The 72089-nt window shown below is 45.8% G+C and overlaps 1 long non-coding RNA gene across 1 annotated transcript; it reads right to left on the bottom strand.

Annotated features, from left to right (window-relative positions):
- Window positions 1-30699: 30699 nt before the first annotated feature.
- LOC142494574 (uncharacterized) lies at window positions 30700-34949 on the bottom strand. Its single transcript, XR_012801542.1, has 4 exons — window positions 34667-34949; window positions 33743-33846; window positions 31493-31587; window positions 30700-30848 (listed from the first exon to the last, which is right to left on the bottom strand). It is a non-coding gene; the product is annotated as an uncharacterized LOC142494574 (long non-coding RNA).
- Window positions 34950-72089: the final 37140 nt, after the last annotated feature.

Here is a 72089-nt window from a genome sequence, read left to right on the forward strand (position 1 = left end):
TAGGTACATTACACGGGCAATATAAAACTAGCTTGTCACAATATGAGACATTTCACACGGAACTGTGTTACTTCCACTGACGTCCTTCTACATTCAGATGAAAACTGGAGTTCTCTGGAATCTGAAATGGTGGTGACATCACTTTGGCAAACCTGCGGTGGAACACACAACTGGAAAGTACCGATAAGTCCGTATTCCATAGCAGGTGATGTCACCTTTCTCTTAAAGCACAGTAGTGTTACTAGAGGGGCTTTTGCAGTGCAACAGAAAAATGGCACTCAGAGGGAGACCCTCCTAAAGTGTGATATTGTGCTAAAATTCATCAGCCCTAAGTAACACTATCTGTGCATTTACCATGCCGGTAGTGGAAGAGAATAAAGGTTTGACCAGGTCGGAATTTAACACTACCTCTGGCCAATGTTAGCGGGGGGCGTGGCTTCTGGCTAGGGTATAAATAGAAGTGTTAAGTTAACTAGGAACAACTAAGCAGGTGTAGTAGGTGAGTAAAGGTGTCTGAGTTAAATGCCAGGGGGCAGCTAGGCCATGGGATATATATTGTTGCTAGAGGCTATTGGAGTACTAGGTAGCTGATGAGCTACAACCTTGGGACCACCAGCACTCCAGCCCTCCCCTGGAATATGGAACTAAGGTACAATGCACCATGACCCCGGGAAGACATTTTAAGGACCCTAAGGACTGTGGCCCTGGACTGCCAGACCTCGGGACTCACTGTCCAGGTGATACCCTGTTGCTGTTCACAAGTTATTCAATAAAACCTCAAATGGTTACGTTGGAAAACCATCATTCTGCATCTCCCTCAGGTCTGAATCCTTAACAAGTAGCAGTGCTGACACCCTAGTGTCCACATGTAGGCTACACAAGGATATACCAATGATTAAGTCATCATTTCAGGTTTGCCTCATAGAGGAATAGAAATGTCAGCTGGTTATGTTGACCTCTTTAATTTTATGCTGATATTACATATTTATTAGTTGGTGGTTTGAAAAGTATCTTAAGAAGTTGAATGCGATTCTTTGTTCAGGAGATATGACCAGTTGCAATTGTAGGTCTCCAGGATATCAAAATGGTCTCCCCAGAGATCAGTGCAGTCTGAGGTTACCTTGGTAACATCAAATGCTTGATATTAAGGAGGTAATTCTATATTACTACAGCTGTCATTTTGTATGTTTTTGGCCAAAAATCCCCTTTGACTTCAATGGGGTTTTTCGGTGAAAAATGGCTGCTTCAGCATATTTAGAATGAGGCCTTAAGAAAACAAGTATTTTTCTTGTATTGTATTGTATGTCTTTATTTATATAGCGCCATTAATGTACATAGCGCTTCACAGTAGTAATACATGTGGTAATCAAATAAATAACAGATAATATAAATAACAGATCATGGAATAAGTGCTTTAGACATAAAAGTAACATTAAAGAAGAGGAGTCCCTGCCCCGAGGAGCTTACAGTCTAATTGGTAGGTAGGGAGAACGTACAGAGACAGTAGGAGGGAGTTTTGGTAAGTGCGTCTGCAGGGGGCCAAGCTTTATGTATCATGTGTTCAGAATATCCACAGTGCTATTCATATGCTTCTTTAAACAAGTGTGTCTTAAGGTGGGTCTTAAAGGTGGATAGAGAGGGTGCTAGTCGGGTACTGAGGGGAAGGGCATTCCAGAGGTGTGGGGCAGCCAGTGAAAAAGGTTTAAGGCGGGAGAGGGCTTTAGATAAGGGGGTAGAAAGAAGACATCCTTGAGAAGAATGCAAGAGTCTGGATGGTGCATAACGAGAAATTAGGGCTGAGATATAAGGAGGGGCAGAAGAGTGTAAAGCTTTAAAAGTGAGGAGAAGAATGGAGTGTGAGATGCGGGATTTGATTGGAAGCCAGGAGAGGGATTTCATGAGGGGAGATGCTGAGACAGATCTAGGAAAGAGTAGAGTGATTCTGGCAGCAGTATTTAGGATAGATTGTAGGGGAGACAGGTGAGAGGCAGGAAGGCCGGACAGCAGGAAGTTACAGTAATCAAGACGGGAGATAATGAGGGCCTGAGTCAGAGTTTTAGCAGTCGAGCAACAGAGGAAAGGGCGTATCTTTGTTATATTGCGGAGGAAAAAGCGACAAGTTTTAGAAATGTTTTGAATGTGAGGGGTGAATGTGAGAGAGGAGTCGAGTGTGATCCCTATGCAGCGTGCTTGGGCTACTGGATGAATGATCGTAGTTCCAACAGTAATGTGGAAGGAGGTAGTAGGGCCAGGTTTGGGAGGAAGTATGAGAGCTCTGTTTTAGCCATGTTGAGTTTAAGGCGGCGGAGGGCCATCCAGGATTATATAGCAGAGAGACATTCAGAAACTTTGGTTTGTACAGCAGGTGTAAGGTCGGGTGTTGAAAAGTATATTTGTGTGTCGTCAGCATAGAGGTGATATTTAAACCCCAAAGATGTTATTAGGTCACCTAGAGAGAGTGTGTACAGAGAAAAGAGAAGAGGTCCAAGGACAGAGCCTTGGGGTACCCCCACAGAGAGATTAATAGAGGAGGAGGAGGTGTTAGCAGAAGAGACACTGAAAGTACGATGGGAGAGATAGGATGAGATCCAGGATAGAGCTTTGTTCCGAATACCAAGAGTATGGAGAATATGAAGGAGAAGAGGGTGGTCCACGGTGTCAAATGCTGCAGAGAGGTCGAGTAATATGAGCAGAGTGTAATGACCTCTGTCTTTGGCAGCATGGAGGTCATCAGTTATTTTAGTGAGGGCTGTTTCCGTGGAGTGAGCAGTGCGGAAGCCAGATTGTAGAGGGTCTAGGAGAGAATAGGTGTTAAGAAAATGGAGCAAGCGAGAGAATACAAGACGTTTAAGGAGTTTAGAGGCAAAAGGCATGAGGGAGATAGGTCGATAGTTAGAAAGACAGGTAGGGTCAAGCTTGCTGTTTTTGAGTAATGGTACGACTGTTGAATGTTTGAAGGAGGATGGAAAGGTTCCAGAGCAGAGGGAGGAGTTAAAAATGTGTGTGAGCATAGGGATTATAGTAGGAGCAAGAGGTTTTAGGAGATGGGAGGGAATGGGGTCAAGAGGGCAAGTGATAGAGGGAGAAGAGTCGATCAACAGCGACACATCCTCCTCTGAGACAGTGGAAAAAGAGTCAAGGAAGGCAGGAGGAGAGTTAGGAAGAGGTGTAGGATGGGAGGAAGAAACAGAGGGGATGTTCTGACGTATGGATTCCACCTTTTCCTTAAAATAGTCAGCAAAGTCCTGAGCGGAGATGGAGGAAGGAGAGGCAGCTGAGGGTGGTTTGAGTAGAGTATTAAAGACTTAGAACAATCGGCGTGGGTTAGACTTGTGCATGTTGATTAGTGAAGAAAAGTAGGCTTGTTTAGCTTGCGAGAGGGCAGAGTTGAAACAGGATAGCATAAATTTGTAGTGAAGGAAGTCTGCGAGAGTGTGAGACTTCCTCCAGAGGCGTTCAGAGGAACGAGTGGAGGAACGCAGCATGCGCGTGTGGGAATTTAGCCAGGGTCCAGGGTTAGAAGGGCGAGGGCAGCAGAGAGAAAGCGGGGCATGTAGATCAAGAGACGAGGACAAGACAGAGTTGTAGTTCCTGACCAGGTTGTCAGGGTCTGTAGCAGAGCTGAGAGAGGAGAGGGAGGAGTGTAAAGTGGACTCAAAGTCAGGTAAGTGAATAGAGCGCAGGTTTCTGCAGAACCGGGGGGTAGATGGAGGTGGAGAAGGGGAGAAGCGAGATAGAGAGAATGAGTTGAGATGATGGTCCGAGAGAGGAAAGGGGGAAATGGAGAAATCGGAGAGAGAGAAGTTATAAGTGAAAACCAGGTCTAAGTAGTGGCTAACCTTGTGGGTGCTGGCTGCAGTCCACTGTTGAAGGCCAAAAGAAGAGGTTAAAGAAAGAAAGCGGGAAGCCCAAGGGAGAGAGGGGTCATCAATGTAACCCTCCCTGCCCGGCTTCTAGGGAAGAGACATCGGTGTACTGCTTCTGGCTACTCCTCATGGGTTACCTTGACTCAGGATGCTGGATTCAGGCTGGGTGATGAGGCAGCAAGGTTGTGGAATAATGGCGCCAGGAACTTTTGTCATCTAACAGTCTTTTATTCAGGTTCCCAGGCACGGGGCCCGCACACCACACTTTAAACAATGTTGTACTCTCTTTATTTCTTTATGGTTATCAATGATTTATGCACTTCCATGAATGCCCACTCTTAACACTCATAGGGAGGTATATATCTTAGATGTTTAACAGTTCTGAGACACGGCCCACCCTCCTTTTCTGTTCGGAATGCCCTTTTGTATTATCCCAGTGATGCTAGACCCATTGGGAATCCTAGTGTGTCCTGTACAAGTGTCCCCAATACCTTTGGTCTTTGCAGGAACTGCCACTTCCCTGCAGCCGAAGAGGACTGTTAATGCAGGTCCGCGGTTAGAGCCGATCCGCTGGCACCCAGAAGTCCTCGTTACTGAGGCCCTCTGTGGCATGCCGTTTTCATACTTCGAAGCATATATGGGACTCCCTTAATTTTCTTCTGGGATCCTAACTTACCTATGGTACTGTCCCTAGCTACAACATAATAAAATAGAGGGGGGGCTGGTCTGTAAAAATGTATTGTGACCATCCCTATCTCTCCTCCCTGAGGCTCCTCTCTTCTTGTCCTTCTGGAACCTATTTTCTCGAACTTTCCCCTCCCCTTATGTACTGTCCATGATGTCATGATCCCATGGCAACACCAGGGGTGGGGGGGTTACAATAATAAGCATAAAAAGCTGGAAATGTTCAGGCGGGAAGCTACTAGCATTATGTAAGGTGAACTCATATATGCTTCTGGAGGGATTGCTGCTTAAAAGTATTCTTCCTCTCATTAAAATAAAAGTGCCTGCCTATTACCAAGCGATCGCATCCTATTAGGATTTATAAACAAAGCAATGAAGCAATTAAATCAAAGGCAAAATGGCAAAGACACAAGACAATAACACAAGACAATAAGGAATATCTCAAAACAGCTCGACATCAAACCTGCCAACTAATGCGAGGTGGGCAGTGTTATAATGATCCAGTCCTGTATGTGTAGTATAATTTTATGATCTTTTAGCAATTCTGGTAGAATATGGTAAAAGCTAAGGAAGTACCAGCCTGGTTCCCTATCACATGGTTCATTTTGAGTATATTGGCAGACACGGGACATACTCAGAGCACTGGAGGTCCAGGACTACAATTTAGGATTTACCAGTGATAAGACAGAACCTAGAACCTAATACAGGAGTGGCCAACTCCAGTCCTCAAGAGCCACCTAACAGGACAGTTTTTAAGGATATCCCTGATTCAGGTGGCTCAATCAGTGGCTCAGTCGAAGGACTGGACTTGGCCACCGCTGACCTAGTACTTTGTCTGAGCTTAAAACAAAAAAAAGAACATTTGCAGGCTTTACAACAGTGTGGAAAACAAGAAAGTTGAGATTCTTATCAGTCAACTGGGTGGTCTGTTACAACATGACGCCAACTGCTTGCTAGAGAGAAAAGGTCCCAACAGACTAAATTCTAGCAGACTTTGTTGTAATTTTGAAACATGAGCCATCTTGGAACTAAAACACATTTTTGTGGTTTCAGGAAGCTAATGAGACTATTGCGTGTTTAAGAGTATTCGGTAGATAAAATAAAGACAGACACTCCTGATAAATGGATGATTATTCATACGTTACGTGTTCATGATGAAATATATAGTCTTCGATGAAAACGATTACATATGTTTGTGTGCTTCAGTTAAAAAGTAAAGATATGTAATTGTTGAATTTTAAAGCAAGAACCATAGACTGCATCCAGAAATAAGGAAAGATTAACAGCACGTGCATAAAAATGGTAGGTACAATTATAGGATAAGTATCTGTCGTCTAAATTTAGCATAGGTTGGACTTGATGGATATATGTCTTTTTCAACCTTATCTAACTGTTACTGTGTAACTATGTAACTGTGCAACTATGTAAAGAGTATTCACATAATCTGGTTTGTTTGCTTGTTTGTTTTTTTTTTTTTTAGCAAAACAGAAGTTAGGAAACTGGATTTATAAAACCGCAATAAAGAGAAGAAAACACCAGGGGTTAAGATAATTAGTTTTTTTGCTTTCATTTTTAAAACTGCATTTTTCACAATGTATATGCACAAAATAAACTGCTTGGATTTGTAGCAATAGAAGGTACTTTGGGGTAACACAAATTAAGACCAGGAGCCACAAAGCTCTGGTATTGACTTAACGAGGCATTAACGTAAATTAAAACTTAAGCCAATGGGTATCTTCAAAACTCACAAATGCAGTGTTAACTGCTATTTCAGCCATAACGGGCCTTCCTTGCATTAGCGCTAATGAGATGCAAAAGAGGTGTTCTCTGTAAGGCCAGGTCCCCAGTGGCTGGCTGCGGTGCGCGCTAAGGCGTGCGCGCCACACACAACAGAACACAGCCCTCTATGGGGCAGGCCCCAGTGGCCGTGTGCGTGGGCTCGCAAAGCGCGATGACGCGTACGGTGGCAGGGAAGACAAGAATTTTGTCTTCCTGCACCGTGACGTGATCACGTGTATGGCGGACAGCCAATGGAAGAACAGATATGCCTCATCATGGCCCCACCACCCGCGCATTCCATAGCTCCCCTGTAGACTGCCAATCGCGGCTTTTATCTGTGCACGTGCCGCCAGGTGCAGCAGTTAATACTGGGGCTGTAGCCTAAAAACACCTATCCACGGAGATCCGTTGTAGCAGGGATATAACAATGCGTTACTTAGGTCCTACCTAAAGGTGGCACTAGCTCCCTCCAGTCCAGACCCTGAAATAAGGGTTTTGCTGACCATTTCAGGGTCTGGATAGGAGTAATACCATCCTTACAGTAGGCAAGACGGGAGTGATATCATCCTTACTGTAGGTAAGACAGGCATAACGTGAGCCATGTTATTTGAAGCTAACGCACGGTAGAGCTAACTTAACATGGCGTTACATCTAGGTTAATAAGATCACTAACGGCCATTGTTTTTGTATATATTTAGCTTTGTGGGTTGGCGTTAACCTCAAGGAACATGACGTCTGTTACTGATTTTAATAACATGGTTTCATGAACCCTGCATTAACTGAGCTTTGTGGATCTGGGCCTAAAAGTGTTAATTTTCACCCCAATTTCATCTGTCGATCAAAAATTCAGAGGAGAAAACAATGAAAGTAAGTGTAAGGCTTGGTTCCCGCTGGCTGCTGCAGTGCCTGCTATGGCGGGCGCTGTGGGGACAAGAGCTGCCCCTCAATGGGGCCGGGCCCGCTGCGAGGGGTGGCCGCCGCACGACGAGTTTTTCAGGCATACATGAAAATTGAGATTAGAACTAGTGACAGAGCGCTAGGCCACGCCCCCGGCAATTCAGCCAATGAGGGCACACCTGCCGGGTGATATCACGGCCGCACCCCCATCACGCCCTCCCCTGCAGCCCCCTGCAGACCAGGGAACTCGGCTGCACGTGCCCCGGCCTGGCAGATGCACATGCAACGCAGGCACTGGGGCCGTAGCCTAAGGCATTTCAATGATTTAAGTCAGAAATACAGAGGCATCATCCCAGAATTATAAGGAATGTAACAAAAAATTGCAAAAGGGCAAACAGATTAGCAAAAGTATAAAGTTGAAAAAAGGATTGCAAAGCAAATTATTTGTGAAGTACACGTAGAATGTAAAGGCAATGAACACTTTATGTGCATCTGTATGCACCAAGGAGGATACAGAATATATAGCAGCTGCAAACAGTAATTATGTCACTTCGGTTCTGCCCATACTGTAGGTGCAGGAAACTAAAAGAACACATTTCGGGAGGAAGATACTCTCTTCGTTAGGGGATCCCGTTATGAGATAATGTTTCACTGGGTTTTTTTTTCTATTGCTTTCCCCTGAAACAATATACTGTAACTATAAATATATAGTAGTGTTAGAGATGTGCAAAGCTCTTTAAAACCGTTTCACAGTATTTTTAGCACATTTTCTGTAGACTTAATAGAAAACGTTCACACCGACACAAAATGAGCAAAATTTCACACATTTTGCAAATTTTTTTTTGCCAGAATCTGGACAATGGCGACAAACTTTAGCGCAATTTCACGAAAATGCCAGTAAATGGCAGGATATAAAGGGCTAGGTGACCTTGCACATTGACTTTAAACCTGCAGACCAAGCAATATCATACATGTGGTTTTTTTTTTTTTAATATAAATCAGTTCTGTACTATGAGAAAATACTTGTAGCATGTTTTCTTTTTTTAAAACAACTCTGAATGACACTTTTCATATATTATAATGTAACAAGCATTTTTTGTTTCTATATCAACCATCTACAAAGTCACATCCCATTCTTCTTCTTAAAGAGGCTCTGGTACACCCCTTTTTGAGCCCTGCCCTCTCTCTAGCAGTGCACCAATTGTATCTAGTGACTGCCTGGTCACATGATCTTCCCCACAGAACTTTGCATCTTGGGTCCTCTTCTGTTGCACTGATCTAGTGAACCCCCGAGCCAAATCTTCACCTATCAATCATAGGAGAACGAATCAATCGGCAACTTAGCTAATTACTCATAATTGTGTGGATTTTATTGATGCACATATTGAATGGGGAAAAAATAAAAAAAATAAAAAAAACAGCAGCTTAGACTGCGGCTTTAATGCTTAACAATTTTTATACCAAAAAAAAGGCAAATTGTGTCTGTTTCAATAACTTTGACAAAAATGTTGCACATCTCTAATGAGTATCTTGCCAAAGTAGAATTTAACGAATGTTATGTTATTTTAATGAAATGTTACTTCAACCTTAATTGTAACCATGAGACCATACAGCAACAAATAACTCTATGCTTGTCAGAGCAGATGGGATTCTCATTCTCTAGGTGGCCACAATACCACAAATATGTAAGGAAATAGTTTAACCCCAAGGCAACTCATGTTGGGAACTAAGAAAAATGTAATGATCAAAGGTTACCTGTCCAGTGATACATCAACTGACTGGCTGAATCACTAACATGATCTCAGGGTTTCACTCGAGTGGTAAAAGGTAAAGAATACGAACGATCAACAAGTACCGTGTTTCTACAGAAAATGCTTCTGTGAGCAACCGCAAAAGTTGTGCAAAAACTGTAGAAGAATATCCAAGTGCATGGGCCATAAGTTTATAAGGGTTCTCTCAGGATACCAAGATGGCCGACGGACCAGGTCATTATTATGCACCACCGAAGATTACTTAAATGTCTCGCCTCCTGCGGGCCAATAGGAAGCTGTGACGTCATCCCTTGGGGCTTCCTGTTGGCCCAGGTGACGCGGGACATTTAAACTGAGCAGATATACCGGTAGCACCTGCGGAGGCGAGTATCTCGTTAAGCTGGGGATCCCCGCAGTTCAGCTCCAGAAAACCCCTGCTTCAAACCTATGTTAAAACAAATAAAAAATGTAGTACTGTTTTAAGGGTTTGCATTCTACATTTTCTTTTTAAATCCATTGTGTCCCAAAGAAAGTGACACTGGTTGTGGCTTGCAGCTGGTTTAGAGTTGGGTTACCCAGGCAACGGCTGAATGTTTACAAAAATGTAAATTGTGGTGCGTTTAGGGAGGCACGGGCTGAGCAACATGTAGAGACAGGGAAGGAAGCTAAGGATTACTAATAAATGCTAAAGTATAATCATGTTCATCACTTGCCTCTCCTTGTTAGTGTCAAGATGCTTTGCTTCATACCAGGTGACCTGATATTTGTAAGATTCACACCTTGTTGGCCTCTAGGCAACTTGGGCATCCAAAGCAAAATAGGACTGTGGTGCTCATACCACTGGGGTCTGTTGGTCAGGAAGCCACTTGGGTTTATCAGTAAGCCATAGTGATTCTTTCTTAGGCCTCGGCCAAGCTTCCCGCTGGTGTGCCTCAGCACGCTGAGGCGCGCTGAGGCTCAGGGAAAGCGGGTGCTTTCCCTGGCCTTGCGGGTGCTTTCCCTGCGCGCCGTCAGGGGGCGGGCCGGAGGCAGGCCGGGGGCGTCATGGAGATGGTTCGCCCTCATTGGGCGAACCGCTCACGTGACCGGCCCTGCGCTCCGGCAAGCGGGGAAATGTTGAATTTCCCTAAGACCTACGCTTCCGCGCGCTTGCGGAAGCGTAGGCGAGCTCCTACTAAAGCCGCTCTAATTGCGCCTCAGTGCGCCTCCGCCAGCAAGCAACAACCATGGACGAGGCCTTAGGTTACAAGATGGCTACCACTGAGAAGGCAACTACACACCTATACAGTAGAAGGTACCTTCCCTAACAAAGCATCCTTTTAAGGCGGTGCCCCTTGTTGGCCAAAGAACATACAACACCAGTCTCCATTATCTCCCTTGAATAATGCTAAGTACATATATTACGTATCTGTTTTCTGTGAAAAATGAATACTTTTCTATTTTTTGGTGGGCCCTATGTAAATCTAATCTTATGTGTAACCTATTGTTCTTCCCCTCTATCTCTTTAGCCAATAATGGCAGGGTAATTACACAAGACAAAATAAAATAACACATGGATTAACAATTTGCCTGTATTTAGAGGAGGTTCTCATCTTTGTCATCAAAAAGAGTGCGTGGACTACGTTTTAAAATGTATTAAGACGGACTAAAGGACCTCAACTTGTGCCGCATGGAAGAAAGAAGGGAAAGCATAGGATATGATTGAAACGTTCATATATATAAAAGGTTAACGAGGTACAGAAGGGAAGCATGTTTCAGAAAAAGAGCAGTGGTAGGACATGAGGTCATGCTCTGAAGCTGGAAGGTGGCACTCATGGGAAATGGGAGGAACTACTTCTTCACGGAAACTGTGGTGGATTAGTGGACTAGCCTCCCAATAGACGTGCTAGAGGCTAATTAAAAAATGTGTTGGATGGACAGAAGGCTATCATAAATATGAAAGAAATCCATGGAACAAATAGGGTCTGAAGTTTTGTAACAGGAAAATATGCCAACCTGGTAGGCAAAGTGATTCTTATCTGCTGTCAAACTGTAGGGCGGGAATTCACTAAGCTCTGATACGGGGTGTCGGAGCGTGATACCTCTTTAACTACTATTGACTTGGTAAAGCTCCCCTTAGGTTTCTAGGGGATATTAATAATATCTAGTTTTTAAATAGCACTTTTCTCCCATTGGGTTTCAAAGCTAATTACAATAGAGCTGGTACACAGCGCTGAACATAGAGTTTTACAGAGACCGTCCCTGTCCCATAGAGCTTGCAATCTATGTTGGGTACACTTTTCCAGAGTCCAGAGGGAGTGTTTCTCCAAATCACCCAGAAAAGAAGAAGAAATATATAGTGTACATCTGTGTAAGATTGCTGCAAATTAGTCACACTAATAAGTTTATTTAAACACTTGTTACACTCCTTTTGCCACATACAATACTCAATCTTATACTGTATATTTAAGGTTCACTTTCACCTTAAACCGCTATTTATATTATATGTGTGTTTAAGCGCCTTCACCTATCACCTTTTGGATATTTGTAATCTATGTTTGGGGCCTGAGGCACATGGAGATAAAGTGACTTGACCAAGGTCACAAGGAGCCGACCCTGGGCTCCCATTGCTTCAAAGTGAGCGTCATTTACTAACTATGCCACTCCTTCAGTAAAGATGGTAATAACCCTACAAATCAATTGGTTGCTATGAAGATATTATTTTAAAATACGTTTACACTATTTTTTTTAAATTTTAATGTTGTCAGTCACTGACATGTAACCTGTTAAACATGACACTGGAAGGAGCATGTACGATGCAGGCTGAAAATGGGCCTGATCAGGTGGTTCGGACGATCCCGGGCAGGAACAACTGTATCAGTCGCTGAAAAGTCCATAAACTGGGCAGAAAAAGCTGCAGAGGACCTTTAACACGGCCTGGGAGATGAAACCGAGCAAAAAAATAAAAATAAAAAACAATCGCATGAGGTGGGCACACTTCCGGATCCAAGGGAGGGGATGGACTCTGAAGATGGCAGCACCTCAAGGCGCCCGTCAGAGTCAGACGCAGAAGCTGACCCAGAAAACTGATCCCTGGTCTCCACTAAAGGAGATATTGAAGAAGACCTGCTGAAAAGCATTAGCAGATGATTAAGACGGAGATGGAGAAAGCTTTAACTGAGCTGATGCAAAAAGTAACAGGACTGGGTAAACGCACAGGCTGTCTGGAGGTGAAGGTAGATGGCATCATAAAAGCCCCAAATGATTTGGAACAAGAGGTGGGGGATTTCCGCTCACAGTATAATACACTAGCTGAGGTCCATGAAGACCTAGAGCAGTGGTGCGCAAACTGGGGGGCGCAAGATTATGTAGGGGGGGCGCAGGCTGCGTGCGGGGAAACCTGGGGGCGGGCAGAGCTGTGCACGGGCGGCCAGAAGCTCCGTGCTGAGGCTGCTTCCAGTTCTCTGCTGTGTCTGCCTGCAGAGGGGGTGGGGCCTTGCTGCGGGGCCTTCCCTGCACACAGACAAGCCCTCCTCCTCCTGTCTGTTAGCTGCCCGTTTTCAGCAGCACATGGGGGGACCGGAACAGGTTTAGTTACTCCCTCCCCCCACCAGGTGTGTGTGTGTGTGTGTGTGTGTGTGTATATATGTATGTAAATGTGTGTGTGTGTATATGTAGAAATGTGTGTGTGTATATGTAGAAATGTGTGTGTGTATATGTAGAAATGTGTGTGTGTATACAGTATATATGTGTGTACCACACTGACCCGCTTATCCCCTCCCAGAGCCCGGCGCTCAAGCAACTCCGCTCTGGACTCCGTTGCCCCTTGCTGGGGTTAGTCCACCGGTGGCGGAGGAGCTCTGGAATGAGCCCGGAGCTCAAGCAACTCCGCTCTGGACTCCGTTGCCCCTTGCTGGGGTTAGTCCACCGGTGGCGGAGAAGCACCGGCAGCCGCTGCGGCACTGCCAACAAATTGGCCACAATAATGCCCAGTGCCCGGACCGTGCGCGGTCGGGCGAAGAAGCCCCTCAGGGCCAGCGCTCACGAGCTGCGGAAAAGATGACCCAGTTAGCGGCATCCTCTGATGGCTCCCGCCCAGCCAGGGCGACAACCCTCCTCGGGACGTCTCCTGGAGAACCTGGACGGGCTGCATCAGCAACAGCGGCGGAGAGCAGCGGCCATCCACCTGATCCCGGCGGAGAACCGGCGGCGGTGGCGGAGAAGAAGACGCCACTCCGGCATCCTGCCGGCGGCAATTTTATTTGGGGGGAGGGACAGGGTTTGCGGGAGGGGGTTATTTTACCAAGTTTGCATGGAGCTGTGTTCCTCCACAAAGACCTGGGACCCTTGTCCTGCACCGTTGTACCTGTACCCAACCCGGGCGCTGTCGCGGCAGCGGCCCGCTGCTGCCCAGCCCAGATGGTGCCGGCGGCGGCCACTCCAGTCCCCCTGCAGTTGGGACCAACGAAGGCGGCGGTCTCTGCGGGGACCAGCGAGGTAAGCCAGACCAAGTCGCAGACTGACCCTGACTTATTTTTCCCTATGACTGTACCCTGTTGTTTCACTATACGGGTGACGGGGGGGTGGCAGGAGGTAGGGGTACCAGGGGAGGGGAAGGGCAGCTTGTAGGGCAGCTAGACGTCCCCATTACCCTTGCGGAGCAGCAAGGGGACTCTCGGTTAAGAGCCCCACTGTTGCAGCCTGGCTATGGGCCGGAGGTATCAGGGGTTGTGGCAAAGTTAGACCACCCCCAGATTTCAGGGGTAGTGGCAAAGTTAGACCACCCCCAGATTACCTGCCGGCCAGAAGCTAAGGTGGGTGCATCTTCACCAGCAACCCTGAGCTCACCTCCGGTAATGGGGGCACAGCTTCAGGGAGAGGGGCTAGACCCGTTAGCACCCAGCTCTAGGGTAGGATTGCCTGGGGGAGGGTTGGGTGGGCCAGTGGAAACCGGGGAGGGAAGGCAGCAAGTGAGCCAGCCAGATTTCTCCATTACCCTGGCAGAGCAGCAAGGGGACTCTCGGTTAAGAGCCCCACTGTTGCAGCCTTGCTATGGGCTGGAGGTATCAGGGGTTGTGGCAAAGTTAGACCACCCCCAGATTACCTGCCAGCCAGGAGCTAAGGTGGGTGCATCTGCACCAGCAACCCTGAGCTCATCCCCGGTAATGGGGAGACGGTGTCAGGGAGATGGCCTCACTCAGGTGTCCCTAGGATCCAGGTTAGGATTAGCTAGGGAGAAGCGGAGTGAGGGGAGGCTGCAGGTAGGTAGCCAGCATCAGATCTCAGTGGGAGAAGAAGGGCTAGTGGTAGCCGGGGAGGGACAGCAGCAGGTATGGCAGCTAGAATTTCCCATTACCCTGGCAGAGCCTCAGGGGGTGTCTCAGATCAGCAACCCCCTGTTGCAGCCCGGCTATGGGCTGGGGGTATCCGGGGCAGTGGCAAGCTTGTGTCACCCCAGGGATACCTGCCAGCCAAAAGCTAAGGCGGTTGCATCTGGAGAGATGCCCCTGAGCTCATCCCTGGTAAGGGGGCTACAAGGTCAGGGAGGTAGGTGCACTCAGATAGTTCCAGTGTCTGGGTTAGAATTGCCCAGGTGAGAGAGGAGTGCAGGTGAGCTGCAGGGAGGTAAGCAGCAGGAGTTATCAGCAGGGGCTGAGGTGCTGGGCCTAGGGGAGGCTAGGCAGGGAGACACCGTGGAGCAGGGGGAGATAGGAGGTCAGTGGGGTGTTAGGCAGCTGGCAGAAGCTAGGGATGGGCTAGGTAGGCAGAAGGTCCCTTGTTCTGACTGGCCAGGAGTGACCCTCTGACAGATTCCCCAGGGTTCCCAAAGGAGGGGCTGTGGGTAGATAGGCAGCCAGGGAGGAGAGTCAGGAGTATAGCAGAGCAGCTACAGGTGGGCACAGGGCCAGGGCAGGTAGGGTCCCTACAGGATAGTGACATAGCTCTTTCCCAGACTTGGTTGACAGGAAAGCGACGGTCAGCTGGTCTCCTGCAGGTGCAGAAACATGCCAGTCTCTGGGCAGTGTGCAGCCTGGTCTGCAAAGGGGCCCCTTCACCATGGACTTGGTTCACCAGGCACTGGGTGGGGGGCAGAGGGGGGCAAAGGAGAATGCCCGGCGGCCACGGTGGAGCACTGCTCCGCAGGATCTGGACTTCACGATCCACTGTGGCCAGGACAATGTACTAGACAATGCCAGAGGACAATTTTGCCAGGCCAACCCCTCAGGACTTATGGAGTGCTTCAAAGGTGCCAGTGGTATCCCAGTGCCAGGGGGAGGCAGCTGGGGCACCAGGCACCCATTGAGCAGGGGAGGATTTGGCCCGGGATTAAAGGGGTTACACCCCATTTGGCCATCCCCTGACCTCACCAGGGAGACAAGGGGTTAACTGGGCTGAGGTCCGGAAATGTGATTTAACCCTTGTTATAACATGAAAATGTGTATTCCCCTGTCCCCAGGTTTTATTGTTATATCAGTGTCTGCATCACACACACACTAGGATTCATCCGGGAGTACAAGGGTTAATAGTTCTTTAATGATTATAGCCCTTTGTGTAATTTTCCCGCCTTTTCAGGCACCATTTTGCAGGGTCCCATAGGCCGCCATTAGGGCTCAATGCATTCTAATGGCGAATCTTGCTGTTTTGGTCCTGTTTCCTGTGAAGACCAGCAGATGGCGTCCGAGAGGAGGAGCGGCGGTTTCCCATTGTAAGTCAGTGGGCCCATTGACTTCAATGGAGATTCTTCGAAGGAGCTTTCCAGGAACGAGTTGGCTGCCGTCCAAACCGCAAAACCGCAAAGCGGATACAATTTCTAAAAGAGAGCTTTGATCACTGATTAGCCAAGTTCAACGACAAGTGGCGTGGGAATAAACAGTTCTAGAGCACCTAGAAATAAAATTCTTTTTGCCCCTAGTTCCTAGGCCTCCCCCCACTCGACCACCACCGGGTCCCCGAATCCTGGACCCCCGATAAGGGTCGAACCGAGAAGAGCGGGTCGCGCCATAGGTTCCAATGGCGGCGGCAGAAACAGCTCAAGAAAACGGCTAAGTGTGAAAAGCTGAAATTTAGGAATCCATACCTCCGGTTCCGGAGGGTCCAGAGGGCCAGGGTTTGGGGTACCTGTAGTCACTGCTCCGGCATCGCTGCAGAACCATCCTTGACCCTCTTGGACCAACCCGACGGAGTATGGACCCCCTTGAAAGTTCGGGACTTTTCACATAGACTCCAATGGCGGCCAATCTCCATTGACCGGCTATGGCGGAAAACCCCCATTGACTTCAACGGCGGCGTGGCCTCGTTGAAAGTCTGTGGCGGCGGATTCTCATAGCCGCCAACGGCGGCGGTTTGCCATTGAAAGTCTATGGCGGCGAAGCCCGTTGTTTTCAATGGGGATTTAGTGAAAAAACGTAATTTAATTTACAGCGGAATTTATTGTATTAAAATAGGAAATGGTTTAAGGTGTATTTGTGTAACTCCGCTTCCGAGGGTCGTAGTAAGTCACAAATTGGACCCTATGGTGTCCCAGTTCCGGCATTGAGAACTGGGAAGTTTGGACCCGCTGGACCCAACAGAACCGGATATTTTAATATGTTTGTGTTTTATCTTTAATACTGTGTCCCAAAGCAGGGATAAAACCCAGAGGAAATTCCTTTGCATACCAGGGTAGCATATGGCCAGAGAGGCGACCCAATGTCTAGGACTTAAGTATTGTTCAAAGGATTTTGTCACCCTCACTGTTTACCTGAGGGCGGAGACGGCTCAAACCAGAGCAGTCTGTAAGTGTCCCATTTCACACCTCACAACAAAGAGTATCCTGCCAGGAATTCCGTTTGGTAGTCTAGCTGGCATTCCTGATGCAAATATGGAATTACAGAAATGAGACCCCAGAGTGCTAATACGCATGGGCCAACTAGCAGGGGGGCAGGTATCAAAATGTGTTCCCATGTTAGTGAGTGGCTACAGGTAATTGAAAACCAATCACCTGTACTTAATGTTAAGGATAGGGTTACAAAAGGTATATAATCTGTGGTCAACCCTTTGTCCTGTGTTAGTTGTTCGTTCTTCTATACCATCTTGATTGCTGAGAGAAATGCTATGCAATGTCTTGGGATGATGAAGATTTCTGTATGAACTGCCAGTCCAGATGTGACTGTTTCATCATTTCCATCTTTAAGTAAGTGTCCATATTTTGCCTGTTATTTGTATGATCTGTTGTGTTCACCTTTATCAAGGAATAAATTATATTTTATCATATCTAAGTCTCGTCCCAGTTCGACCCAGTTATATATATATATATATTATATTATATATATTTTGGTGTAAATTACAGCCTGCCATAAAGTCATCGTCACAGCCATCATCTGGGAAATGCAAATAAAAGATGTAATATTAATATTTGCTAGGGCCAGGTCCCTGTTTATGGTAATAAAAATTATGTACTGTACTTAACACACAAAAATCTGTTGTAGCAAAATGTGTCCAAAAATTTAAATACTCTCTCCAAAGCGTGCAATCAGTTAATTCAGAGCCCAAAGCATCACTTATTAAATATTTTAATATATATAAAAATACAGTGCTTAGATTACAGGAAAAGGATTACAAGAACATTCAATTACAATAAATGCAGAACAGTTTCTCAAAATAAAGGGATATAACATTAAAAAAAAATTATACATTAGCATATGTCATATGTTTTCTCCCAAAGAGGTCACTGGCGCAGAAGTGAGACTCACGTGTTTGATCCAAACACACCTCTGTTGAAATCTTATTTTCATAATCTTTGTTAAGAATTAAATACATTCTTTCCCCATGGAAACAACAAACCGCATCGTAAATCAGCTGCCAGTTTTATGACAGAGAAAGAAAAATCTTTACAAACGACGTTTTGAATCCTGTCTCAATATTTTCCTTCTGTAATACATAGACACACGTGAGTTAGAGTAACAGAATTGGGCGCTCATAACGGTAACAACGAGACTAATCGCGATCTTCTTAATCCTAAATTTGAGCGACAAATGGATATATGTCCTTAGTAATCTTAAACCTGCAGTGTGTGGTGTCAGAACATGCCACTCTATGACACGATTACAGATTTATAACTCTTATTATGCAGAGGAGATTACGTCACATGATATTCTCATTTTTAATAAAGTCACTCTTACATTGAATACTTTTTGGCCACACCTCCTGAACCTGGCAGAACCCTCCAGAGAATGCTTTGAAGGTAGATCTAGAAGGATCCTGTTTATAAAGTTGTCAGGAGAGTCATATTTTATTCCCATTTCTAGCAAAACAACTGCCCTTATCTCGAGACTATCAGCTCCATACCACCAATATGGTACTATTAGTGGGTCATACAGGATAGGCCCCCCCAATTAAGTTCTCTTTGAAGACAAGCACCTACCCGAAAAAAGTCCTGACCTGTTACAAATCAAACATATTGTATTTTTAAACCAATTGTAGCTCATAAACCCCTGAAGCACCAGATGGATTAAAATACATAATATCTCATGACATTATCATGACATTGGGGTCCCCCTTTAAACTGGTGATCTGGATCTTCTTTTCCTCACCAAGAATCAGGTTCCATTATAACTAAGCCACTCTGGTCTCAGAGCAAAACCCTGGGGAGAAGCAGTCATCTGTCGGACGTCAAGGGGTTCCAGATAAGTGAGCACCTGCAAAACTGCAGAGAGATATTGCCCAAAATGACTCTCTCCATTCTGGCGACGTGGACAGACAGTGTTATCAAGGACTTTCAATAGTCCCCTGCCCGGGAGCTAGAGGAGTCATACCTGGTTCAGGGTTAGAGGAAGTTTTGGGCCATTGCCCGCAGTTCCTCCCCCTCAGTTGCACCCCTCTAAGATAATCTTGTTTTTCTGGTTATTAGTATTAGGGGTCTTATCCCATCTATACCAACATACCCCCTTCCTTAAATTTGCAGAATTCTCCCTTGTTCTTCCACCCCCTCTATTCCCTCCCCTGGTACTTTTTTAAGGATCCCCAACCCTTTGAAAGAAAGGAATCCCCCAGGGTTGAAACCAGGTTAATTTACTTTTGGGTGAGTTTTATTCCCCATCCTCCGGTGTTGCCCTCCTCTCCCATCACTTCTTCCTTCATTGGTACCTATGCCCTTTCAGCTTACATAAATTTGGTTAAAATGTATCTCCTCTCTGTTTTTGAAACTGTGGTATGATAGGCATGATGCACCACATATGGTGTTAATGCCCAAATATTTCCCCCTTGTGGAGACAAACCTTCAACCTGATTTTTGAAGTGTTGGGGCTTCTGGTCCAACTGGATCCATGGCTGGCCCTTTTCAGTAGGCTCATTGAGGGTCTGCCGAGGGGACACTGCAAGTTAACTGAACATATGCTGCTTGATACAAGATGCTGTATAGCGGCAACCTGGAGGAGGGGGATGCCGACAATGCTAGAGGTGGAAAGCCGTTTCTGGCGCACCTTAGTAATAGGAAAGCTCACATCATTCTTGAAATATAGGATTTCTACGTTTGAGTGGATCTTGAAACCATGGTTTAGAAAAAGAGGCGAGTCGGGTTCAGACAGATTCTCACTTACCTTACAGAGGAGTAGGTCTCTCCCACAGGGCATGGGCACCCAGGTACTGTTATCACTGTATCCATTTAAAATGTACTAAGAATCATCTTCATAATTAATTGTAATTTTTGAGCTACCAATACTATGTTGCTTAAGCCGAGATTGTATTGTATTTTATTTAAGGTTATTGTATTACTGTCTGTAAGAGAAGTGTGCAGAGGTATACAAATGGAGACCGTTTGGGGTGAATTTAACATATGGTTTTATTGAACCTGTCCCTTTAAACAGCAGAGCAAACAAAAATACACAAAAACAACAAACACCTATCCCTTTGTAAGGGCTAACTCACTCCCCAGTCCCTCTCTTACAAGTCTGGAAGGATAAGCCCCTTTCCAGCCTATCATCCAAAGTCTCAGCGGTACCTTAAAGCAGGTGGCCCTTTGGGTCAGTAGTGTCCAGGTGTCTTGGCGAGTTTGAGGGTCCAGCCTCTGGCAGGTTCCTGGGTTCTCTGCATCCAGGAAAAGAGGTCTGGTCCCCCTTTGCCAATATACAGTCCTCCTGCATATTCAAGGCCTCTCCTCATGTCAGCACTGTTGTGTGCTGAGGAAAACCTGTCTCCTGTGACTCACATGAGCCTTTTTACAGAGCTCTTATTAGTCCAGGTAGAGACTGGCTAATTGAGTGGCTGCAATTAACCAGCTCCATGTTGGATTCAGAGCTCTGAGGCAGCTTTATCCAAACAGAGATAAGTCCCTGTTACACTGTCAAAACGTGTATGTATACCCCCACTCCTCCCCCCTCTGTGCATCCATTCCCCTGATTTCCCCTTTTTCTTTACACCCTAAAATGTAATAAACGATAAAATATTTTTTTTTAAAGCGCCAAAAGAAAGGTGGATCTCTAAGTGCTTTGCAAATTTACAAAAAGCAGGATCTTTACATAAAGTTACCTCCTCTAAGAAAAATTACCAAAATGTGCTCAAAATTAGAGGTGACCTTAAGATTATTCAAATTGATAAAGCAGAAAAGGCTTTGTTTCACGCAATTGTTTTGACAGGCTGCTAGCGCATTTACTTGGGAAAGCAATCTCATCTTCTAAAACAAAGTCAATTAGGCTGAAAAGTGGTACAATTTCATATGATCCCAAGCTTATTGGAAAAAAGAATTTATAGACTTCTGCTCTTCACTATAAACCCACAAAACATCCACAAACAAAACAAAGCAACCCTTTACAAGAGGCTAGAGAGATATTTAAATGCATGTCAGCTGCCTCTTTTAGATGGGGCAGACAGGGTATTACCTAATAAAGAAATCTCACCGGAAGAATTATTACTAGCTATAAAAGGTCTCAAGACCTCTAAGACACACCCAGAGAGCTTCTCAAATATGTATTACAGAACATTTAGAGCCCAAATTACCCATTTTCTAGATAGACTCCAACTCTTTTCTGAGTGGGAAAACTATCCTATGTTAAAAGCACAGGGAAAGACCACAATTATTGCAGCAACAATAGTTCATTCTCATTAATCAATGTAGATATCATAATTTATAGTAAGACATTAGAAGTCAAACATGCTTTTTCACAAAATAATTAAGCCGGATCAGGTAGAATTTATTTTGGGTTGACAAGCAGCAGACAATGTGAAGAGGGCTATAGATTTAACACATCTAGTTAATACCATTAGAAAGCCCACCATATTGCTATCCTTAGATGCGGAAAAGTCTTTTGACTGGGGCGGATTGGGACTACATGTTCACAACTTTCAGATCTTTTGGTGTGTGGGGTACTTTCCAGATGGGAGGTAAGGCATTATATAATCAACCGAGCGTGCTGCTTAAAATGGCAGGAAACACCCCAGATTTAATAGTTATAAAAAATGGTACGAGGCAAGGATATCCATTGTCCCCACTTTTGTTTGCATTAACTCTAGAACCTTTGGCAAATATATTTAGGAATAATACAAAGATGTCAGGATTAGTCAGGAGAATAAGAATGCGTTGTACGCTGTGGACATCTTGCTTTCTGTCACTAACCCACTAACATCCCTGCCTAACTTGTTTGTTGAAATAGCCAAATTCAATCAAATTTCTAACTATAAGATTAGCAATTCAAAATCAGAAGCATTGGCCTTAGGAGTCGACCCAAACGCTTTCAAATTACTTGAATACAATTTTTACTTCAAGTGGAAAGACGATCATATCAAATACCTAGGAATACAGCTAACACCACATTACGCAGGCTTATATAAGGCTAACTACCCAAACTTATTTGACTCTCTGAAGAAAAGCTTAGAAGGATGGAATAGGTACTGTATTTTGTAGATTGTGAGAATAACATCAATAAAAATTAATACCTCACCCAAATGGCTATACCTTTTTCACAGCCTCCTAATCCGCATTCCCCGAGAGCAACAAAAGATATGCAGAATAAAATCTTTAGGTTTATCTGGCGTCGCAAAAACCAGGGTTAAAAAAAGTATACTTGCCTCATCTAAGATGGACGGTGGTCTGGCCCTCCCCTCCCTTAAGAAACATTTTGCAGCAGCATAGCTGAGCCACCTACCGGCTTGGCACAGGCCGTCTAAAACAATATGATGGGCGGAGATTGAATTTTTAGAAATCCCTAATCAATCCTTATATGCCCTTTTCTGGATCCCTAGGGGCAAAAAGCCCAAAGAACTTTACACACAGCCAGTAGTTGCACTAGTTTTTAGCAGTTTGGGAATCATGGGAAAAGATTAAAAACCTTAAAAGGTATCCCTTCCTTGATGACCCCTTTATGGAAGATTGCAGAATTCCCACTGGGTCTTCATCTAGCGCAGGAGTCTGCAACCTTTCAAGGAAGAAGAGCCATTTAAAAAAAAATTATTTGGCCAAAATAGTATGTGAGCCACAGCACATGCATTACTATGATTACACCCCTACAAACACATACGTGATCAATATAAATATATATATATATTCTCTCTCTCTCTCTCTCTCTCTGTGGTATAGGTATAGACCATGAGTCCGGTCTACTGGTTCCTCCTAGGAGGGAGTGGCAAATTTAGTTCAGTCCTGCTCTGGAGGTGGAAGAGAGAGCAGTGGAGCTGTGAGTCTCTCCCATGGCGGGATGAGCGTGATCACTTCCAGCCCTTGGGCTGGGGGAACATCTGATTCAGCCACAGATGCCCTGTAAGACCAGGGCTATCACCATCCAGAGGCCTGGGACCTCTAAGACTCTGCATCGCTGTAAGGAAGATCTGCAGTGGGTGCATGCCATGCAATACAGACCCTTGTTATTATACTCCTGTCTAAGTATCAGTCCTTGGGCAGGAGGGAGACGAATGCAATAGTGGGGGCTGATCTCTGGACACCCTGTAGCCCACTACGGCTGGAGGCACTAACACCATGAGAACTACAGAAAGAACCTAAGCCTGTCCTGATCTCCATACAATCGCAGATCCAACTCAGCTCTCCTGATTCTAACAGGTATTCGTACCACACACAGGTAGCAGAAGCTGTACATCTCCCACTGGGGGGGGGGAGGTGGAGGAGGGGTAAACAGTACTACATTTGTTTACTCTCTCCCTCCTCTCACTTTATTCACTCCTCCTCATATCAGTCAATTCCCCCTCCATACTCAATAAAACCCCTCCCCAATACACACACAATAACCCCCCTCCCCAATACACACACACACACACACACACACACACACACACACACACACACACACACACACACACACACACACACACACACACACACACTAACCCCTCCCCAATACACACACACACAATAAACCCCCCTCCCCAATATATATGTACACAATAACCTCCCTCCCCAATACACACATAATAACCCCCACCCCCCAACACACGCACACACACACACACACAATAACCTCTCTTCTCCAACACACACACACAATAATCTTTCGCCCCAAAAACACACACACACAAATATTCTCCTTACTTTACCTTGGGGGAGGCCTCCGGTGCCACAACGATCTCGTGGGTGGATGCAGAAGTTGGGACCAACTTCCGTCGTGGACCGGCACGCATGAGGGGGTGGAGCTTCAACTGAAGGACGCTTGAGGAGAGCTGGGGCCCAGCACAGAGGCATGGGACAGTTGTCCTAGCTGAGCACGGGAGTGCCGGCCCGGACTCCAAACTGAGCCACCAGTAGTGGCTGCAGGTTGCCGACCCCTAATCTAGGTCGATTTAAGGTTGACTTAAATCATTTGCCGAAATTCAAGACAAATTCTGCATTAACATCTCACAGAAGGAACTTTTCCGATATAATCAGGTGAAACAATTTATACTCACTAAGTTTAACCACTCAAAGACAAACAACTTACTTTCTGCGTATTCCGGCTGAACACACGAAAGGGCTGATCTCGGCTTCTTAGTCCATCCTAGATTCCCTATAGGTAAACGAAAAACCAAAATATATGACTTTATGGGAGAGAGATGCGAGGTCGGACATTTCAACAGATGATTGGGAGGACATTCTTAACACTGCATCAAATTCTTCAATTTGCACAACAATTAAAGAGAACAGGAACATGATCCTGATGCTGTGGTATCTGACCCTAGATAGATTGGCTCATATTCATAAGGGAGCCAGTGCTCAGTGTTGGAGAAGTTGTGGATCTAGAGGCACATTACTCTGCGTCTTATGAGCCTAGCCTAGGATAACTCTGTGTTGGAATACCATTTTGTCCCAAATTAAACAGGCTACTGGAGTAGAAATCCCAGCACAACCAGTGGCAACGGTTCTGGGAAGGCGTATTCCGGATGTCTCCTACAAATTGATAAAACTTAGCACATTTATGAACAGCAGCTAGATGCACAATTACTCTTGATTGGAAACTCCCCCTTAGAATTTTTATGGATAATCACTAATCAATACACACAAGTCTAACCCACGCCGACTCGTCTGTCTTTGACTCTCTACTCAAACCACCCCCAGCTGGCTCTTCTTCCTCCATTTCACCTCAGGACTTTGCTGACTATTTTAAGGAAAAAGTGGAATCCATTCGTCAGAACATCCCCTCTGTTTCCTCCTCCCATCCTACACTGCTTCCTAACTCTCCTCCTGCCTTCCTTGACTCTTTTTCTGCTGTCACAGAGGAGGATGTGTAACTGCTGATCTCCTCTTCTCCCTCTACCACTTGCCCTCTTGACCCCATTTCCTCCCATCTCCTAAAACATCTTGTTCCTACTATAACCCCTATGCTCACACATATCTTTAACACCTCCCTCTATTCTGGTACCTTTCCCTCCTCATTCAAACATGCAACCGTTATACCATTACTCAAAAACAGCAAGCTTGATCGTACCTGTCTTTCTAACTATCGACCTGTCTCCCTCCTGCCTTTTGCCTCCAAACTCCTTGAACGTCTTGTTTTCTCTCACTTGCTCCACTTTCTCAACGCCCATTCTCCCCTAGACCCTCTACAATCTGGCTTCCGCACTGCTCACTTGACTGAAACAGCTCTCACTAAAATAACTAATGACCTCCATGCTGCCAAAGACAGAGGTCATTACACTCTGCACATATTACTCGACCTCACTGCAGCATTTGACACCGTGGACCACCCTCTTCTCCTTCACATTCTCCATACTCTTGGTATTCGTAAAAAAGCTCTATCCTGGATCTCCTCTTATCTCTCCCATCGTACTTTCAGTGTCTCTTCTGATAACACCATCTCCTCCTCCATAGATCTCTCTGTGGGGGTGCCACAGGGTTCTGTCCTGGGACCTCTTCTCTTTTCTCTGTACACACTTTCTCTAGGTGACCTAATCACATCCCTTGGGTTTAAATATCACCTCTATGCTGACAACACACAAATTTACTTTTCAACCCCTGACCTTACACCAGCTGTACAGACCAAAGTCTCAGAATGGCTCTCTGCGATATCATCCTGGATGGCCCTCCGTCGACTTAAACTTAACATGACAAAAACAGAGCTCCTTGTACTTCCTCCCAAACCTGGCCCTACTACCTCCTTCCACATTACTGTTGGAAGTACCATAATTCACCCAGTATCCCAAGCACGCTGCCTAGGGGTCACACTTTACTCCTCTCTCACATTCTCCTCTCACATTCAAAAGTCTCTAAAAGCTGTCGCTTTTTCCTCCGTAATATTACAAAGATTCGCCCTTTCCTCTGTTGCTCGACTGCTAAAACTCTGACTCAGGCCCTCATTCTCTCCCGTCTCGACTACTGTAACCTCCTGCTGTCCGGCCTTCCTGCCTCTCACCTGTCTCCCCTACAATCTATCCTAAACGCTGCTGCCAGAATCACTCTACTCTTTCCTAAATCTGTCTCAGCGTCTCCCCTGCTTAAATCACTCTCCTGGCTTCCTATCAAATCCCGTATCACACATGCAATTCTCCTCCTCGCTTTTAAAGCTTTACACTCTTCTGCCCCTATTTACATCTCATCCCTAATTTCTTGCTATGCACCATCCCGATTCTTGCGTTCTGCTCAAGGATGTCTTCACTCTACCCCCTTTGTATCTAAAGCCCTCTCCCGCCTTAAACCTTTCTCACTGACTGCCCCACACCTATTGAATGCCCTTCCCCTCGATATCCGACTAGCACCCATTCTACCCACCTTTAAGACCCACCTTAAGGCACACTTTCTTAAAGAAGCATATGAGTAGCACCGCGGATATTACTAGACACGATATATAAAGCTTGGCCCCCTGCAGAAGCACTTACCAAAATTCCCTCCTACTGTTTCTGTACATTCCTCCTACATACCAATTAGATTGTAAGCTCCTCGGGGCAGGGACTTCTCTTCCTAAATGTTACGTTTGTCTGAAGCACTTATTCCCATGGCCTGTTATTTATATCTGTTTATTATTTGTTATTTATATGATTACCACGTGTATTACTACTGCGAAGCGCTATGTACATTAATGGCGCTATACAAATAAAGACATACAATACAATAAAGTAAGACATGTTTTTGAGATGGAGAAGCTTACCGCATTACTGAATAATTCCACAAGCAAATTAATCCATGTTTGGCTCTCATGGATAACTGCTTTTCCGGAAGATATCCCCTTCAGAGAGATGTTAGCTACAGTATGTAACTATGTAAAAATGTATTGTCCCATTATTATATCAAAGTAAAATAGTAGGGATAGATTAAACCAACACGGATGGGGTTACAGTGGCTGTGGCAACTTTATGCCCTTGGTTTAGATATCTATTATGTGAAATACACAGCGTATTAATAACACTATATTTTTAACCAATGTTAATACTTGAGACTGATGTCTAACGATGGTATGTTTTTAGTCTGTTCTTACATTGCAACAATCTCCCCCTCACTCTCCACCCCGCTCTTGTTTTTTTTGTACAACATCCCACTCCTTTAAGTATGTCATTAGTTCACTTTGGTCCTAGAAAGGGCCTGTCCCTTTAATCTGTCACTAAAACGCATGCATGCTTCAAAAGGTTTTTAAGGTGTGTCCGTTCTTCATTTTAAATTAAGATAAATACAGATAATTGCTGCATTCAATCAGTTACTGCTGAATACACATTTTTTTTTTGTTTTCAAATACTGTAGCTGTATCATTTAATATTTTATGGTATATAAAGAAAGTCATGAGTCTTGTTAAAGGTGTTTTTCATTATATTGGAAACACCTTCTATGAAGTCTTTGTCAGTCCAATTTATTCTTGACTGACAGAGCTAACATAGCAATAGAGATTATTAGGAATGGGTGTGGAATTGATGGGTCAGAGGGGGAGGTGAGTAAGGTGAAAGTAATGGAGTCTTGCATCTTATGAGTAACCCATAGATATTGACAATATAAAGTGACAACCCACTGTCTATCATTTATATTTGAAGCGGCCTAGTCACCTTCCTACACTACTTAGTGCCATTATGCTTTGAATTAAAGTAAAAGTGTCAGCTCCTACATAAAAATACAGTTTAAAAAAAAAAGTACTTATGTTTAATGTCACCCTTATTTTTTCAACCTATACCATTTTGGAAATATAATCCTAAAGCAAAAGGTCCAGGTCCCCATGTATGGACAGCTTAAATGCATTCATTAGGTAAGAATATGAACAAGAGGGCAGCCATCTTGAGGACGTCACTATGCCCACATAATTCAATAGTATTATATTTTACATATACAAAAGCAACACTTTTAGATTTCCTAACATCTTTAGTTTTGTGACCTTTTAAACCATTTTCTTTCTACTATTAGCGTCGCCTTTTCTTTGCTCTCATACTTTTTTGTACTTTACTAAAACCACAAGCTCCTACAACTCACTCAAACCACGATCCCCCTGGTTTGTAAAACCCGAGCTGCATCCCACCCAACTTCTGACAGACAAAATGTCTAATGGGGAGGAAACCCAAAGCAGCCTTTAATGAAAACCAGGCCAGCAGCCTAAGTCGTTTATTTGAACTTGTCTGAATGAAAAATGAAGAGCATTTCAACAGTTGCCGGAGTACAGGGGGAGAGAAAGATGGTCTGCTGGAGATCCTGTGTGATGTGTTTGATGGATTCTTGGTGCTTCAGGAGTCTGTTGTGAGATAGGCTTTTGAAGTGCATGCCGGGAGTAGAAGGGATGAGTGAGAAGGTTAACAAATGGCTCCATTTGATTCACCTAGGATATCATCCACTGGAAATGTTGCTGGTTCACAGCTAAACCACACTGTAACACGGTAACGAGACTGCCACTCAAGGCTTTTTACCTCTTTACTCCCGATGGACACTTTTTTGGCACTTGGTCAAGTGTGGAGTCTCATGTGAATAATCCGATATGTAAGGTTACGCGTATAGTGCCGGTGTCAGGCTGCAATCTCTGGAAAAATCAAAGTGAGATGACTTACAGCGATCGCGACCAAGCCGTCGCTCAGCGCTTACTATAAGCGCACGTAAAGTCAGCAATGCATTTGTTTTGACGCGACGTCGTGTCGCTGTCGCCGGCACTATAAGCGCAACCTAAGTATGAGGAACTATTAAGTTGTGAGTGGTGAAATGTTCTAATGGTGAACAAACAAATTTGGTTATTGAAAGCCTGTTGAGGACCCATCACTGAAAATGAACATTCTGCAACATATTCAGTAAACTGAATATCACCAAGCAATATGAACAGTCAATAGTCATACAGGCTGTATGATTTCTTCTATGCAATAAACATATGATCAGTTATATTAGGCCCCAAGTATAATGAGGCACTGAAAGAATGTTTAGGATATCTGGTTCCAAGATCTGTCTCTATGTGACCTTCAGAGTCATGTTATCTGCAAGACAAAAAGCAGCAGCCAGACCAATAACAGAGGTATGATACCACAAATATGCTTTTCAGATGATATTTACTTAGTAGAAGCTGTTTGAAATCCATCTGGCAGGGAAACAAAATGAACACAGTGCAGTATAAAGCAATGCTTAATAGGACCAGGAGAACACACTTCTTATCTGCTTCAGAAAACTTCTCAAATAACAGCCACTGTGCTGAACCCTCCTCTCCCTATTCACTCTTAGAAAGTGCAATTCTCCAGCCCAAAATGAAGCAATGACAGTGACATGTTTAGGGGGACCATTAAGAGGAGTTCCGTTTTAAGAAATGTGAGACCTATAAGTATTTTAAAATATTTTCTTAAGTTAGCTTGTAAATATGGGGTGATGGAACCATGGACATCCATTGATGTCACTGTTTGTTGAGCAGAACTACACATCGGCAAATCTTCCACCCTTTTACTGATTGGTACCTCGACATGGCGCAGAAGTTGAGAAAAACATTTGACCGATATCATTGACATTTTCAGTACAGTATGTGCACTAAGAAAATGAAACTTTTTCAATTTCAAAAGTGTAGGTTTGTTATGGCTTGTGATACCTCGTGATGAGATCAAATTATAGTGTGCAGACCGTTCAAAACCTCAAAGGTCTCTTCTTCAGGTGCATTGCATGCAGTTGTGAAAGTATCTGAGTTGTCCCCAGATATATTTTTGAAGGGAAGAAGGTGCCGGAAACCCTAAGCAAATACAAATTAATTTATCTCTAAACTACAATAGATAATTCAATGTTAAAAATGAGAAACCATGGATCCCACTCAGTCAGTATTTACTACAATTCCTAAAAATTTCATGGTCACAGTTGTATATGGATTTTCTTTCATTCAAAAAAGGTGGTGGAACAATGTTCCTTATAGTTTTACCTACAAATATTCAGTGGGGATATCTATATTAAAGGTACATTCCACCCACTACACCCCCCCCCCCCTTTTTTTTAACATGAATGGGTAGCAAGGGGTCGCCGGATCTGAACGGCATTAGTTCGAGGTTCCCGAGATACATATCGGGAAAAGTAATCCCCCTGCTTCCTCTCCATGTAAAAAAAAGAAGGGGGTGGGGGGGATCCTGCAGAGAGGGCTGCTCATTTAAAGTTACTGGGCCAACTTTTAAAAATGTGAAATATGAAACAGTACTGGCTGTGAAGACAAACTGGACGATTCAGACATCATAAGGCGGATGGCATTTTTTTAAAATACAGTTTTGCAACAATAAACGCACCTCCTAAAGCTCCCCAATCCCCACAGCTCCTGTTGCCTTGACCAACCCCTGCTTCAACACAGACTGTTTATCCAGGGTGTCTACTACTCAAAGTTCCTGTCAGCAGCTAATAGAAAGAGGCTTTTTCAGCAGTTTTCCTACTGCTGTGACAGAGTTGCCTTTCATCAGGCGAACGGAGGGTGGAGGCCAGAGAAGGGGGCACTGCAGCTTGCTTCGAAGCTCCTAAAATAACATTCCGTGCCTGGGCTATGCATAAACTTTTCCATGTAGCTGCACAATGCGCTGAATAAAAGTGCAGGGTGTATAATTTCATGCATTGACAAACGATTAGAAAGAAATGTAATTACTGTGAACTTGAGCTGCAATAAAGTGCACGCACTAACAACATGAAAACACACCCTATGCTTTTTTATTTTATTTTAATTGTTTCTATATTTGCCAGCAGTAACTCATTTACATGACGTATTCATTTTGCAATTGTGATATGTTATGCTTCTGCAGTGCCCTTCAATACCAAAGCGCATGACGTTAAGAGGTCTCCCCCCTCCCCCCGGTCCCTTAACCACCCGCTCGCCAACCAATAAGACACAGACTCCAAAGTTGGGGTAAAGTGGTCACAGCTTTTATTAGACAACATTCCAAAAATACCAGCAGCGTTCGTTTGCACCCACACCTGATATTAAAGCTGCAGTTCAGTCTTTTTTTTTCTTTTCTTTTTTTACTTCAATAGTTTCATGTGGGCAATCTCTAATTACCTAAAGAACTGTATAGCTGCAGGTCAATTCGTTCTCCATGTATTGATCTGCAAAATTTGGTGACATCATTAGTGAAGGGATCTGTTTTTCTTCTGCTTCAGTCTCTCAGTGGAAACTCATGAATATTCATGAGCACTCCTGCATTAACATGTGCTAGAGGGAGGGCAGGGCTGACAAAGGGGTGTGCCAGAGCTTGTGACAGGACATGAAGGGGCAGTGCCTTAGCAAATGGCTGTTAAAATAGAATACAAGAAAATTGGTCTTTCAAAGTTGTTTTTTTAAAAACAGAAAATGCTAAAAGTATTTTTTCTTACTACAGAACTGATTTATTAAAAAAAACACACATGCAGGATATTGACTGAACTGCAGCTTTAATCCACCTACGTTATATATGACGGCCAAAACCCAACCGGCCGCACCATCAAATCTGGAGATCTATCAATATCACCAGCCAAACCAGGACATGACCAGACCGGCCACCTTGGCCACATCACAGAAACACATTCCCCACCTTATTTAAACTGGATCATTGATCCATCCTTACCACGTGCAATCTGAACACTACACATGCAATACTTAAACCCCCAGGTTCGGCTAGTGACCTCCTCATTCTTAACACCTAAGGAAGCGTCTGAGCCCAACGTGTACCCCGAAGGCCTAACCACGATACCTCATCCACATCCCCTCTTACCCCCAGCTGCTTTCCACATGGCCTTGGAGTCGCCCTCCTCTCAGCCTAATGGATGTAGGAGTCACCGCACACCCAAACTTTGCAAGGGGAACGACCTAAATGATAGAACATGTTGACAGGTTTTTAGCACAACTCCCAGTCTGAATGAATGTGACACCTAGAGCACTGCGACTCCCACCTACCAATCCTCCTTATAACCTCCTCCCCTAAACCCAGTCCAGACGCCCCTATCCTAAAAGAGTGTGGTGCAAATTCCGCCAAGTCGATACTTAACTGCTGCAAAGTTTTTCTAAAAGGTCTTGTGAACTGAAAGCGCGTAAAAGGAGCCCCCGTTAAGACCCTGCACCAGACGTCTATTAACTATGAAGGCCCTAATCACACTCACTGGACAGATCTTCTCCTGACCTATCGAGGCTATGGAGGCCCACACACCCCTCCCCTGCTAATCCGTCTTGGATCTCCAAACCAGATAAAGAATGACAGAGAGAGGGGGAGAATGACAGAGAGAGGGGGAGAATGACAGAGAGGGGGGAAAGAATGACAGAGAGAGGGGTGAATGACGACAGAGAGAGGAGGAGAATGACAGAGAGGGGGGAAAGAATGACAGAGGGGGAGCATGACTAGGGAGAGAATGAGGGAGAATGAGGGAGAGGGATAGAATGAGGGAGGGGAAGAGAAAATTACAGAGAGAGGGGCGAGAGAATGACAGAGAGCGGAGGGAGAGACTGAGGGAGGGGTGATAGAATGAGGAAGGGGGAGAGAGAATGAGAGGGGAGAGAGAGAGAGAAGGGTGACAGGGAGAAAGGGAGAATGACAGAGAGAGGGGGGAGAATGACAGATGGAAGAGAGAAGGAGGGAGGGGGAGAGAGAATGATGGAGGGGGGGAGAAGAAGAGAGAAAGGGAGGAAAGTGACAGGGAGAAAGGGGGAAGGACAAAGACAGTGAGAGAGGGGGAACAAGAATGACAGGGGGAGGGAGAATGAGGGAGAGAGAATGAGGGGGAGGAGAGAAGGGGAGAGTTACAGGGAGAGACGGGAACGAGAATGACAGAAAGAGGGGGGAGTGTATATGAATGTTAGAAAAAAATCTATTAGATATAACATTTATATGTTTCAATTAGATAGAAAAAAAATCTGAAAGTGAATTCTGTGTGTGTGTGGGGCACAAGCTGATGGTTCGCCTAGGGCGCCAAATACCCTTGCACCGGTTCTGGTTCACCCCCATGTTATCTGACCTGAACAGCACCATTATATAGCGCACACGTATTGTCACACATAAAGATCATCCCTTTAGGCTTTTGTTATCCTAATGAATTGAGGCTATGACCACCATTTAAACGTAACCCTATACACCCTCAGCTCGGAGTCGCAACCCCCACCCATCATGCCCCCCTTCCTGAGGGGTACAGGGGTCTACTTTACCCTTATACCAAAATATATGAGATTTGGGGATTCTGGACTGAAAAAAAAATATTTTATCAGAAACAAGTACAGTATTGCTTTTATTGGAGGCTCTGAGATGTAGATGCGCTTAACCTCCCCTGCCAGCACTTCTAATGCACTTTGTAATCCTATTGTGTTTGTAAGCCTCCCAACATAACACTTGGATTGTAAGCTCTTTGGAGCAGGTGGTTCTTAGCCTTATTTAACCCACACATTAGATAAGTTATGGTGGGTGAAAAAGGTGACAGAAAACCCTCCACCTGTCTAAGGCATGTGAATGTGCTCACAAGTGATATTTTTTTTTGCTATACAATTATATATACATACATGCTGCTACTAAGAACAGCGAGACAGACTACAAAGCAGTAAGTGAAAGTCTGTGAGAGATGACGTTTCCTATTCAGGAGTATTTCTGCAGCCACCCCTGGTGTGGGATCCTGACAGCAGATTCCTGGCACTCTGGTCTGCATGGCAGCCTCTGAGAGAACAGTAGGGGACAATTACTGTACATTACTGTTAGCCAATTATAGAGGTTGGTATAAACTGGCGCAGGTAGGGTGACCAGATATCTCGGTTTAGCTAGGACAGTCCCAGTATTTAGGGCTGTGTCTCGACTTTTTGGGGTTCTTTCCCTGTTTTCTAGCCCGTAGACCACGCATGCGCGATCGGCACTTGCCGACTGCTCATGCGCTTGCGCGATCGGCGTTTGCTGGTTGCTCATGATAAAGCGCCTCCTGCGTGAAACACGTTAGAGTGTTTTTTTTAAAATCATTTAGTGCCAATAAATAGAAGTTTTAACTGCTGTTACCTTGCCTGGTGGAGTTTACTTTGGTTTTGCACCGCCGTTTTGTTTCCTGGTCTCCCTGCACTGCTGTTTGGATTGGAGCCCGTCTGCAGTTCAAGCCACTCTGCCTACAAACAAGAAAGACAGTGAGCACTGCCACAATGTGTATGCATCATGAAGATAAGCTATGCTATTGGCTACCACTACTTATTCAATAAGATTGCTGTTCTTCAATCACGCTTATGTGATACTCACTCACTGTATGTACTTGTTACAATAGTTGGGACAGAGGAACTGCTGCCTTATGTAATTTGGTCATTGCTTCATTTTCTATGGACATATGCCTATGTTGTGGGTTTGGATGCACTGTTTGGGTTTACTTAACCCATAGTTTATCCTGGTAATCAGCTCATGTGCAACCGGCAAGCTCTGATCGCGCATACGCATGTGCGACTAGCAAACACAGACCGCGCATGCGCCGTCAGCAAGTGCTGATCGCACATGCGCAGTCGGCAAGCGCTCTTCGCGCATGCGCAGTCGGGATGTTTGTCCTGGTTTTTGCAAGGACAAATCTGGTCACCATAGGCACAGGTAGATAAAATAATTTGCCCAAAATTGAATAGTATAATTGTAACCCCTTTTCCCCGTGTCTAAGGGAACTACGTGTGGGATAATCCCTTTCAGGACCACTTACAGTGAAATGATACACACACCTGTATATAACAATTGGTTTACTAACAATAGAATAACGATATAACAGTACCATACAATATAACACATAATACAATAATAACAACACAGGGTGTGTGTGTCCCAAAGTACCAAGGGTGTGTGGCACCAGTACCCCATGTGTCCTCCCCCTATGAGAGTCAGTCCCACCCACGTGTAGGGAGTAGTGCTATCCCTGTGAACCGTTGGTGCACTTTACCACCCTGGGCACTCCTTTACCCAGGTACCGCAAAAAGGATCCGTCTGATCCCACAACGTCTATTGAATCCTCTCTCCCTGACCTGTGGTGTGATCCCAGGTCGCAGGCTGCAGCTCACCACGTGGAGTCTCTTTGCTGGCGCTATACCTGACACTATAAGACTAAAAGCGCAGCGTCCCTGTCTGGGGTCTTCCCTATAGAAACCACAATCTAAAAGGGGATTTAGGACCTAGCTGGGACCTAAGGGACAAACCTAGTCCTAGTCCAAGGGAGCACTGCTCCCTGGACACTACCTCAACAGTTCTCTCCTTCTTCCAACTGCCAGCAACTCCAGCAACTGCCTCTAACTGCCTGTAACTGCCAAACTGTGTCAACATTCTACCTGCATGTCCCTCAGGCTCCTGGGACATATAGTCCCTTGTGGAGCCTCTCCTAAGATGGCCACTGCAACTCTGGGGACTGCACATGCGCAAAGACACCACTACGTTTAAGCAAACCTAAAATGGCCGCCGCAACTTTTCGCCTCTCTGCGCATGGCACGGCTGCAATTGCGCATGCGCGAACTACAAGATGGCGGCCCCCAAAATGTTGATTTTTCTTCATTTTATTAGTAGTCATACATACGTTGTTATTCTTGTCAGTTTTTCTTGTTTTGAATTTTGTGTTGCATTAGTACAACCGGAGTGCTTATTTGTTAATTCCATTTGTTAATAAAGTTTTTTTACTTTCATTTTTCCGTATCGAGCGCGCTTACGTCACATGTCCCGCGTCATTTGACGCACCCATGAGGGGGATTTTTGGCGATGGCTCGCGGACTCGGCATTTAAACACTCCGATAAGTGCCCGTTCCTCACTTTGACAAAGCGCCTAGGCGCGAAACGCGTAGGTGTGGGCTACTTGCTCCTGTATGTCTTTTTTATGATCCATTAAAATAACTATTTTTTTATTCATGGGATCACAGCCTCTGCAATCATTTTCCTACATGAAAGTAGAGCTCTGCTTTCTGCCTCGCTTTTCTTGTTACCAATATTAGGCGGAGGCACACCCAGCACCCCGGGAGAGACGGGCTTCAAGACCAGGACGCTGCACTATCACGTGAGTCCACGGTTATTGCTCCATTTCCCACTCATGATACCCATTCTACATTGATGTATTCAAGTCTGGATACCAGAGTGTGTGTAAATCCTTACCACAGTGCTACGTAGGATCTATCGGAGGGGTACTCCTTTGAAGACTGCTGTTGATTTATGAAGCTATATTCAGCATTATCTGCCCTTGTTTTTTAGAGCACCACACAGTATTTGGTCAAATAAGTTCTCCAAGGGAGCCAGATCCGAAAACATTTAGGAGTAGAAGGTCAACAAGCTGTCATCTACTATCTACTATATATTTGTGAAAGCACTGTATGTTTGTCTGCATGGCCTGTGTCCCTAGCGGCAATCTCATTGGTCCCTTGGGCCGCCCGCCCCCGCACACCTCTCATTGGCCTCACACACTCACACCACCCCTTGGCCCGCCCCCCCACACCTCTCATTGGCCTGAGGCAGAGTGACGGGCCAAAGGTCCAAAAAACACACACACACACACACACACCTCCTCCTCTCCCCGGGTCTCCCGGTTTCCCGCGCTTTTTCCTCCCCCCCCCCGGCGCCGCTTCAGTCAGCGGGGGAGCGGAGCGAGTGCCCGGGACACAGCAGGGGACTCTCACCTCCCCACGGCTCTCAGCACCCATAGGCCACTCACTCACCCGGCGCTCTCCCTCACCCCCTCTCCCCCCCACACACACCGAGCACGCGGCTCTCCCCTCACCCGGCGCTCTCCCTCACCCCCTCCCCCCCACACACAGAGCACACGGCTCTCCCTCACCCGGCGCTCTCCCTCACCCCCTCCCCCCCCACACAAAGAGCACGCGGCTCTCCCCTCACCCAGCGCTCTCCCTCATCCCCCCCCCACACAGAGCACACGGCTCTCCCCTCACCCGGCGCTCTCCCTCACCCCCCCCCCCCCCCACACAAAGAACACGCGGCTCTCCCTCACCCGGCGCTCTACCCCACACACAGAGCACGCGGCTCTCCCCTCACCCGGCGCTCTCCCTCCCCCCCCCCCCCCACACACAGAGCACACGGCTCTCCCTCACCCGGCGCTCTCCTTCACCCCCCCCCCCCACAGAGCACGCGGCTCTCCCCTCACACAGGCCGCTCCTCCGGCTGTCTCCACCTCTCCTCCGGCTGTCTCCGCCTCTCCCCACGAGAGGCCCAGCACCTCCTCACTGGAGCGTCTCAGCCTCGCCGCAGAGGAGCCTGAGGTGGAGGAGGGCGGCCGGGACCCAGAGGAAGAGGAGCGCGGCCATGTGCAAGGTGAGAAGGTAGAAAGGAAGGAATGGTCACTACTTCCTAGAGAACCAAAGCAAGTGTTTGATGAATAAAAAGTTCTTTATTACAAAAAGCTGGACATCATGCAAAAAGCTCTGACGCGTTTCATCCCTTAGAAGGGACTTTATCAAAGAGTAACAATGAGAATGCCCTCCCTCCCCCTGCCCTTTGACCCCCCACCCGCCTCTCCCTGCCCTTTGCCCCCCCACCCGCCCCTCCCTGCCCTTTGCCCCCCCACCCGCCCCTCCCTGCCCTTTGCCCCCCCACCCGCCCCTCCCTGCCCTTTGCCCCACCCACCCCTCCCTGCCCTTTGCCCCCCCTGCCCCTCCCTGCCCTTTGCCCCGCCCCCGCCCCTCCCTGCCCTTTGTCCCCTCCCTGCCCTTTGCCCCCCCCTGCCCTTTGCCCCCCCCTGCCCCTCCCTGCCCTTTGCCCCCCCCCCGCCCCTCCCTGCCCTTTGCCCCCCCCCGCCCCTCCCTGCCCTTTGTCCCCCCCACCCCTCCCTGCCCTTTGTCCCCCCCCAGCCCTCCCTGCCCTTTGTCCCCCCCCACCCCTCCCTGCCCTTTGTCCCCCCCCACCCCTCCCTGCCCTTTGTCCACCCCACCCCTCCCTGCCCTTTGTCCCCCCCCACCCCTCCCTGCCTTTTGTCCCCCCCCACCCCTCCCTGCCCTTTGTCCCCCCCCACCCCTCCCTGCCCTTTGTCCCCCCACCCCTCCCTGCCCTTTGCCCCCCCCACCCCTCCCTGCCCTTTGCCCCCTCCCACCCCTCCCTGCCCTTTGCCCCCCCCCCACCCCTCCCTGCCCTTTGACTCCCCCCCACCCCTCCCTGCCCTTTGCCCCCCCCCACCCCTCCCTGCCCTTTGCCCCCCCGCCCCTCCCTGCCCTTTGCCCCCCCGCCCCTCCCTGCCCTTTGCCCCCCCCGCCCTTTGCCCCCCCCGCCCCTCCCTGCCCTTTGCCCCCCCGCCCCTCCCTGCCCTTTGCCCCCCCCACCCCTCCCTGCCCTTTGCCCCCCCGCCCCTCCCTGCCCTTTGCCCCCCGCCCCTCCCTGCCCTTTGCCCCCCCGCCCCTCCCTGCCCTTTGCCCCCCCCGCCCCTCCCTGCCCTTTGCCCCCCCCGCCCCTCCCTGCCCTTTGCCCCCCTGCCCCTCCCTGCCCTTTGCCCCTTGCCCCTCCCTGCCCTTTGCCCTCCCCGCCCTTCCACGCCCCTCCCCCTTCCACGCCCCTCCCCCCCCGCCCTTCCACTCCATACCCCCTGCCCTTCCACGCCCGGGCAACGGGTATACCAGCTAGTTTTAAATATAGTTAAAGTCTTGAATTATTATATTTCAACATTTTGCAAGCATTTATAACATCTATACAATATTTATTTACATTAGATTCATTTACAAGTTTCAGGGTGAAACATTCGATCTAGCTGCAGAAGCTACAAATATACAGTTAGCAGGAGCAGAGAGCCAAAGGGCTAAATCAAAGCCCTTTGTGGGCCACCAGTTGACAAGCCCTGGGAAACGGTCTGGGACATTTGGTCGCGGCCGTTTCACCACAAACAAATCTCCGCCGGCGTTTCACCGCAAGTGACCTCGCCACCGGGACACTCAGCCACCGGCCACCTCGCTGCTAAGGTAAATCACTAACCTTAGCCCTTAACCTAAAACCCCCTAATCTTAACTCCTAATACTAACGCTACCCCCTACCCTAAAAAACCTTAACCCCTTACCGTAACCGTTAAAACCCCTAAAGTTAAGCCCCATACCCTAATCGCTAAACCCCCTAAAACATACCTTCCCATAGAAGCAGCGGAGCGGCTGCGGCAGAGGGTCCTTCTCTGGCCAAACACCGGCGAGACTTGGTTGCGCCGTGACAGTGGTGACCAAATGTCCCATGCCGCTGGTAAAGACTACTAAAGCAGGGGTGGGGACCGTTCGGCCCACGGGCCGTATAAGGCCCGCAAAATCATTTGGTCCGGCCCTCGGGAGCCCCTCGATAAATCCGTCGCCTGCCCGGCGACGCGCCTGTAAGAAAGGTTTAAAAAAAACAAAACCTCCCCCTCTCCTGATTGGCTGCCCGTGCTGTCACTCTGCCAAGATTTTTTTTTTTGGCCCGCCTCTACCTGCATGGAGCAAGTGTAGGGTGCAAGCAGGGTCTCCCCTTCCCTCAGCACTGTCCCCCTCCCTTCTCTCCTCCAGTAATGCCGGGCCCTTCCCTCAGCACTGCCCCCCTCCCTTCTCTCCTCCAGTAATGCCGGGTCCTCCCCTTCCTTAGGCTCCACCCCTCTATCCCTCCCTTTAGGCTCCGCGGGCTACCTATGCTGCTCCAGCAGCCCATCCATGGGCCCCAGGTAACCCACATGCCCCCTTATACACCCTCCCAGGCACCTTACCCATCCCAAGGGGGGGGAGAGGCCTTATTTTTGTGTGTGTTTGCAGAGGTGGGCTTATTGTGTGTGTGTGTGTGTGTGTGTGTGTGTGTGTGTGTGTGTGTGTTTGTGTGTGTGTGTGTCTGTCAGTGTGTGTGTGTGTGTGTGTGTGTGTGTCACGGTCACTGTGTGTGTGTGTGTGTGTCACTGTCACTGTGTGTGTGTCACTCTGTGTGTGTGTGTAAGTGTGTGTCACTGTCTGTGTGTGTGTGTGTCTCTCTGTCTGTGTGTCACTGTCACTGTGTGTGGCTGTATCCTCCCCTCCAAAGTCCATCAACATGGCTGCGCGATGTCACGTAAGGCACATTGCCATAACAACGAGACGCTCCATGACGTCACGCGGCATCAAGTTGACATGACAACGGGACGTATTATGGCGCCGAGGCATCACGTGATACCACATTGTCATGGCAACATGTCACCACCTGACGTTAGTGTCTCATTGTCATGGCAACTGGGTGCGTCACGTGATGTAATTTGTTTTATAATTTTTTTTTTAATGTGTTCCGGTCTTTCATTTTGAAAATCTGGTCACCCTAAGCAAGTGGTAAGTCTGCTCCATGCCTCCCTTGCTTTCCCCTTGCTCCGATTTCCCCCCCCCCCTCCCTGCTCCGATTCCCCCCCCTCCCTGCTCCGATTCCCCCCCTCCCTGCTCTGATTTCCCCCCCCCTGCTCCGATTTCCCCCCCCCCTGCTCCGATTTCCCCCCCCCCTGCTCCGATTTCCCCCCTCCCTGCTCCAATTTCCCCCCCCTGCTCCGATCCCCCCCCTGCTCCGATCCCCCCCCCTGCTCCGATTCCCCCCCCTGCTCCGATTCCCCCCCCTGCTCCGATTCCCCCCCGCTCCGATTTCCCCCCCGCTCCGATTTCCCCCCTGCTCCGATTTCCCCCCCTGCTCCGATTTCCCCCCCCAGCGCACGTACAAGTCCGGAGCAGCAGCAGCTGCCTGAGGTGATGAAGGACCTTAGTATCACCAGGGCGGCGCAGGTAAACAGCGCTCCGGGGGGGGGGGGGTGGGGTATAGGAGGATTCGGGCTTGGGGGGAGGGGGGGGAAGGGGGTATAAGAGGAGTGGGGGATGGGCGGGGGGATGGGTTATAAGAGGAGAGGGTCTTGGGGGAGGGGGTACAAGAGGCTTGGGGGATGGAAGAACGAGTCTGCGGAGGGAGAGACACCTCACTACCGCCTCTCCTCCTCCCCACACTGGGCAGCAGCTGCGGAGGAGGGCACCTGCTCCACAGTGCCGCAGTGTAAGATGAGAGGGAGCCATGCAGGGCCCTGACAGGGGAAGGGCAGGAGGGCCCTGGGACACCACCAGGCCTGTCACTCAGTCACTGAGTGACACCTAATCCCAGCATCATTGGTCTCTTTGACTTCAATACATGTTGTATGATTAACTTTTGCACACCCCCCCCCCCCCTTCAATGATCTGTGCCCCATAAAATGACTCGGTGTGATCTAAGCTGTCAGACCGTCCCTCATGCATCTCAAATTGCCACTTCTTGCAGCTGATTGTCATCCTTGTTTAGAGAGTGTCTGAAAGTGAGTGAGAGAGTGAGTGAGTGTATGCGTGAGAGGGTCTGAGAGAGTGTGTGATTCCCCCCCCCCGCTCTGATTTCTCTGTGTGTGTGTGAATGCAGACACCAACCCACAGTCAGTCATAGTCACCCACCACCCAAGTGTCAGTCAGTCAAAAACCTGGAAAACCGGTTGCGAGTAGCAACATCATAAAATACCAGCTAACATCACACGCCTCACCAAAGAGAAGCAGTTCCAGACATCACATTAGGGGTGAGTTAATTAAATGTTTGACCAAATATAGCAGGCTAATTTTTAAGTTGATAATTTTGTATGGCCCGTGAATTATGTTATAAATATCCAAATGACCCTTGGCAGAAAAAAGGTTCCCCACCCCTGGACTAAAGGATAGTGTAGGACTTCTTTTCAGGGGTTCCCCTTGGCACAGTGGACAGATTATGCTTTGTGCCCAAAACATTTCAGAGGCTGTCTTTTTAAGCCAGTAATACGAAATAGTTAATAATATTGAATGATGGAGTTTTTTTCAGAACATTAAATAAGTGTAAAGATACTGTAAGTAATGATAATAGATTTCAGACTTTCATGCAGCATTACATACAGAGAGAAAGGGAGATTTAATAGGGGCGTGAGTTGGTTTTGTTTTGCTTATGCACACAAGGTCACACCAAAACCTCTCCTATAAAAAGTATGACGTTGGAAATTCCTATGTGTGTACATTGAGCTTACAGAACTGTGGATTTTACAATTGTAACCCCTTGTAAATACATGCAGCTAACACATACCTCCCCTTGACTGCCTCCTCTCTTGTGGGTGCTCAGGATGTGACTTGTGATGAACAAGGCCTCAGCCAATTGCATTGGACTCTGGCACGGCAGGTCTAAGGGGACAATCGTGAAGAGTCCCTAGCAGAGCAGGTTGGAACAGAGCAGCGGCACTCTGAGGGATCTCAGGTCTGACCAGGTGTGATCAGGAGCCAGCCAGTGAGCCGCATGTTTGCGACGGACGCTGGGCAAGGAGATCACAGGTCAACTCCAGGAGTGGAGTCAAAGTGGAGCAGCCATCTGCCACATATCAGAAGGCATGCGTAGTGACCGAGGCAGGGACGGCCTTTGATTTGTGGGGCCCAAGGCGGCATCCTGGCAGCGGGGCCTCCTCTGTAAAAAAAAGTTAAGGTGACTTACTTTGACTAGTGGCCCTCCTCCGGCAGTGTCACGACGGCATGTGACGTCACATTGCCTTGGCAACGCATTGTCATATGACATTGCTGAATCAGTTGACATTGGTCACCATGGCAACGCGACATTACAGAAGGCGGCCTACTCTGGAAAAACATACCTACCTCTCGGTGAGAAGCAGTCATGCCGGTCAGGGGGCCTCGCACTCCCCCTTCTCCTAACGGTGCCGGGATTCAACTTCCATCCGACCGGAGGGAGGAGCTGGAGGAAGGGGGTTCCCGCGCTCCTTCCAGCTCCGCCCTCTGGTCGGTTGAAGTGGGATCCCAGCACCGTCAGGAGGAGGGAGCCCGGGCCCCCGAAGGCGCAGGGGCCCAAGGCAGCCGCTTTGCTCGCCTTGCCCTAAGGCCGGTCCTGGGTCCTCAGCGAAAGCCAAGCAAAGGGTCCTGAAGCATTTGTGAAGTACAGGCCTGCTACGTTAATATACTAAGAGCTCCAATGGTGTGGCTGCACCTTTACAGCGGCCCTTATACCCAGGGTTAGGTGGTCACAGAGACGCACCGCAGGGGCATGTAGCGTCTTATGGGAATTGTTTATGTCCATATGTTTTGTATATGTATTGCATTATTCTCTTGTTTGGGGATTAAATTGTTTCTCTTGGTGCCCAAAAATAATTACTTTCTAAATATTTTTATACTAAAAACATAACTGTGTGTTTCCCTTTGTCTGACCTAGGTGTTAGGTAACGTATAAGGGAGGACTCAGGCCCCCACCTTAGCAGCAGGTGTCAGTGTAAGGTAAAACAGAGGGGTTACACAATTGTACCTACAAACTGTAACCCATTAACCAGTACACACATCCAATACATTTGATGTTTCCACCAATTGAAAAATAATATGGTCCACTGCATAATGATGATGGAAAAAACATAACCATTATGATCCCAGAAGGTCGGCAGCACGTGGGTGCCAAAGACCTTCCAATCACGTGGTGGTTTGTGTAGTAATCGCCTCGTGTTTGGAACAGAAAAATACATCATCCGCTTCCTTTGTGTACATGTTTACGGCTCCCGGAGAGCTGATATAATGGATGTCAAAAGGGCACTGATACTTGTGATGTTCCTTCAGTGACAGAGGCCTGCATACCTTCCTGACAGAAGAGAAGTCACAGTAACAGTAGCCCAAGCACACAGACTGATGACTGTCAGGTTGATTTTGTTTAATGTTCGGCACTGATTATTTAAAACATTTAATGGAGGGTCTTCAACACAGCACAAGTGCAACCAATAGCGGAGACACTATTTCTGTGTCTCGATTTTCTAATGGGAACTGTTAGGCATGCATAGTTATGGGCGCACTCAAATTGCTATAGCATGATCATATAGTGGGTTGGTTTTGCAGATGGAATTGTTCATATCTAAGGAATCATCAAAAAATTGTTTCTTGGTGTATGACTGGATCGTACACTCTGGTTTCAAAGATTTTTACAACCAAAAAAATCCCTGTAATAAAGAAAACTGACAGCTGGCAACCTCCATACTCCAGTCAGCCAATCTTGAAGGCAGCCGTGAAACCATGTGTAAATGCAAATTCACTTGAGAACCAGAATGCACTAGATATAGAGTTAAGAAACAGGGGCGGGATCCAAATCTCATGCTGACGTGAAGTCACTTTGCTCAACACTACCTGCTATCAGAAGAATTGGCAGAGGCTTGAGTTTGATATTTTACTGAACTGGGCCTGGGCAGAAGGGAGTCCATTTCTAAGAACTGTGAAAGGCTCAGATATGTAGCAACCTACCTCAGATTATCCTCATGCATAGCACGAGTAGCACTGTTCCTTTAACAAGTGGACAATGCTTCTTTAACCCTTATGACTGTACCTGAAACACATTACAAAGCAGTAGGCTACATACCACTGTAGCAGCAAAATGGCTAATCTTTAGGATGTCGGCCTAGCTGAAAACCATGATATTAGTCCAACATTACTAAAATGGTGTTGCAGTGTGTGTAATAATGACATGAGTCTGCACTGGGGGCTAGAAAATATAAGTTTCCAAGCCCACCTGGTCCGATCACAGATCACAAGAATGATTTTATGAGAAGGAATTTTTATATTTCACCCAGTTAGAGAGGGCTGGAGTAAAGGTGTAGATATTCTCCAAAGCGGAGTAGGCCTTTATTTTGTTTATTTTGAATGTTTTGCCGTGTTAAAGGAACAGGCGCAATAAAGCCTTATCTTAATTTCTCCTGGTGGCCTTTCTTTCTCCCAAACTCCGCGCCCTGATGGCAGGAGGGGAGGCGTGGGGCTCCTGCTCTCCCCTCTTTGCCGTTACCGTACCCATCCTATTCCTCCCTCTCTTGCTTTTCCCTCCTTTGAGGCTCACACTGTCCAGATTTTCTCTCCTCTCCCTGTCCACGTGGTGTCATCTATCGCCCACCTACCTCTACTCATCCCCCTTCCGTCTTTCTCTTTCACTTTGAATCCTGGCTCTTTCTTTCTCTCCTCAGACTCCCATGTTCTTCTCCTTGGGGACTTCAATTCCCACATTGATGACCCCCTCTCTCCCTTGGGCGGCCTGCTTTCTCTCTCTAACCTTTTCTTTTGGCCTTCAACAGTGCCTGCAGCTAGCACCCACAAGGATGGCCACTACCTAGACCTGGTTTTCACTAAAACTTTTCTCTCTCTGATTTCTCCATTTCCCCCTTTCCTCTCTCTGACCATCACCTCATCTTATTTTCTCTCTCTTGCTTCTCCCCTTCTCCATCTCCATCTACCCCTCATTTCTGCAGAAACCTGCGCTCTATTAATCTATCAGCCTTGGATTCCACTTTACACTCCTCCCTCTCCGCTTTGTTCTGCTACAGACCCTGACAACCTGGTCAGGAACTACAACTCTGCCTTATCCTCCTCTCTTGATCTACACGCCCTGCTTTCTCTCTGCCGTCCTCGCCCCTTCTAACACCAGACCCTGGCTAAATTCCCACACACGCATGCTGCGTTCTTCCACTCGTTCCTCTGAACGCCTCTGGAGGAAATCTCACACTCTCGCAGACTTCCTTCCCTACAAATTTATGCTATCCTGTTTCAACTCTGCCCTCTCTCAAGCTAAACAAACCTACTTTTCTTCACTAATCAACACGCACAAATCTAACCCACGCCAACTCTTCTCTGTCTTTCACTCTCTACTCAAACCACCCTCAGCTGCCTCTTCTTCCTCCATCTCACCTGAGGACTTTGCTGACTATTTTAAGGAAAAGGTGGAATCCATATGTCAGAACATTCCCTCTGTTTCCTCCCATCCTACTCCGCTTCCTAACTCTCCTCCTGCATTCCTTGACTCTTTTTTCACTGTCTCAGAGGAGGTTGTGTCACTGCTGATCTCCTCTTCTCCCTCTACCACTTGCCCTCTTGACCCCATTCCCTCCCATCTCCTAAAACCTCTTACTCCTACTATAATCCCTACACTCACACACATTTTTAATTCCTCCCTCTACTCTGGTACATTTCCCTTCTGCTTCAAGAATGCAACAGTTATACCATTACTCAAAAACAGAAAGCTTGACCCTACCTGTCTTTCTAACTATCAACCTGTCTCCCTTCTGCCTTTTGCCTCTTAACTCCTTGAACGTCTTGTATTCTCTCACTTGCTCCATTTTCTCAACACCTATTCTCTCCTAGACCCTCTACAATCTGGCTTCCACACTGCTCACTCGACTGAAACAGCCCTCACTAAAATAACTAATGTTCTCCATGCTGCCAAAGACAAATGTCATTACACTGCTCATATTACTCGACCTCTCTGCAGCATTTGACACCGTGGACCAACCTCTTCTCCTTCACATTCTCCATACTCTTGGTATTCGTCACAAAGCTGGATCTCCTCTTACCGCTCCCATCGTACTTTCAGTGTCTCTTCTGCTAACACCTCCTCCTCTATCGATCTCTCTGTGGGGGTACCCCAGGGCTCTGTCCTGGGACCTCTTCTCTTTTCTCTGTACAGACTTTCTCTAGGTGACCTAATCACATCTCTTGGGTTTAAATATTACCTCTATGCTGACAACACACAAATTTACTTTTCAACCCCTGACCTTACACATACTGTACAGACAAAAGTTTCTGAATGTCTCTCTGCGATATCATCCTGGATGGCCCACTGCCGACTTAAAGTTAACATGGCAAAAACAGACCTCCTCCCAAACATGGCCCTACTACCTCCATCCACATTACTGTTTGAAGTACTTTCATTCACCCAGTAGCCCAAGCATGTTGCCTAGGGGTCACACTCAACTCCCTCTCACATTCTCCTCTCACATTCAAAACGTTTCTAAAACCTGTCGCTTTTTCCTCCACAATATTACAAAGATACATCCTTTCTTCTGTTGCTCGACTGCTAAAACTCTGACTCAGGCCCTCATTCTGTCCCGTCTCGATTACTGTAACCTCCTGCTGTTCGGCCTTCCTGCCTCTCACCTGCCTCCCCTACAATCTATCCTAAACGCTGCAGGCAGAATCACTCTACTCTATCCTAAATCTGTCTCAGCGTCTCTCCTGCTCATATCACTCTCCTGGCTTCCTCTCAAATCCCGCATCTCACACTCCATTCTTCTCCTCACTTTTAAAGCTTTACACTCTTCTGCCCCTCCTTACATCTCAGCCCTAATTTCTCGCTATGCACCACCCAGACTCTTGCGTTCTGATCAAGGATCTCTTCTCTCTACCCCTTCTGTATCTAAAGCCCTCTCCCGCCTTAAACCTCTCACTGACTGCCCCACACCTCTGGAATGCCCTTCCCCTCAATACCCAACTTTCACCCTCTCTATTCACCTTTAAGACCCACCTTAAGACCCACTTGCTTAAAGAAGCTTATGAGTAGCACAGTGGATAATACTAGACACCTGATACATAAAGCCTGGCCCCCTGCAGACGCACTTACCAGAATTCCCTCCTACTGTCTCTGTACGTTCTTCCTACCTACCAATTATATTGTAAGCTCCTCTTCATAAATGTTACTTTTATGTCTGAAGCACTTATTCCCATGACCTGTTATTTGTATTATTTGTTATTTATATGATTGTCTCATGTATTACTATTGTAAAGCGCTATGTACAATAATGGCGCTATATAAATAAAAACATACATACATACCTATCCTAAAAACGGTCTCCATTGCATACATCAGCACATCTCCTACAATTACTATTTTTCTATTTTCTTTATTCCTTTTATCCCAGTCTTATCTGGTAATTATTGCTCTTATGCTAGCTTTTTTTTTATACTTATACTATATTATATTATTAACCAAACAAAACAACAAAAGGGATTATATAATGGATCCGTATATATATGACCGTTTATAAATAGTCTCATCACAAAAGAGATTAGGTAAAAAAATAAATCTAAAAACACCAAACATTTGTTTATATCTTTCTATGGAGACATTAACATTTCTAAAACCTATTTAAAACCACTTAAAATTTTCTAATTTGCTTGAATATTGTGCCAATCCTCGTAATTTCATATGTCACTGGAGCGATTCCACGAGGGAATCAGGACTCCTGTGTTAATTTCAGCCCCAGGGACCGCCTACTTTCTGATATACTTCCCTCCAAGTTGTAGCATCCCCAGCTGGGGAAACAAAATGGAGTGTCAAATCTCCATTCGTCACTGCTTCCTATTGGCCTGCATGCCATGGGAGATTTCGGAATCAAGAAGTACCGGCGGCTCCTACGGGTGTAAGTATCTCGGTAAAAGCAGGGAGTCCCTGGAGCTGAAATGAACATGGTTCAGCCCTGTGGGACCCCTGCTTCATAACCATATAGAGAAAGATAAAAATAGTGTAACACCCCCATGAACACACATAAGTGCAATGATGGACATGCCCTCAGCTCAATGACTATGAACCATGGACTGAGATGATAGGATAACCATGATGACATCATGAAAAGATGGGATAACAGAGAGAAATTGCAAGAGAGGAGCAACGTGAGAAGGAGGAGACCTGCAGAGGGGAAAAAGGGAACAAAAACTGTCCCGAGGAGTCTGGCGAGCAGGGGCATAACTAAAGCACTGCAAAACCCTCCAATGCAGGGTGGCCTGAGAGCAGGGGCGGACCAGTCTGGCTGGAACTGGAAGTTGGACCAGGCCAGAGGTTGGGCCCAACTCCCGTGTTGGGCTGCAGTGGCCTTTGCTTGCTGCAAGCCCTTGTGCTAAATCATGTTATGAGTATTTGAGCTTTGTGGAATAAGCCTCAAGAGTGTACAAGAGAGTAAAGAACGTGGATCAGTATCGAGCTACTTTTTTTTTTTTTTACTGTATTCTTTGTCTGCAAGTAATTAAGGGATTATATGGAGCAAAATACGGCGTTTTAACAGTCTATCCAGTAAGCCGTGAAATCATTAACGCATTATTGCTGATCATAACTCCCTTTTTAGTGAAAGGGGGTTCACGATTCGGGCTACACCTCAGAGTTACGTGATGCATAGGAATAACGTATGTATGAAGTTTTGCATCTTTTGCTGTTACAGTATATGAAAGGAAATAATAAAAGCATGCTCTTGTATAGCGCTACTTGTTTTACGTAGCGCTTTACAGAGACATTTTGCAGACACAGGTCCCTGCCCCGTAGAGCTTACAATCTATGTTTTTGGTGTCTGATGCACAGGGAGATAAGGTGACTTGCCCAAGGTCACAAGGAGCCGACACCGGGAATTGAACCAGGCTCGCCTGCTTCAAAACTCAGTGCCAGTCAGTGTCTTTACTCACTGAGCCACTGCTTCTCCCTGATCAATAAGTGCTGTTTGATAAAATAAATAATAGGATCAAATAATAAAAAATACAACTGGGGCTTTGTCCTAGTGGAATGTTGTGAATAAGCCTCCTAGAGCCATATAGTGTAGTGGTGTAGCTAAATAGGTCACCCGAATAAACCCTACAAGTAGCATAACACGTGTATGCTTTAGAACTAGTACAGGTTAGTTAATGAGACACCCAATGTTGTTACATGTATCCATTCTGTTTTCCTTCTCTTCCCTTATCTTTTTTCCCCCTTATTTCTTTCACCCGCTCCATTTTCAAGGAGCAATCCAAGCCGGAGAATTATAATTTTTTAAATAAAGAACTGAAGCAAAGGGTCTCCGGAGCTGAACCCCGTTAATTTTAGCTTGTACCCCTACATCCGGAGATACTTACTTCCGAAGTAGGTGACGGTAGCTGCGCTGGCTGAGCAAGCAGGGCTTTCAAGTTTGTAGCTCTATGTCACATGGGCCAATAGGAAGCCACACCGATGAGGTCACAGCTTCCTATTGGCCCGGCGGATGTGAAATCGTTTAATGAAGGACATATTGTGAACCTTGGTAGTCGAGGAGAGCTGCTTCCGGCAACTAATTCACAGGTTAATATCTCGAGAAGCACGGGGTCCCCGGTGCTGAAATTAACGGGGTTCAGCTCCAGAGATCCCCTGTTTCAAATATGTATGTATGTATATGTAAAAAATGGGTTTGTATGTATTTGGTTGTTGTTGTATGTATTTGGGGGTGGGGGGTTGAATTTGGAGGGTGCTAATTATTGTGGGGGGGTTGTGTGGGGCTGAGGGGGAGGGAATGAGTGTGAGGAGGGGGATTGAGGAAGTGGGATTGAGTGAGAGTGGGGTAATTGATGGAGGGGGGATAGTGAGAGGAGAAAGGGGGTGAAAGAGAGGGGGTGATGAGAGGAGTGAGTAAGGATGAGGGAAGAGGGGGGAAAATATAGGAGGGGGCTTTGCCATGTGTCTCATCAGTGTGAGGATGGTTACTGACCTTGCAATAAGAAGCTGGCAGTGGCCACAAACCAAACACACAAAGTTGTGGTGAGTAAAATAGTGACGCAAACCCTCCACCGTACAGCTCAGGGGCGGAACCACCACCGGTCCAGCCGATTCTCTGCACCGGGGGCCCCAACATTCATGGGCTCATTCTCCCAGGTGCCAGTTCTACAGCCCCCACGTCTCTCCTCCCCCCACCACCTCCTGGAGCACCTTCCTGTGGTTCTGGGGCCCAGGCGATCCTAACACGGAAGTTAACCCCCACCAGAAATCTGACCCAATTTCCTCAATCGTTGCCTGGGTGGGCTCCCTCTGCCGCCACCATACGGTATGGTGCTAGCACGCTCCACAGGTACGGCCCTATTTTTTTTTAAACTTGCACCGGAGCCCATCGGTCACTAGTTCTGCCCCATGAAAATAGAAAATACACTTATGAGTTTACGTGTCTCAGACACAACCACAAACCTGCCTTTCCCCATACTCACTCATTATACAATGCGTCCACTTTAACTAGGGATTCTGGGTAACGACATGCCAATGTGAGCACACAGGGTGAGAGAGAGTATATCTTAGACATTCTTCCTCCTTCCTGTTCTTTTTTCTTCTACATTTATTTATTTGATATCTCTTTTTTTCTCTCTCCTCCTCTGTCTTTCTCCAGTTTCCTATTTAACGAGTGCAGGATAGAAATGCAGTTGTACAAATGTACGTGCATGGTGTGTATCAGTGGGAGTCGGGGTGCTTTGGCCTTCTGTTTCTGAGGGACTAGTGTGCCCGCGTTGCAGACTGTGACTGATTGCAGCTGGGATCCTGCACGAGGGCTGACAAGACCCAGAGGCAGCTGGGGTCCCCTTCAGTATGTGCCAGAATGTCATGAGAAAGTATCTTTGCAGCGAAATAGCGCAGTGTCTGCCAAGTGACCAGGCTGAATGAAGGAGCCGGGGCGTCTCGAGACTTCCTTACACTCCTTGTCCAAAAATGCCGATGCCAGAAAGCCTTTTTTTTTGCCAGAGGGGCCAGAAAAGCAACACATTACATTACAACCCCTAGAAAAATATAACTCATGAAATACATCAGTTCATTTTGGTAAATTTATTTCTAAAATTATAGTGTTTATTTTGGCTACTTTTACACATTTGAAGTACTTTCAATGTAGCTGTCCATGATGCTCAACTATTTATTTTATTTATTTATTATGTTTTTCTTTTAGCTTCTTCTGAACCGGGTGGTCTCCTAGTGCCTCAGCACATAGTTGATTCTATTAAAAGGCCCTCTTCTCTAGAGACAATCTTTAATTGTAAGTGGGCTTCAGGAAAGTAAAAAGGCTGTCATCACAGAAGTCTTACCAGTGACCCAATCAATAATGCAGACACCATAGAGCATCGTCTGGTGGAATGCACGAGTTCCTGGGATTGGTGTGGCCAATGACCTTGCCACTGTTGACTGTCACGTTGACAGCTGGTGAAAGATTTATAATGATGATAATCAAAACCCATGAACCAATTAAATTATCTCCGGAAATGGTTTCCCATCTGAATTACCTTTCAGGCACTTGTAGACGCCCAAGACTGGAATACAAATGGCCAAATTATGGTATTATGGCTTTAAACCAGCAGCTCTGTGGTCCTACACTGGAACTTGATGTGAATGTGGCCAATTCATCCCAGTCACATACATACAGTCAGACAGCTCGGATGTTGCCTCTATCATTCTATGCATAACACAACAGTATGCAGTTAAATTCATGCACAGGATTTGTGTTGAAAATGTATTGTAAGGAATGTGTTACTTTGTATAGCTGCCAGCTAACTACAGGTTGGCAGTGGCAGAATGATCCACTTGGGTTTGGATCCCTATTTGCTCTTGTATCCGCAACATTAGTATAATGCAGTAAGAGCTGAAGAATATCTGGATAGGATCATTATCACACTGTGAACCTGGAGTCAATTGTAAGCTCTTCGAGGCAGGGAGTACTTTTCCTAAATGTAACTTTTATGTCTGAAGCACTTCTTCCCATTATGTGTTAGTTGTAATATTTGTTAGTTATATGATTGTCATGTGTATTACTGCTGTGAAGCTCTATGTACATTAATGGCGCTATATAAATAAAGATATACATACGTACAATTGGCAGCTATAATTCTGGATTTAGAAACATGCGATTTCACAGCTCTTAGAAATAGGATATTGATAGAAACAGCGTATGTAGATCTAGATTCTTTTAGAATTCGAATCATATCAAAATATACTAAAAACGACATGCTTAGAAAAGTATAAGACACCTAATTTGGTTTGCACATGACAAAAAGTTTAAAATATGTCAGCACATTAGAACAGGGGCGTGCAAACTTTCTGTGCTGCGCCCCCTCTGCCTGCCGGCCCCTATGCTCGCGCCCTCCACTTACCCAATATCCAGCATAAAATGACGTGCGGGGTCACGTGACGTTACATGACCCCCGTGGTGTCATTTGGCGCGTGTTGCTATGGCGACACGCACATCACATGACATTTGATGCCGCGGCACCGAGGAAAGGTAGGTGAAGTCCACGCCCCAGCAAAATAATCTTGCGCCCCCCTCGCCCCCACTTTGCACACCCCTGCATTAGAACCAATAAAGAAACAAACAAACATCACGTCATAGAAAATCTGTACAACAGTCGGTAACCACTCCAATGGTCAAAGCACAGTACATACAGAATAAGGGACCCACCATTTGTACAGTAATATGGTGGGTTCTGAAGAAGTGTTCTGAAGTGCTAAAGTGCCAACATCTTAACCAATGAAAGTTACATACTGTACAGCAGTGCAACATTTTCGCTGTAGTTCATGAAATAAAAACAATTTAACCCTTTTGTTCATGAGAAAAAGTTGCAACATTTTGCAAATTCACTGAAAATTGCAGGTCATATGACATTCATTCATAAACTGCCATTTTTGTTCAATTCTGAGCAATGTGACTTTTTTGCCACAATTTCACTGAAACAACCTTTTCACAAAGCACATTTGAAGACGCTCTCCAATGCCCCAGGATGATAACTCGGTGAGTTATATAGAGATATAAATGGCAATTTAAACCTCAGGAAGCTTTCATACCACTCCATTTTGGGCTGAAAAAAGGAACTGCATTTAGGGGTCCCTGAAACGCTGTATTAAAAGGGATGCCTCAGCCAGCCTGCGATATTGAAGTCTTTCCTCTCAACTCAGAATGCCTTGGCTTGTTGGACCAATTTTGGTGAGAGCCCAGAGGGAACTCTAGCAGCTTTGTTTTCATATTACTTATCCTAATAGATTCTCCGCAGAGCAAAGTGTATTGAGATCTATAGGGAATACACTACAAAACAGGACTGGCTTAACTTGTAATCTGGGGCTAGTTTCTCATTCTCTCACATGTGGACATTGCCATTAACCCGTTTCTTATAAGTCAAAAGTGTGGAAGTGTTAGAACAGACTGCTGCGTCCTGGCTCTTTGCGGCTTCACACAGCGCCCGGCTGGCAGTGATCCAACCCCCCTCACTCCTTCCATCAGGCGGTTTCAATCAGTCCAGGGAAAGACAATACGTTCTTATGATTACAGCATCTGGTCTGACTCAGGGAGAGAGGAAGGGGAGGAAATACCCTTAACTCCTTCACTCCAACTGCTGTCTGTGCTACACGGCACAGAAGGAGTTCAGACTATCAGTAACTTGTGGCCAGTTGGCTTAGCTCCCAATTATTTCAAATAGTCTGGGCATTAGTGATTTTGCTTCTCTCATTCCATATAGTGATTACCGCAGTTTGCCCTAAGAAAACTGTATTTAGCCAAGCGGTAACCCTAAGAAACGTTCAGCTCTGCCAAGTTTCCATAATTCTGCCCTGCGGCACCATCCTATGCTGCGTATGTTTGCCACCTGGCTTCGAACCAGTCGGAAAAAAAAACAAAATCTTAATTTAGTTTAGGAGATAATAATTTGATTCACGCAGACTGCTATGGTTTCCCTTTTTTTCCCCTATGTGTAACTAGGGTGTCCAGTATTGAACCCGACTGTCCTGTATTTGGACACTGTCCAGTAAAAATGAGAGGTAATACCGGACATGTATGTATCAGGTGTTACCTCTCTGGACATACAGTATTGACCTGACCGGCTTGGGGAGGCCATGGGATTTCCCTGGGCAGGGCTGTTGCTAGGGAGCTGGGTAATGGAGCCAATCAGGGGGAGGTGTCAGGAGCCCGGGGGTGGGGCCAAGGAGAGGAGGAAACCGCATAGAGCAGTGAGAGGTTGTGTGTGTGTGTGGGTCTCGAGTGCGTCACACCTGTCACCATTGTGTTTAGTATTTTTGGAGAAGCCACCTTGCAACCCTATATGTAACAGGAAAATTAAACAATGGCATATTAATGGTACTATCAGTAAGGTGGAACACTGATGGGAGAGACATAGAAAAATAAGAGGGAAGATATCTCGTGTTGCACAATGTTGTTTAAGATTGAGGATGGCTCTAAGTACAGAATCAGCCAGATAGGCCTTTAAGTCTCCCTTAATAAACTGAAAAATCAGAACTGGATGAGCTTGTTTGGGTGATTCAGAGCCTGGTAACACCTGGTAACGTTCAAGTTCTTCTATTTGTGTTCCCTGGAACTCTGGGTTCCGCAAGATGTTACCAGGCGTTCCCTGAGAACATTTTTTGGTAATGGTGGCTATTTTACTCTTCAAGTCCCAATAATAGTATGATTACGAGTGGCTAACATATTAAAGTTTTCAACAATGTACAGGAGGGAGGGAAGCATATTTCAGAAAAAGGTAAGTCATTGGACAAGAGGTCGCACTGTAAAGCTGGAGGGTGGGAAAAGTGAGGACAGCACTTCCTCATGGAAAAGGTGGTGGGTTCATAAGAGAATTCCAAAATCCTTGGGTTATAAAAAAAAAAAATGCTATCCCAAATCCCCCAACACGTTAGATTATCAGGACATCCCAGATTCAGCACAGGCTGTTTTCGACTGAGCCACCTGTGCTGAAGCAGGGATATCCTGAAAACCTGAAACACTGGCGTTGAGCACCACTGATCTAGAGCAAGAGTGGCCAACTAAACACAGGATGGCTGGACTACATATTCCAGTACACTTTTTATTGTTGTTGTTTCTCAATGGAATAAAAAAAAAACTACAAAATACCAGGATGTTTAAGTGAAAGAAATAAAAAAAAGCAAAACTGAATAAACTTTTCAACATGGGTTCAGTTGAAAAATCCATCAACCGCAGGGGTCACCAACCCTCTTTTCTGCCAGGGACAAGCAGTTCTTACTGAGGTTGCTTAGGAAAGGCCAAAAAAAAAAAATGCCATGTAAGCATCTTAAAATGTCATATTGCTTCCTTCACTTTAATCTCTGGTATATGTCCACCAGCCAACAGAAATGTATCCATAGTACCTTGACCTCTCTGACAGTCACATCAGAACAAACAATGGGACCTTGGTCTTTTTTTCAGATGCATCGTAATGTCTTTTCATCCCAGCACTAGTCTACTCCACAATGTTTACTGTGAAGACAAAGGTTAAACCGCTCTGAGTGTGGAGGGGGCTTACACAGCATCAAGGACTGCAGAAATTGGACTAAGTAGCAATACATGACGAAACACTTGATGGGTTCCGAAAGGAGAACGCAATGCCTAATATCACCACTGGCTATTAGAGGTCAGAGAAGAGGTTTGGTTGTAAGGCGGTGCAGCTGCCGTGGGAGAAAAGATTTAAATCCTCCAACGCGTTTCACGCAGATGCCTGCGCTTTTTCAAAGAGTAAAAACGTTTTTACTCTTTGAAAAAGCGCAGGTATCTGCGTGAAACGCGTTAGAGGATTCCCCCCTCGCTGTGTCTATGTGCCAAAAAATCTTTTGTTACTTTGGTAGAGAGCAGTCCGGTTTCAAATCTTTTCTCCGAAGGCAGCTGCACCTTCTTACAACCAAACCTCTTCATTGATGTCCCCTCGGCAGGCGCACACTGACAGCCCCCGATGACCCACGGAACGGAGTGAGTAATTTATTCAGCATTTAACACTCACTCCATTACGGACTTATTTCACTTTGATCCGCATTGTTTTTACCACTACAGACTTACACAAAGTGTTCATAAATGTTTATGTTAGTAAGCCTGTCTTCAATGTGGTTTTCAACACGCCTATTAGGCAATACAATGACTTCATGATATCAGTGATTAGTACTGACTCCATGGGACAAACTTATTCGGGTTTACAAAATGCTGTCTGGGATTTGATGCACATTATGAGATGAACTTTCATTTGTTGCACTACATAGATTTCATCTTATGAGCATCGCTTGGGGGTCTTAGGCTGCGGCCAGGTTGGCGCTGAGGGACGGGCGGGCTCATGCTGGCCGCGATGAAACACATTGCAGTAATGTGTGGGGCCAGCATGAACAAGTGCCTGCGCCTGCTCGGCGCTTAGCTGCTTGCCGAAGCAAGCAAAATCGAATTTTTCTCTTGCTCGCGCTTCACGTGAGTGGTTTGCCCAATGAGGGCGAACCAGCTCTGTGACGTCATGGCCGCGCCCCCCGAATTGCCCCCTGCGCGCACACCAAGCCAGCCACAAATCTCCCGGCCGAACAGGGAGGGTGACTTCAACGCGCATGAGCCCCAGCGTGCGCGCTCCCTGCCTGGCCACAGCCTTACTCACATCACTTGTGCTATTAGAGGTCAGACAAACATTGTCTCCTTTTTAGGGTGCATTCAGAGGAGTCTCAAGGAATAGAGAATTGCAAAATGTGTACTTTCTGCACATGTTCCTGCTATACTAGAACCAGGTGGCCAGTTTCTGGCTCCTTCTTTTTTGTAACATAAAGTAGAGTAAAAAAGGCACAACCCCAAATTAGTATAATTACATGTTTATTGAGACAGCTGATGTTTCAATCCTCATGGCATCTTCTTAAGGGAGCCTGTTGCAGGGTACATGCAACCACACACGCGGGTTCTCTTGATAAGGCTTATTTATTGAGCCTTAAAAAATACAACACACAAAAACAAAATAGCTTCTCTTCAGCATACAAAAACAAAATAGCCTCTCTTCAGCATAGAAAACAAGGCAGCTTCTCTTCAGCATGCAGGACACAGATAGTTCATCAAACATGTACTTTGCAAACAGACCTTATAGCAGTAATCTCTTCAGCCTCTCAGTCCTGTCTCCTGACCAGCTAGCTTGCATGTGTGTACAGCCTGGGGGTTTTAAAACACCTTGATTATGCAGCTGGGGTCAGACTAATTAAGCAGCCCTTCTCCACTGAAACTTAACCTCGTCACTGCTGCACTGCAAGCCTAAACATAGGTTTGCCAGGTATATGGCTGGTGACGTTCATTCACCCTGTCACATTCCTCTCCTGTTAGTGTGTGGCTGGGGCTACGCACGGCTGAAGCCCGACCATCCACCCCTTCTCTAGAAAGGAAGTCAGCATTTGCATTCTCTTTTCCAGGCCTGTGCTGAATCTCAAATGAGAAGGGTTGGAGGGACATATACCACCTGGTCAATCTAGCATTGGAGTCCTTCATACTATTTAACCACTTCAATGGAGCATGGTCCGTCACCAGAGTAAAATGGACTCCTGCCAGGTAATGCCTCAAAGCCTCGATTGCCCACTTTACAGTGAGGCACTCCTTCTCAATCACTGAGTATTTTTTTTCCCTCAGGAACAATTTCCTACTCAGAAAAAGGATCGGATGTTCCACTCTCTCATACTGTTGTGACAACACTGCCCCTAGCCCTATCTCTGATGCATCGGTTTGCACTACAAAAGGCCTGTTGTTTTTCAAAGTAAACGCTTGGGACCCCCGGGACACTCAGTCAAGAGCATCGAGGAGGCGCCGAGAGGCAGGGGCTGGGACAGGTGGTAGCTCGCCTCACAGCGGACCGCCAGCTCGATCCCAAGATCCAACTACGAGCTTTTTAACTGCAGCAACTTTAATATACGCTATTGGAGCTGGAATTACCGTGGCTGCTGGCACCAGACTTGCCTGGCTCTCTGACACTCCCTTGACCATACCACTTGTGTATGGGCACACTTTTTTGTTAGGTCTGTTAATGGGGCTGCAACTTCTGAGTAGTTGGGGATGAACCGCCGATAGTACCCTGCTAAACCCAGCAGAGAGCATACCTGCGTTTTTGTTTGGGGGGTCGGAACTTCTTTCAGGGCAGCTACCTTGTCGGCTAGTGGCCTTACTTTTCCACCTCCCACTGCATACCCTAAGTATTTGGTTTCCGCCTTACCTAAGGCACATTTCTTAGGGTTGGCTGTGAGCCCTGCCTCTCTTAGGCCTGGGACATAGTGGTTTTAAGCTCGCTGAGGTGGGCTGAGCCGTGCTGAGCAGATGCACAAAGCCCCTGCATCTGTCATCAGCGCGGCTATAGTTTCTCCCTCCGCATGCGCGCTGATGCGTGCGGAGGCTGAGAAACTTTCCGGAGACAGGCAGTTTTGAAATTTGCCGCTCAGGGAAGCGGAGGAGCGGTCACGTGACCGCTCCCATCCAATGGGAGCGGGGGACTAGCCCCGCCTCCCGCCCCACCCCCAGAGCGCGCTCACTGCCTCGCCTGCAAGGACAGGGAAAAGCCCCATTTTGGAGCAGGCGAGGCAGAGCAGGAGCGCGGCTCAGTGCTGTTTGCTCCTCTATGTCCCAGGCCTTAGAGATTTGAGGACGGCTTTCAGCCTATTTAGATGGGCCCGCTAGTGTTTACTATAAATGACAATGTCATCTAGGTAGGCTGCGGCATAAGCCCTATGGGGTCTCAGCACTTTATCCATGAGTCTCTGAAATGTGGCTGGGGCTCCATGCAGTCCAAATGGCATTGTCACAAACTGGTATAAACCCATGGGAGTGGCAAAGGCTGTTTTGCACTTGGACTTTTCCTCTAAAGGTATTTGCCAGTATACTTTTGTTAAGTCCAGCGTGGATATATATTCCACGTTACCAAGGGTGTCAATTAACTCGTCCACCCTTGGCATCGGATATGCATCAAACTTGGATACCGCATTGACCTTTTGGAGGTCCACACAAAATCTTACCTTCCCATCGGGTTTAGGGACCATAACTAGTGGACTACACCACTCAGTGCATGATTCCTCAATCACTCCTAAGTGTAACATATCTTGTACCTCCTTCTCTACCAGGGCCCTACGACTTTCAGGCAACTTATAAGGACATGAACGTACTTTTACCCCAGGAGCTGTCTCGATCACATGTGAAACTAAATTAGTTTGCCCTGGCAAATCAGAAAAAACATCATGGAATTGTGTAATTATTTCTAACAATCCCCATTTTGTTCAGAGGACAATTGTCTACCCATTGGGATTTTATCGTCACCCACGATGTTCTCCCGTGGGGGCTGCGGAACCAGGTCCGTTTCCTCCTCCACCGGGTGGATGAATAGAGACCGCTGCATCTTCCAGGGTTTCAGCAAGTTCACATGGTAAATTTGTTTACCCTTCCTGGACCCTGGTTGAGCGATCTCGTAATCCACATCACCCGTGCGGCGGAATACTTTGAATGGGCCCTGCCATTTGGCTAGGAGTTTGCTCTCACAACTGGGTAACAACAACATCACCTGATCTCCAGGGTGAAACACTCTCATACGAGCATTTTGATTGTAATGTCTCTCCTGACTGTCCTGGGCTGATCTAAGATTCTCCCTAGCAAAATGGCCGACCACATCTAGGCCCTTCCTAAGGTCCAATACATATTGCAGGGTATTCTTAGAAGGGGTCCGCTGTTCCTTCCAGGACTCCTTTAGAAGGTCTAGGATACCCCGGGGTTGGTGGCCATACTGCAGTTCAAATGGGGAGAATCCCGTGGAGACCTGGGGAACTTCCCGCACTGCAAAACAGCAGAAAAGGGAGAAGTTCATCCAAGGCTCTCTTCTCTGAATCTACAAAATTTCTCAGCATCCCTTTTAAAGTTCGGTTAAATCTTTCCACCAATCCATCAGTCTGTGGATGGTAGACCGATGTCCGAACCGACTTGACCTCTAGTAATTTTAAGACATCCTGCATCAGTTTAGCCATAAAATTTGTACCTTGGTCTGTCAACATAACCTGGGGGAGTCCAACCCGTGAGAACAGCTCCAACAACTTGTTGGCTACTTGCTTTGCCGTTTCTGTTCTCAGGGGGAACCCTTCAGGATATCTTGTTGCATAGTCAACTATTACAAGAATAAACCTGTGTCCTTTCGCAGAAGGTTCTAGAGGTCCTACCAAGTCTACCCCAATCCTCTCAAAGGGAACTGACACCAAGGGTAGAGGAACCAAAGGGCCTGGTTTTTGTCCCGTCGGACTAGGTAGCTGGCACTCCGGACATGCCGCACATAACTTAGCAATATCACTATGCATCCCTGGCCAATAGAATCGGGACGAAATACGGTCCAATGTTTTATCCCTGCCCAGGTGACCACCCCAAGGGACAGTATGGGCTAGAGTGAACACAGATTTAACAAACGCCTTGGGAACCAATATCTGTCTGGTGACTTCCCCTGTTTGTGTCTGCCTATTCACCCTATACAGGATATCATTTGATAATTCAAAATGGGGGAATGGGGGAATACTATCACCCCCTATGCATTCAATATCTGCTCATCAATTTTTACCACTTTATCATACTGTCTAACAAGGACTGGGTCTTCCCTTTGCCTCTGGTGAAAATCAGGGAGGTATAGGTCTGGTAAATCTCCAGGGCCCATATCCCCCTCCCTCTGGCCATCCCCAGCCATCACTTGTGACTTCTGGCTACTTGAATGATCACCTTGAGACCCAGATTTCTGCAACCAGTCCTGTTTGTCAGAGTGTCTTTGCTTCCAAGTCTTTTGAACCCGGTGTCTACTGGGAAAAAGGTCTGCAGAGAAGGGGAACAGTTTACAAGGGTTCTCCTGAGCCATAGAATATGGCTCCTCGGGAGAGACTGGAGCCATTAGGTCCGAAAAGAAAGGCCAGTCCCGGCCGAGCACAATGGGGGTCGGGAGCCAAGGAGCGACTCCTACTTCGAGGTAGGCCTCCTGACCTTTTACCGGTAGCCGGATTTTGGCCGTCAGATACCGTTTTACATCGCCGTGTATACATTCTATACTCCATGGGGAGTCAAAAGAACACACGTCAGGCGGTAACAGTTCCTGGAAGACCAGAGTTTTCCCAGAGCCCGAATCTACAAGGGCCTGGACGGTTTTACCCCCAACCTGGGCTGGAAGTAGCCAGGGCTTGTAATTTTCTCCAGTGAAGGCCGAGGCGGCGGTCCTGCTGAAGGAACAATCCATCTGTGGACATTCCACATGCCGGTGGCCTTGTTCTCCGCAGGCGGAACATAGAGAGGGTTCCCCCGCAGGAGGGTGCCACGGATAGCGCTCCACTGGACCGGATACTGGAGACCAGGCATCTGGTGGGTCCTGTGGGCGACGTCCTCGGAAGTTCCTCTCATTTGGCGACAAGCCGACATCAGAAAGGGGATGAGGGTCTCGGCGGTGCCCGGCGTTTTGACTTCTTCCTTGTTGGAAGGACTGCTCCTTTCGTGGCACTTGGCGGTTGCGTATGGAGGGGCCGTAGTTTAACCGTTGTTCCAATCTCCCTCTTTGGGTGTCCGCAAGTGCTGGTGAAGTTGGATCCGTCGGGTCCAGGGCACTCGCCTGCTCCTCGGCCCCAAGGAAGTTCTCAACGAGTCGGACCGCCAAAGCTAGGGTTTCAGAAGCATGGCGTTTTACCCACGAGCGTGCGGAAGGGGATATTATCTGTAGGAATTGTTCCAAAACAACTTGCTCAAGAATTGCCTCCTTAGTGCGCTCCTCGGGTTGTATCCAGCAAGTACACAAGTCCAATAACCGCTGAGCGAGGACCCGTGGTCTCATCTTAGCGGTGTACTTCAGGTTCCGGAACTGCTGCCGGTAGGTCTCTGGGGTCAGACCTAAGCGATCCAGTATGGCGGCTTTTACTTGTTGGTAGTCCATTGCCTGATCTGCTGGGAGGCCCTGATATGAGGCCTGGGCTTCTCCTATGAGGAGCGGGGCCAAAGCAGTTGGCCAGCGATCTGTAGACCAGCCCTGAGCTTCGGCAACCCTTTCAAATGTCGGTAGAAAAGCCTCTGGATCCTCGTTCGGAGCCATTTTCCTCAGGAGGACCGGGAGTTTGTTCGCATGTTCTGGACTGGCAGACCTCTAGAATTGAGTCTGCAGCCTGGCCATCCGCTCATCCTGTGCTGCCTGCTACTGGGTTAGGAGCAGGGTTTGCTGCTGCAATAGTAGTTTGGCCTGCTCTTGCATTAACAGTCCCTGCTGTCTGGTCTGCTCGCACAGAAACTCTTTGAAAAATTCTTCAATTTTTCTCATTTTTGTGTGTGTGTGGCCCTTCAACTGCAGGGGCCTCTCAAAATCCCCGCACTTCTGACACCATATGTTGCAGGGTACATGCAACCACACACGCGGGTACTCTTGATAAGGCTTATTTATTGAGCCTTAAAAAATACAACACACAAAAACAAAATAGCTTCTCTTCAGCATACAAAAACAAAATAGCTTCTCTTCAGCATAGAAAACAAGGCAGCTTCTCTTCACTATGCAGGACACAGACAGTTCATCAAACATGTACTTTCCAAACAGACCATATAACAGCAATCTCTTTAGCCTCTCAGTCCGGTCTCCTGACCAGCTAGCTTGCATGTGTGTACAGCCTGGGGGTTTTAAAACACCTTGATTATGCAGCTGGGGTCAGACTAATTAAGCAGCCCTTCTCCACTGAAACTTAACCTCGTCACTGCTGCACTGCAAGCCTAAACATAGGTTTGCCAGGTATATGGCTGGTGACGTTCATTCACCCTGTCACAGAGCCTATCTGAGGAAGATCCCGTGAAGATGGAAACGTAGTTTGGATTGTGCAATTATTGCTCCATTATTTACTAATACATTTTCATTCTGGTTCTACATGCCACTATAAAGGCACCCTGTTTTGTTTGATTTTTTTGATGTATTCGGACACCATTTAGATACTATACTTTCTTTTGTAACAACCTAAGGATACGTTGTGAACACTATTTACATACTATTTTCTGAGTGGGCGTTATTGCTGAAAACCACCAAACATCATAACATTTATATTTTTCAAGCACAAACACATTCCAATATAGTGGGAGTGAGATACAGTGAAGAACAAAAATATAACAAACTAAATATTAACACGATACCAGAAAGATTTGAGTTTAAACTAACTGTTTTACTCCATTCAAGAAAAGAGGTTGAATTTGTATTCTGCCTTTTTACCTTATCCCAAAGCGTCCTGGGATTTGCAGTCCTTAGAACTGGAAAAGCAAGACTACAAGCCACTGGATGGTAGAGCAAAGAGCAAAGTTTGGAACACAATCTTGTTGATCTTAAATGTTGGCTTTAATAGCATGGACTATGCTACCATTTTACATTAACAACATGGCTAGGTGGTTACGCACTGACATGCTCTGACCATCCTCCTTTGATACCTCACATCCCAATAGATAGTTCTCTAAGGCCAGTAGAACTTACACTACGGGAAGTAAGCGTTGTCTCTGAAAAAAAAGATCAACTAATCGCCATAATTATAATGGACAAGCTAACTCCCATGTGGTTGTATTGTTCACAACTAACAATTTTAGAGCCAGCGGTTGTTGTGTCTCAAAAAAAAGTAGAGGTACCATACCTGTCTTACTAACCAATAGCTATTTCGACCTCATTTTAGAACCAATCGTTATGTTCTAAAAATAGAAAGGAAGGGACATTTAAAAAGAGAGAGTGGAAATAATAGAATTTGTACTATGTACCTGTTAATATCATCGCACTTTGACTTCTACTTATACATAAAAGAGCACTAGAAGAGCCATGTTGTACTGGTAATGAAAGCTGCAATATCAGGGCAGACTAGTTCTCATCCCTATGCTCGGTTAATTGACTAATAAGCCATCCCATGCCCTTGAGTGCCCTTGACACTGGTATATATACAGACTGCTCCTAGCCACCACCTACTGTTTCTCAATTTGTTACTGGAGGAAGAAAACAGCTGTTCTCTGGTGCCCCCACCATTCAGTGAGTACCAGCTCTCCAGCTGCTGCCTGTCGCTCAGCGTGTGTATGATGTGCGAGAAGCAGCGGTAACCTGACGCGTATCTCACCAAGGGCGTCACCACAAACGATGAATGCTATGGCTCAAAGCCCAGCAGTAAAAATACGTGTAGTGGGAAGGATGACAGTTTATTTTACACCCTGAAAATTAAGATGGTGTAATCTGAAAAGTGGAGTGGAATGCCACAGGAACGGTTACCGGGGCCTCTACTCTTTAATGTATATAATAGTAATATTATAGATGTTTAAGGGTTAAGAGGAAATGCCTCTTACGGATGTGTAATGAAGATGAACTTGAATAGTGGGAAGAGTTTGTTAACTACGATCGAGTAGTAAGAGCTAAGGCAATCCTGGCGAAGAATAAAGGATGGAGTGTGTGATACAAAACCTACCAAGGGAACAGGAAATGGAGGTTATGTCATATCTGATATGGATATTGTGCTGTATCGGAAGCATGACCAGTAAAAATGAGGTGGCCATGTTGTGTCTAGCACTGGACAGGGCCGCTGACAGGGGTGGAGAAAATGGTAAACAGATTGCAAGAAAAGCCCTAAGAAGAGTGTCACTGTCTACAATGGAAGGAACGAGAGACAGGGAAATACGATTTAGGGTTTTCAACAGGTTACAAAGTAAAGATGTTTCCAATAATAAGACTAAAACAAGAAGTTTAGTAATGAGACTTGAGTTCTGTAGATACAAAGAAATGATGAGAAAGTTTCCTGGCACTAACAGGTTACGGTTTCAATGGAACAACCCCTGGTGAAAAGGAAAAATCCCATGATATGCCAAACAGGACCTCAATAGAAAAAGGGGTTGAATGTCCTCGGGCGCGTCACTCTGCTTGCGGCTCCACGGCGTGTATTATATGCAAGGCAAAAGAGAGAGAGAAGGGCCACAGTGAAAAAAGACAGCTCAAAGTTTTGCACACTTTTTCATCAGGGTGGAGGGAAGGGGGGGGGGTGGTTGCGAGGGGTGAGAAATAAAGACAAGGGATGGCTATTGTTAATTCAAACTTGTTGACTGGGGACACACTCACATTAAAACTCTCAAAACTTGAATTGGTATTTCCTTCTCTTTTTGTAGTAGGTGTCTTCAACAGATGTCTTCTCTTCTATGTGCAGGTAGATGGGTTGAGGCCGAGGAGATGCCTTCTAAAATCTTCCTTAGTAAAAAATAAAGGGAAAAAATAGTGCAATACAATTTATTAACGAATAAAAACTTGAGATTTAAAACTTACAAGCGACCGATCAATTCGAGCATAGGAAGGAGATGCCGCCAGGTTCCACAATTAATCCCTTTCTGGGCAGTGATGTCCTGTATCGGCTGGTTCCCACTTGGCAGATGTATGCTGTCTGTGGCTTGGGTTGCAGGTAGCCGCAGTGCGGATGTCCAGAGCCCGTGCACAGGCTATGTCCTCCCCCTCCGGCTGCCTATCTTCCCCGTGCAGACAATTCCAGGCTTCTCTGCTTCGCTGTGCATGCGCATGCGCAGACGGCGAGACGCTGGGCCAGGGAAATCAGACCTCCTCACTATGGTGGCTTGTAGAGACCAAAAAACGTCAGACGCGTTTCGCCAATGCTTCCTCAGTGACGTCAGCAGCTTCGGGGTAGCAGTAGTCTTTTATACCTTGTGGAGTCTCTGATCTTAACCTTTGCATTGCTGGTTATGCTCTGACTGATTATCATTCCTTTTTCAGCCAAAAGTACACTATTACATCAATATACACAATAAAATTAAAGTGTTACACATTTACATAAATTTAAAAACAGGTGGCATATTTAGAAAACCTTTATTAGTCATATGTCTCCTGTAAGTTTAAAAAGGAAGTCTAAGAGTAGAGATCAATTGCGTATTTGAGATAGAGGGATAATTAAAACCTATTAAAGGATTTTACTAATCTTGTTTATATTCCTGAATTTAAATGAAAGTCTTCGATGAGGGAAATATTAAGAACATAATTTATTTAAGAATGTGAGTGGATAACTAATTTAATAATTTTAAAACCATGGTTTTTTGAAGATGCCATCTGCTTCACACCAATTTGTAACCCGACGTTTGCAATAAATACTTTATAATAACTACTATTATTTTGACATGCTAGATGACTAATAAAACATATGTATTGAGTCAGAGTCTTTATTTGTTTGGAAGGATATTTTTGACATTAAGGGAGAAATGCGGTGATTGCCATGTCTAGATTTAACCCCTTAGGTGCCAGGGATTGGAGTGTGAAAATCCAGAAGGATTCTCTTCTATTGATTTTCCTAATGTAATCTCCTCCCCTCCAGTCAGGTTTAACAATTTCAATCCCAAAGAATTTTAGACAAGATGGGTTTTTGTTGTGTTTGATTTTGTAATGGTTTGAGACACTATGCGTCTCTAAACCATTGCATATATTTCTGATATGTTCTCCCAATCTTGTTTTTAATTTCCTTATTGTTCTGCCCACATACTGTAGGTTGCAACCACATTGTAGCACATAGATCACCCCTTTACTGTCGCATGTGATGTGGGATTTAATATTATATTTTAGATTTGACACGAAACTATTAAAAGAAGTTACCCTACTGTTAGTTAATGTATTATTCCGACAGGCCTTGCAGTTTAAACATTTCTTGAAGCCCTTTGTTAGTTGATCTAACCAACAGCTTTTGGTTTTGGGAGGTAGAAAGCTGGGCACCAATTTCTGCTTGATATTTGGTGCTCTTGAATAAATTACAGTAGGCTTATCTCCGATAATTTCTTTTAAAAGGTCATCTTGTTTTAAAATAGGCCAGTGTTTCTTTAAAATCACTTCAATTTCTTTTGAGTTTGTGCTGTATGTTGTGGTAAAAGGAATAAAAACATCTGATTTGTTTTGTATCTTTTTCTTATTGTAAACTAGCATATCTTTCCTATCAACCTCCCCTACTTTTTGTAACGCTTTGTCAATAGTTTCTTTATTGTAATCCTTCTCTAAGAACTTATTTTTCATAGGGATTATCTGTTCCTCAAAATCTCTTAATTTTGTACAGTTGCGTTTTAAGCGTCGAAATTCCCCGTATGGGACATTCTCCAGCCAATTTTGCTTATGGCAGCTATTGGCTTTGATAAAATTATTACAGTTGACTGTTTTAAAATGTGTTCTTGTATTAATTGCTCCGTCTTCAATAAAAATTTCTAAGTCTAAAAATATCACTTTGGATATGCTTGAATCATAAGTAAAAATCAGATTCAGATTGTTGATATTTATACTGTGAAAAAGGTTTGTATTGATTCAAGGTCGCCTTTCCATATGATGATGATATCATCTATGTAGCGTTTGTAGAGCACCAGGTTTGCCTCCCATGTCTTGTTGGGCCAAATTATTTGATCTTCCCACCAACCAAGAAACAGATTCGCATAGCTGGGGGCAAACCTGGTGCCCATTGCGGTCCCTCGTTTCTGCAAGAAGTATTCCCCCTCAAACCAAAAAACATTGTGATGTAGAATAAAACTGATCCCCTCTGTTAGAAAACTTTTTTGTGTATCTTCCAGTTCTAAATACTTATCTAGACAATACCTTGTGGCATCACACCCCTGTACATGATCTATGCATGTGTAGAGTGATGTGACGTCACAGGTAGCAAGTATATAATCAGACTGCCATTGAATCTTCTCTAGTGATTGTATCACCTGTGTTGTATCTTTAATGTGTGAAGGCAGCTTTTTAACTGCAGGTTGCAGGATGGTATCTATATAGGCAGAGAAGTTCTGGGTTAAGGAGCCGATCCCCGATATTATGGGTCTTCCTGGGGGGTTTGTTAAAGATTTGTGCATCTTTGGCAGGTAATAAAAGACCGGTGTTCTCGGATTCTGAGTTGTTATAAAATCATGTTCTTTTTTTAAAAGAATCCCTTTCTGGAGGCCATCGTTTAGGAGTTCTGAGAGTTCTTTTGTATAAGATATAATTGGATTTGATCTTAATTTCATATATGTATTAGTATCCCCCAGAAGTCTTTCTGCCTCCTTTATGTAATCTGGAGTGTCTAGAATCACCACTCCACCTCCTTTATCGGCTGGTTTGATTACCAGGTCTTTATTATCGGCTAAATTATCCAAGACTTCTCGTTCCTTCTTAGTAAGGTTTGGTCTTGTTTTACCTTTTTTAGTTCCTATTTTTCTTATATCTTCTTCCACCAGCTTTTGAAAGGTTTCCAAATATGGGCCCCTACAAAAGCTTGGGTAGAATGTAGAGGGTTTTTTTAAAGCCGTATGAGTAAAGAGATTATTTGTATCTCCTCCAATTGGCAGGCCTGTATCTCCCTGATCAGTTTTGGATTTTTCAAAGTACCTTTTAAGGGTCAGTCTTCTTATATATTTTTGAGCATCCATGAATGTTTGAAATACTGACGCTCTATTAGATGGGGCGAAATTGAGCCCTCTACTTAGAATACCCTCTTCTTCTTTATTCAAAATGTGTTTACAAAGATTGAATATTCCTGAATTGTTATTAGCTTTCTCTATCTTCGTTGCTCTCTTCTTCCCCCCTCTACAGCCTCTCTTCTTCCTCCATCTCTTCTTTCCCTGGACGTTATGTCCGAGGTTGCTCTCCACATCCGTGGGTAGTATCCCTCTGGTTCTATGTCTCGTTCCCACCCTCTCCTTTGATCTAGAAAAGGGAGGTCTCTATTCTGATATTGATTATCACTCCTCCATGGTGATCTCATCCTTTCACCCTCTCTTCTTTCTCTTTGATTGCCTCCTTCATAGCCCTTATCCCTTCTATATTGATACTCTCTAGAGGTTGTATCTTTATTCTCTCTACCTTGATATTCTCTGTCTTTGTATGCTCTGGAATTTCCGTCATCTTTTCTATTATTATTAGTGGCTTTCCAATTTGTATATTTACTTTGTTTGGAGTTATCCCTAAAATAATCTCTATTCTCCTTGCGATTATTGGGCTGTGTGTATCTATGCCTGTCTCTCCCTTTCTCTTTTTCCTTTTCTCTTTGCTCTGGTTTTTGTTTTCTTGCTGACTTACTTCTTTCTCTTTTTTCTCTTTTATCAATTGTCCTTGAGCTACTTCTTTCCTTTTGTGTTACTGCTACCCCATTGCTCTTATCTTTGGTTTTGTAATCTCGATATTTATTTTCTTCATAATCTATTCTGTCCCTTTTAAATTTAGTCCTCTTATTGTCTTTTGTTGTTTCTTCTAGTTTATCTAGTCTATCTTTAATTTCTATTTCACAGTGGTTAAACTCCTCATGTTCTTCATATGCTTCTAAATTACGTTGTGTTTCAATAATTTCTTTATCAATCCTTTTTAGAGTCTCCCCCCTTGTAATTGTTATAAATCGCATTAGTTCAAAAGAACAGTTGTCTAGGATTCTGTTCCATTCTTTAATGAATGTGGGGTTATCTTGTTCTAACGTTGGATTTTTATAGAGACGTAACCCCCTGGGTATTCTAGATTTTACAATATATTTTTCTATTGCTGCCAGTTCCCAACACACTTTTATTTCTTCTGTCATTAGCTTTTCTAAGTTTTGGAATTCGAAAAACATTTTATCCTCATCTAGACCAGGACTAATAACAATTTCGTCTGTAGTGATCATGTCTTCTCCTAGTGAGGTGTCAAAAACATCTTCTAAGATGGAACCTCTATGTAGTCTGGTGTAGTATAGTGATAATTTCTCCATAGTGTAGGTTACTTTTAGGCTGCAAACTTAAATGAATAAAACAGATATGAGGGAAAAAAGGGGGAAAGTTTGCGCCAAAAAAGAAAGAATTATCCTACTGTTCAATTTGTGGTTCCAGTCCTTTCCACAGAGTGATTTCGCTGCCTAAGTCTTTCAGAGGTTATTCACCAACCTCTGTATGGATTTGAATAGAAAAAGGGGTTGAATGTCCTCGGGCGCGTCACTCTGCTTGCGGCTCCACGGCGTGTATTATATGCAAGGCAAAAGAGAGAGAGAAGGGCCACAGTGAAAAAAGACAGCTCAAAGTTTTGCACACTTTTTCATCAGGGTGGAGGGAAGGGGGGGGGTGGTTGCGAGGGGTGAGAAATAAAGACAAGGGATGGCTATTGTTAATTCAAACTTGTTGACTGGGGACACACTCACATTAAAACTCTCAAAACTTGAATTGGTATTTCCTTCTCTTTTTGTAGTAGGTGTCTTCAACAGATGTCTTCTCTTCTATGTGCAGGTAGATGGGTTGAGGCCGAGGAGATGCCTTCTAAAATCTTCCTTAGTAAAAAATAAAGGGAAAAAATAGTGCAATACAATTTATTAACGAATAAAAACTTGAGATTTAAAACTTACAAGCGACCGATCAATTCGAGCATAGGTTGGAGATGCCGCCACACAAATTGGTGTGAAGCAGATGGCATCTTCAAAAAACCATGGTTTTAAAATTATTAAATTAGTTATCCACTCACATTCTTAAATAAATTATGTTCTTAATATTTCCCTCATCGAAGACTTTCATTTAAATTCAGGAATATAAACAAGATTAGTAAAATCCTTTAATAGGTTTTAATTATCTCTCTATCTCAAATACGCAATTGATCTCTACTCTTAGACTTCCTTTTTAAACTTACAGGAGACATATGACTAATAAAGGTTTTCTAAATATGCCACCTGTTTTTAAATTTATGTAAATGTGTAACACTTTAATTTTATTGTGTATATTGATGTAATAGTGTCCTTTTGGCTGAAAAAGGAATGATAATCAGTCAGAGCATAACCAGCAATGCAAAGGTTAAGATCAGAGACTCCACAAGGTATAAAAGACTACTGCTACCCCGAAGCTGCTGACGTCACTGAGGAAGCATTGGCGAAACGCGTCTGACGTTTTTTGGTCTCTACAAGCCACCATAGTGAGGAGGTCTGATTTCCCTGGCCCAGCGTCTCGCCGTCTGCGCATGCGCATGCACAGCGGAGCAGAGAAGCCTGGAATTGTCTGCACGGGGAAGATAGGCAGCCGGAGGGGGAGGACATAGCCTGTGCACGGGCTCTGGACATCCGCACTGCGGCTACCTGCAACCCAAGCCACAGACAGCATACATCTGCCAAGTGGGAACCAGCCGATACAGGACATCACTGCCCAGAAAGGGATTAATTGTGGAACCTGGCGGCATCTCCTTCCTATGCTCGAATTGATCGGTCGCTTGTAAGTTTTAAATCTCAAGTTTTTATTCGTTAATAAATTGTATTGCACTATTTTTTCCCTTTATTTTTTACTAAGGAAGATTTTAGAAGGCATCTCCTCGGCCTCAACCCATCTACCTGCACATAGAAGAGAAGACATCTGTTGAAGACACCTACTACAAAAAGAGAAGGAAATACCAATTCAAGTTTTGAGAGTTTTAATGTGAGTGTGTCCCCAGTCAACAAGTTTGAATTAACAATAGCCATCCCTTGTCTTTATTTCTCACCCCTCGCAACCACCCCCCCCCCCTTCCCTCCACCCTGATGAAAAAGTGTGCAAAACTTTGAGCTGTCTTTTTTCACTGTGGCCCTTCTCTCTCTCTTTTGCCTTGCATATAATACACGCCGTGGAGCCGCAAGCAGAGTGACGCGCCCGAGGACATTCAACCCCTTTTTCTATTCAAATCCATACAGAGGTTGGTGAATAACCTCTGAAAGACTCAGGCAGCGAAATCACTCTGTGGAAAGGACTGGAACCACAAATTGAACAGTAGGATAATTCTTTCTTTTTTGGCGCAAACTTTCCCCCTTTTTTCCCTCAAACAGGACCTCAGGAGGTAAATTGTAAGCAGACCTAAAATGCACTTGGGCCCACGGTACAGCTGAAATAACTGAGTTTAGGGGTTAGCACATAACACAGACTCGGTTAAAAGCTGCAATGTAGGGGTAAAATAATTAAGATGCCATCCAGAAAATGAACACACTTATGTAGAATAATACTGGCACACTGAAACCCAAACAAACACATGGGTGGCAAAATGGCACTGAACATGATCGATTGGCAGAACCTCAGCTGTTTGAGGGGAATATTTTACAACCCTTCAGAATTTCCAAATAAACGTACTTATAACCTGTATTTTCTCCGCCCCATTTCTGTACACTTTGATAAAGCAGATGCTTA

The sequence above is a fragment of the Ascaphus truei genome, chromosome 5 (assembly GCF_040206685.1).
Source record: "Ascaphus truei isolate aAscTru1 chromosome 5, aAscTru1.hap1, whole genome shotgun sequence".
NCBI classification, from domain to species: Eukaryota; Metazoa; Chordata; class Amphibia; order Anura; family Ascaphidae; genus Ascaphus; species Ascaphus truei.